This window comes from Chaetodon trifascialis, chromosome 13 (assembly GCF_039877785.1).
Source record: "Chaetodon trifascialis isolate fChaTrf1 chromosome 13, fChaTrf1.hap1, whole genome shotgun sequence".
NCBI lineage: Eukaryota > Metazoa > Chordata > Actinopteri > Chaetodontiformes > Chaetodontidae > Chaetodon > Chaetodon trifascialis.
The window spans coordinates 2,567,552-2,639,640 of record NC_092068.1 but is presented as its reverse complement, the minus strand read 5'-3'; the positions used below and the strand labels follow the sequence as shown (position 1 = coordinate 2,639,640).

General features: G+C 40.9%; 1 protein-coding gene across 1 annotated transcript; it reads left to right on the top strand.

Moving 5' to 3' along the window:
- The first annotated feature begins 26,591 nt into the window (after positions 1-26,591).
- slc2a15a (solute carrier family 2 member 15a) lies at positions 26,592-68,813 on the top strand. Its single transcript, XM_070977861.1, has 12 exons — positions 26,592-26,702; positions 31,373-31,471; positions 34,126-34,286; positions 36,198-36,322; positions 40,245-40,390; positions 40,479-40,611; positions 41,067-41,254; positions 54,611-54,721; positions 58,754-58,855; positions 58,967-59,042; positions 65,565-65,692; positions 68,212-68,813. Exons 1-12 carry the CDS (start codon positions 26,658-26,660, stop codon positions 68,464-68,466), a joined length of 1,569 nt encoding a protein of 522 aa, XP_070833962.1. The 5' UTR covers positions 26,592-26,657; the 3' UTR covers positions 68,467-68,813.
- Positions 68,814-72,089: the final 3,276 nt, after the last annotated feature.

Sequence of the window (72,089 nt, the reverse complement as noted above, 5' to 3'; positions counted from 1 at the left end):
GTTTCCAGTGAGGGTGGAGCAGTTTGGACAGTATTTGTATTTCTCCAGGTTGTATGCAAATGAAGGCAAATGAGGGCAGTGTGCCATGTCTACAGTGTCTGCTTCACTTTTACTGTACATCCAGTCACAGCGCCATGTATGCAGAAAAAAAGGGGATGAACTGTGAGGAAACATAATTGTTTTATTGTGCTTTATCCAGCACACTTTAGGCATTCATTTTTATATGATTTATAAAAGTATGGTAAGTCAGTAACACATTCTCAGCCTACTGACTAAATGCATAAACTGTCTGAGAAAATTATGACTAAAACATTTCACTAAAATTAAACAAAAACTGGATTCCACAGACTAATGACTAAACATGTATAAATTATTTTAACTGTATTTTAGCATAGTATTTAAGTGTTTCAAAAAATGTCCTAATTTTTTTTTTTTTTTTTTTTTTTTAAATGTTTTCAGTATTCTAATTACCTTACAAAGATTGGGGAATTTAAAAATAAAATAAAATAAAATAAAAATCTGATTCGACAATATTTTTTTCCTGGTAGTCAGGAGGTTAAATATCAATGTATGACATCATTGCTGGGATCAGATAGATAGATAGATAGATAGATAGATAGATAGATAGATAGATAGATAGATAGATAGATAGATAGATAGATAGATAGATAGATAGATAGATGCAGGTTACAAAAAAACAGGCACAGTGCCATAAGAGGTCAAAAAAATAAAAATCTAAAAGTTCAAGTGTCTATTTACATTTGTACATTTATGAGAAGAAGTGATGTGGTGATCAAAACTGAGTTTGTTGTCTTCAGTGAGTACTAGATATTTGAAGCTGCACACCTGCTCAAATGTCTTGACATGGATAGAGATGGGGTTCGGTCCAGTTCAGTGCAGGTAGTCATCACTCCACCCCAGAGTTCTGGCTGTAACGGGGTTATTGTCACTGAAGTAGCCCAAGTATAGCAGTGTCATTAGAGTATCTGAAGTATGTGGTGATGATCATAGCTCATAAAAAACAAATGTAAACTATGATGGTTGTGGTTTTGTCACTATGTGTGTTTTCTGATTCTGCTCTTTGTGTTCACGCCCACGGCAGGCTGGAGCGGGAGAGAGGGGCGGGCCGATCGTTTAGGGGAGCTGGCTCCGGAGGCGCACCTGTTCCTCATCTGTTAATCAACTCGGCTTCTTAAGCTGCCTCGTGCCTCACTCTGGTGCCGGACTATTGTTTCAGCTTCTCTAGTGTGCTGTTCTCCTTTTTCATAGTCGTCCTTAGTTTTGCATTTTGTGTTTTTTTTCTCCCAGCCTTCTTCTGGTGAGTTTTGTGTTTCGTGTTATTTTGTTACTTTGTCTTTGATACCATTTTCTCCCCGTTGTGGTGATTTTTCGTTTTTTCAGCTTGTGAGCTTTTTTCCCTGTTCTCAGGAGGTTTCTGTTGTTACTTTGTTTAATAAATTGATTGGTTTTCATCTCTGCATTTTTGGGTCCTGGCCTTCCTTGTCTCCGACCGTAACAGTAAATAGTTAAACAGAGATGAGTTTGCCCTTTCATTTTCGAACCCCTTCCATTTACGTTATAAAACTAGAATGCCAAATTTATCTAATCAAATATTGCATTAATGATTACCAACAGTGTGTGAATTTTCTTGGATTTGGCCTGCTAAATGTTTGTGTTGAAAATAAAGTAAATGTAAAAGTAAATAAGTACATAAATTATTAGTATAAGTCCCTATTTATGCTTGCTTAATTTTTTTGTCAGGTAAAAATGCCCTTTAATCCATTTTGCATCTTAAATACAATAGAATACAATTCAATACAAAAGGTGTTTGCTTTTAGTCCATGGTCAATCAATTAGGCCCTCCAAAAGAAAATGTTGTTGACCAGTGTATACTTGGTCTGTAGAGGGTCAAATGATAATCAAAATGTATGATTTTCCAATGTCAGTAAAATTACTGTATTCACCTTGTAAATGTAATGAAATTCAAATTAAATGGTAGGAAAATACAATACTGATGAAAGGTCATAGTGACAAGGATGTTATCAGACCACTATCTATGACTGAGATGATGACTCTGCCAGAAGCATGAGATTGTAAAGTACACACACGCCCAAATTCCCCCAACCTGTCAGATTTATGCGTCGGCTCACTGTAGTTATTACACCCACAGCTTATTGGGAAACTGCAACATTATGACAATTGTCAAACAAATCGCTTATGCTCCTGTAATTGGATTACTGCAGTAGCTAGCTCCTTCTGCTGAAACCTGTGTGCACACACAAATACAATTACATTTTTATATTTACATATAATCTGTGTATATATATGTGTGGGGGGTAATACTCATGTTGTGGGCACAAAAAAATCTACATAGTAGCATTTTGGGGATTCGCCCTCCCTATTTGGACAAAATGGAAGTTCTGATAACATGAATCATTACATACATTTTAGGGTGAAGCTAAGTAGGGTTATGGTTATTACTTTTAGGGTAATGTTAGGCTGAGGTTAAGGTTGGGATAAGGATTGAGGTTAGGCAAGTAGTGGTTATGGTGGTTTGGGTCACTTTCAAGGAAATTAATGTCAGTTGATGAAATGCTCCTAAAAGTGATGGAAGCACAACTGGTTCTCTCTCTCTCCCTCCCTCCCTCTCTCTCTGTGCGTGTGTGTGTGTTTACAGACTCAGCTGCTCATCAGTGACGAGACTGGTCAAATGCCAGGTCCTCCCACCATTAAGTCTGATAAAGTCTACACAAACACACACGCACACAATGGACATATACACATTGAAGTTGTCAAGCTGTGATCAGTCAAAGCTGGTCCAGACAAAAGAATCACACGTTCTGGACAATAAACTGCTGCATTTGCATAGAAACCGAACATAGAGGCTGACAGAGGCCGGCTGCCTGGGACTGATCTATTAAGAGGGCTATAGACACTGATTCTACCCCCAAATGCATCATCGCACAGATACACACACACACACACACACACACACACACTCTCTCTCTCTCTCTCTCTCTCTCTCTCTCTCTCTCTCCAAGCCACTTCATTCATCATCTTGATGTTAATTGATACAGGCTTAAATTAACCTCTATTACCACCTCTTAACACACATGACCTTGTGCACACTCAAGTAATATCTGTGGATGAAGAGTACTACAACAGGGAGTATGGCCACATCATTGAAACATTTTCTTTGGTAGATGCTTTCATTTGATCTGACTGAATGGAGCACATGTTGTTCACAGAATTAGGTGAATGGGCTAGCAGAAACCCACAACACACACATCATAATCACCATGACCATCATAATCACACCAAATGTTTTATGAGGATACAAATGTGCTGCTGCAAATAACAAAATATTCTGCTTGTAAACTGGTTTATTAATGTTACCTCAAAGGAAGTATGTTTTGTTTAGGATAGACCTGTCAGAGGGCTTTTTCAGTTGACCTGTCAGTAAACTATTCTTCAGTGAATTTTGATATGATTTGTATAATGATTCTTTAAAAAAACAAAAAAACAAAAAAAACAACAACATTGAGATAGAGATAAAAGTTTTCCAAAAATACATGCTTATTTCCTGCTTATATCAAAAAAGATACAATTTTTTTTACCTGCCATGTCAGACAATAATAACAATAATGATAATAATAATCTTTATTTGTATAGCACCTTTCACAGGAATCACAGCTCAAAATGCCTTACAAGAAAGAAATGACTTTGCCTAGAAAAAATAGAATGGACATAAAACAGATTAAAAAATGAATGTAAAATAAGATGGAGATAAGGATGAAAATAAAAATAAGGATGGTGCATAAAATCACACAATAAAATATTAAAATCTAGGTAAAAATAGAGTAGAATAAAGATAAAAGTCTGAAGAAGTCTATTCAGACAAAGCTCTAAAAGAACTCTTCATCTGGTGTCTCTGCTTTCAGTGGTTCTCAGAACAGAAATCTTTTTCCTTCTTGACAGATATTGATTCACCACAGGTTTTGATTACACCAAAGCAAACATTTCACAGCAGCCTCAGAACATCTTCTCATGGGTGTAATCTCACTGTGGGTCTTATCTGCCTATAGGGCACAACCCAGTATTGCCCCAGAGACCACTGTATTCACAGGGCTTTATTCACTTAGAGTGAAATAAGAGTTAAAATATAAATAAGGATAAAGCATTAAATCACACCAAAAATGCTAAAATGTAGGTTAAAATAGATTTCATAGAGTGCATAAAATCAAGTAAAATAGAACATTTTAAAAGAAAGCAGGACTTTAAAATCAATCCTGAATGTTACAGGAATCCAGTGCAGAGCAGCTAAAACTGGACCAATGTGCTCTGTCCTCTTGGTTCTGGTTAATAGACGAGCTGCAGACTTTTGAGCTGTAGTCTCTCAGTGGTTGTTTTCAGGAGGCCGGTAAATAATGCGTTACAGTAATCAAGTCGGCTTTAATTAAAGCATCTTTTTGATTTAGAAATGGATTATTAAACATTATTTCTCTCTTAGTTTTAGAGCCGACCAGGAGGATTTCAGTTCAACTTCTTGCTCATCCATTTATTTATTGCAAAGAGACAATGTAATGGGGTAAATACCTGCAGCATCATTTGGTTCAGCACAGATATAGAGTTGTGTGTCATCTGCGTAACTATGGAAATGCACATTGTGCTCTCTAATGATGTTACCAAGTGGCAATTCAATTCAGTTCAATTCAATCTTATTTATATAGCACCAAATCACAACAGAAGTTGTCTCAGGACACTTTCCATATTGAGCTGGTACAGACCATATTGTTAATAAGATAAGATAAGATAAGATAAGATAAGATAAGATAAGATAAGATAAGATAAGATAAGATAAGATAAGTCCCACAGTGGGGAAATTTCAGGCAATGAGCAATGAGGCAACGAGGCAATGAGGCAATGAGGCAATGAGGCAATGAGGCAATGAGCAAGCACTTGGTGACAGTGGTGAGGAAAAACTTCCTTTTAACAGGCAGAAGCCTCAGGCAGAACCAAGCTGTGGGTGGGTGGCCATCTGCCTCGAATGGTCAGGTTAGAGAGAGAGAGAGACGGAGACAGACAAAAAGACAGAGAGAGAGAGAGAGAGAAAGAGACAGACAGACAGACAGACAGACAGAAATGCTAGACACAACAGTGACAGTTCTAACAATAGACTCTTAACTATATGTAGTATATATAGCATAGTATACATATGTGATAATTATGTGTGTGATATATGTATGTATCGGGAACAGATAACATATGTATGTAATACAGCACTATGGATGTAATAATAATAAAAGTATCACTTATAGTAGTAACAGTTACAGTGGATGTCAGGCAGGGCCATGGGAACCTGCGAGACCACAAAGCACAAAGACTTCAGGGACATGAAAGCATGCAGATGGAGAGGGAGAGAAGAGCAGAGGAGATTGGTGTATCTTTGGAAGTCCCCCGAGTCTTAGTCTAATCCTATAGCAGCATAACTAAGGGCCAGCCAAAGCAAGCCTGAGCCAGCCCTAACTATAAGCTTCATCAAAAAGGAAACCACAAGTTAATAGCAACAATCCACAAGTCGACCATTGCTATTTATTCATTAAGATTTATTACTGCCTAAAGTATTATTGTGAAATTAAAGGACCGGTGAGAGTTTGTTGAATCTATAGCATTCAAAATTTTTATTGTGACAGAGAAGTGTATCAGCGCTCTGTAAGGTAATGTATTAATATCGCTGGGTTTTACTTGGTGGATTCTAAGCTGTGTGTATATGTATGTGAATGAACTGTGTAGTAATGTTTGAACTCAGTGCTCTAATCTAATCAGTGTTTCCATTTTAGAGAACAGCCTTCACTGAGGCCCTGGAGGGGACACACACACACACACACACACACACACACACACACACACACACACACTCACACACACACAAACAAACATCTTTATTTACTTGTGAGGACCTTGACTAATGTGATGCCCTCCTTAACCTAACGGTAATCATCACAACTGCATGCCTAATACCAACCTGATTCTAAACTTAAAACCAAGTCTAAACAGTCATCTGAGGTACAGAGGACCTTGAAATACAGAAATGTCCTCTCTATGATGGTTTTAAACCACACAAACACTCACACACAACCTTCAATCCATTAAGGCCTGCAGGCTTTCCCCTCCTGCCCGTGTGACATTTAATACCTGGAAAGGAACAGAAAGTGGACTGACCCTTCTGAGCTGCCAGTCAAATACCAAAGTGAAAAAAGAAAAACACCTTGAGGTCTAAGTCATTTATTTTGAAAATTCACTCAGCTTTACTGGTGCACTGTAGCTAGTGATATGTTGGTTGATATAGACGAGTCATTCACCAAACCAGAAAACTTCTTTAGTCAAGGATTTAGGATTCACTGTGTGTACCCTTGTCTAAATGTAAGGGGTATGTGGTGGGATGGCCCAGGGTGGAGCTGGAAAATGTCCTATATTTTCAAATGTTGGCAGGTATGGTGCAGCCTGTCACCAGCAGCTCTTCATCTAACAGCTCATCATGGCTGTTCCTTCTTATTCCATTAATCCCTGCAATATTTCAAACTGATCTGCTGTCAAAAAATGCAGAAAATGACCACTGTCTTGTTTAGCAGATGCAGTTGTTGATGAACTATAGCAGTCTGTGTTTATCTTACAGAATAGATATAGTTTGCTGTTGACACCACAGTCCTCATCAAAGGCAATAATGAGCTGGCCTGCAGGAATATTGTGTCACATTGGCTGTATGGTGTACAGATAACAACCTGGAGCTCAACACTAGGAAGATGTTGGAGATGGTCATGGACTTCCAGTTCTACAGAGCTACCGTCAAGACTGCATTATAACACATCATGCAAACAGCCAGGCCTCTCACAGGACAGGATCAAGTACATGATGTCTGAGCCAGACAGAAGGTCAGTTGGACTGTGGCAGACTCATCACACCCGACTCACTGCCTCTTCAGTAAGCTTTTCCAGCTGAAGGTTTGGACCCATCAGCACCAGGACCAGCAGAAACCGGAACAGTTTTTTCCCTAAGGCCATCACTTTCCTCAACGCATTCATCAAGTCTTCTGTTCTGTGAGTGAAGAAGCCTTTTTTTTGTGAAGCATCTCCAAATAGATCAAATAGATGAATGCTCTTTTACTCTGATTCTCCATACTGCAGAAATAATGAGATGCTATATCACTGCACTGAGAGGGCTGGGAGCCTCCTGATTAAAATACACACACACACACACACACACACACACACACACACACACACACACACACACACACACACACACACACACAACACACAGGCTGTCTCCTAGCATAACTAATGGGAACAGTTCATGGTGGTGACAGCGAGCGGTATGTGTGTCTGTCTGGGCATTATGGCTGTTACGATAATAATGAGAACAAATGAGAGCCATCCATTTCCTTCCTGGCAGCTGGCCCCTCCCTGTAACGACCGTCTGGCGACCCACTGGGAGAGCATTAGCCAATGCAACAGCAGCGCTGAAGGCTGAGGATGGGAAAAGTTTAGGAGGGGTAAGGGTTTACTACTACTGCCACAACTGCTATACTTACCACCATTACCACTACTGTTGCTATGCCTATCACCATTACTCCTACTACAACTGCTACCATTATTACTACTACAACAACTGTCAACGTTATTACAACTACTGCACTAGTGCACTGGTGCTGCAGGTCAAACCATTACTATTGCTACAATTAATACCATGAGTACTACCATTGTACAACTACTACCATGACTACTAGTGGTGCTCCCAGAAATAGGTGTGGCCAGGTGGAGCCACTGAAAATTTCTGGGTGACACACAAAGGGGTGGGGGGCAAGTTCGGTGCTGAAATTAACATGATGTGATCAGTTTCTCATATGGAGTTGTGTTAACTACGGAAAGACTCAGTCCACTGTTGTTATACAGTGCTGTAACAGAGTTACAGAGTTTGCAGAGCCTTCTTTGATGGCATAAGAAAGAAATAAACAAGAAATTGCACTCTGCTCTGTGATAAACCTAACCCCTAACCCTGGGAAAGAGAAATAGATCATCGGATCTCAGTGAATCCATGTGTTTTTTAATCTGGATATCATATGCAGTGCACCCAAATAATTTTTCATATTCACACTCTAATTTTCATTTGCATATGCATCAACACACTGTAAAGCCAGGCTGTAGTAAAGGAGAGCAAACTGAGGTGGACGAAACACCGTAGAGGACAGTAAAATATTACAGTTTTAAGTACTCATTTGATTGGGTTTATTTAAGCAGATGGCAATCCAGTAAAATATGCCCAGCCTAGAAACCAAGCAAACTGCTGTTACTTTATAATACTTTTTTTTACTATTACTATTGATGGTGGTCTTGTTCTTCTGCAGGGAATACAGCCAGTCCTGGCAAAAAGCAGTTGGCAGTATTGTGTGCAGACCAGAGAGCACAATGGTGGGACATCCGGTCATCCTCTACTGTGAGTATAAGCCTTAAAACCTGCTGTAGACAAAGCAATAGGTGCAAAGTGATAATAAATAAATAAATGTTCAAATGTTTCACATTCAAGCATTTTAAAATGTGTAAAACCTGCACATTTAGTCCGAGCTAGAGTTTTAATAATGCAATATTTTGACACTTGGGCAGAAGGTTTGAAAATTGGAAAACACATCCATATTTGTACATCACACACACCAATACGCTGGCTATCTATCAACTAACTATCAAGAAAAAAAAATCACTAATGTAGATAAAGCTGCAAGAAAGACACAATAATACAAACTCTATTCTTCACAATATAAAACATATATCTGCTATAAACATTATATCAGATCTGTCATCTCATATATCAGAATCTACATTATCCATTTTCATATTTATGTTGTATTAGTTAGAGGAAAAAGAGATGAAAACTTCAATTCATGTACAGAAACACCCTTCTATAATTCATTCCACAAACCACAAGAAAAGAAAAAAGATACATTTTTTATTTTTTTTAATTCATATGTATTTTACATATTTAAAAATATTACTACAAAAATGTGTATAACATACACAGAGACAATACATACATGAGCGGGGTCCAGAAAGGAATTGGTAGCAATAGCAGGGGAGCCAAGCACCAGCTACTGGTCAATAGAGCAGTCACCCAAGAGTGCAAAACCAGACAAACCAACCTGTGCACCGCCTGGATTGATGACAAGAAAGCCTGCATAGGCCTGAACCACCATCACGAAGCGTGGCTATGGATACTGATTCCGAAGTTGAATGACCATCACTCACCTCCTCTACATGGATGACATCAAACTGTATGCCAGGAATGAAAGAGATATCGACTCCCTGGTCCACATCTCCAGGATCTACAGCAGCGACATCAGGATGTCATCCAGAATAGATAAATGTGGGTGGATGGTATCAAAGAGAGGGAAGATGATCAGAAGGCAGCATTGCAAATGTTCAGGACAGCTACAGATATTTTGAGATACTACAGGCAAATGGGAACCATAAGAAGGCCGAAAGGAAGCCAACCAAAGCCAAATACCTACAACGAGCAAGGAAGGTCCTGAAGAATTGGCTGAATGGAAAGAACAAGGTCAGAGGTGGAGATCCAGGAATACATCCTGACAATAGCCTCCAAAGATGAGCTGCTAAGCGTATACGTCAGGCACAAGAAGCTCGAAAAAATACCAAGGGCTGAAAGAGGAGCTAGATAAGATGTGGGGAGCAAAGACAACAGTGGTACCAGTGGTAATCGGAGAACTGGAGGCAGTGACCTACAAACTGGGAGAATGGCTTCAGCAGATTGCAGATACTGGCCTACTGCCACCTTTCCAGCCTAAATTTCCTTTTAAAAAGTTTATAATTATTAAACTTGAATATTAACATTTTTACAATGTATTTTTTGTTGGTTGAAATATACTATATACAATTTGCTGGGCCTTCAATAGCTGACAACTATCATGTAGTTTATATGCGTACATACGATTATCAATTGCATTTCTAGTTTTAATTATGGTAAGAAAATGTAAAAAACATTTCTCTTCTTCATAGCAAATTTTGGGGACTATGGGCTCTATTTTCGACTCCACTGCTGGCGCGGTGCAGGCTGTGCACCCTGTGCAGTAGTATTTTCGTGCAGCGCAGGCAGGCACACGGCGCACTTGGTATTTTGGTAAACTGAGGCATACAGAGGTGCGCCAGGATGGGCGTTGCGGCGCAGTAGGGGGAGGTGTCGGCATAATCAGCCAGCGGATTTGAATTTTCGTGCCATTTCGGTCAACGCCAGCGGCGCAAAAGTGCATTGAAAGCTCGCCACCTCAGACCTGGTCAACTCAAGTTGAAGTGTCGTGTGCTCACGTCACCAATACCTCACAGGCAGGTTTCCACAGTGTCTGGCATTTCACTGCGATCAATAATTAGCAACAGCCATGATTCAATGCAACTATCTGAGTCAGCACGTACAGTCAGACCTAAACTTATATATTTTGATCAGTATCTCACATGACCACATCGCAAGCGTGTTTGGCACGTGTAATGGTCACTCAACCTGACCGAATGTAAAGTAAGGTGAAACGGATGTCTGGTGATCTGTGACTCAAATTGCCTGGTGACAAACGTATATGCCACTTTCCCCAGGTCGGCACATGACTCGTGGCGAATTCTAGCATCCCTACAGTCTTTCAGCGGGACACCGGCCTGGATGGGTGGCTGCTAGGTGATAATGGCTACATGAGTGATGTCAGTCTCCTCCTGGGAGAAGTTTGGTCATCGGACACAGGGGTCGGGGTCAGTCATCCTCGAAACTTGCCATGCGCCTCGCCTGCGGCGTATTTAAAGGTGAGGCGAGGAGCTGGTATGATTGGTGAAGATTTGACTCGGCTGTGTCAAACCCACTCCATGCCTTCTCCCCTCCCTCTTTCCGGGTTGCGCCGCTGGATGGGACTGAGATGAGAAGGGGGAGTAGATGCGCCGGCGGCACAGTGCATGAAAATACCAAAGTCTGTGCCGCCGTGCCCCATCGGCGAAGCGGACCTGACTTTGTGCCGCGCCTGCGCCGCGCTGGCGGCAGAATCGAAAATAGAGCCCTATGGCTCAGGCCTTAGTCACAGCACTAACAAGGGTCTACTAGGTAGACTAACTTTATAGACTCAGTATTTCACAGCTGTCATTTCAATAAATTAAAAGTATTACAAAAGCTAAAAGGATACTTATTATGAGATCCATATATATACTGCTGATAAGCTCACACTAGAAGCTAATTGCCATCTACAGAGTTCAGCTAACCTGATTAACGCAAATCAATTTAACAGCATCATTGTTTTATCGTGAGATTAACGTTCTTTGTGACCTAGTGAATTTGTAGTTTTTTATAAGCTGTGGCCACTGCTAGTAACGTAAGAAAAACTACAGTATCCGGTTGCCAAGCGAAAACAATAGGCATGCCCCACGCACTTGTTTGGTCTTGCCTGCTTGTAAAGGAGAGTAGGCTAGTTTTTGTGGATGTCAAGTGCGAAACACCGAATTGGATGCGAACAAGATTCTGAATGGAAAGTTTAGTTTCAAAAAGTTGCCAGATGGGTCAATTGACAAGACCAAAGTTATCTGTGTGTATAGTCAGTGTGAACTGAATTATCAACGTAGCACATCCAGTCTGAAATACCACTTGATGGCCAAACACACGGCGAATGCGAATTCTCTGCCACCCCCTTGTCAAAACCAGGCGACAATGGATGGCTTTCGACAGAGGCATATGGATGCTATTATGTTCAAAGGAAACTTAAGAAAGGAAAGTTTAATCCATGGTTTAACTGCACTATAGCCTGAGTCCTGGTTTACAATGATGTGCACTTTGTCACTTTAGCTTGTATGACCCTTTTTTGATCCCTTAGAAAGGGTTGTTGAAGGGGCTTTTTTGTAACCAAGTATTTATTTTTTTGTCATCTATTTATTGACAGTGTTAAATTGTGTGGAATTTGATTCATTCAAATGTGAATGACTGCTCAAAGTGAGAATGTTAGTGTGAAATATAACACTACACGTTGTTGTTTTCAATAAAAAAAAAACATTTGCACAAAGTAAGCCTATCCACTTTTCCATGTTGATAAGAGTATTAAAATGATGATTCAAGGAACAAGAATAGAATAGATGAATAGATGAAAATGTGCGATTAATTTGCGATTAAATATTTTAATCGATTGACAGCACTAATTATTAAAATAAAAAATAATATAAAATATTTCTGCTCGACTTGCTTTTTCCCCCACTGCTTCTCTGATGTCCATCCTCTTTCTCACTCCTCTTCCAATTTGGTAAATTAATAATTTATTTCAGCCAATCCAGAATTAGTGATGACTGTTGGACGTCTGTCTGTCTATCTGTCTTTCTTTTCTTTTTCTTTTTAAAGACCAAATAGACATCTTTCAAATATTTAAATTACATACAATTCCCCAAAGCCTAGATGTCACAGTTTTCCACCCACATTTAATGTAGCATGCATTTGTAAATCTGTGTGGAGTGGGAGAGTGTGAAAAGAGTCTGAATACTCCACAGACAAATTTGACATGATTCAAGCGTATCACGCAATCCTTGCACAGACATTTAACAATCTGTGAATGAATACAAAACAATGTCACAAATCCTTTGTATTTGAATAGACAGGAAGATTTTCAAAAGCAAAAAAAATCAGCTCTGTGAAGTCAAAAATCTGGATGTAAAATATTCAAGTTTATTCAGGTTCTGATGTGTGCATTTGTAAAACTGTGTTACATGTGTTCAAATTGTTCAGTATTTTTGTGTGGTTTAGGAGATACTTTTGTGAGTATCTGAACTTTAGCACAAATCATTATAAACATTTGAAAATCTTTTTTATATATATTTTTTACTTTTTTTTTTTTTTTTTTTACATTTATGACTAATTTTGAGCCTAATTTTCCCCATATGCATGTCCTGTCCAATGGGTGAAATATTTTTTTTAATGTGCATATTTCCTTAAGCTGCAGTGTACAGAGCTTCAAGAGCCCCATACTGATAGCTCCGCAGCCATGTCAGCTGTCTTAAATAAAGAGCTTCTGTTTTACAGAGGACACACTGCCTCCCCGTCACTCAGCTCAATAACATCACCACCGGGGGCATCCAAGATTCAACCTTGGTGTGTGTGTGTGTGTGTGTGTGTGTGTGTGTGTGTGTGTGTGTGTGTGTGTGTGTGTGTGTTCATGTGCCCATGTATTACTCATGTTGAGGGGACATGAAGCTGTTTACACAGTCACATTGTGGGGACTCACCGTGCTTGTGGGTACAAAATGCCGGTCCCCATAATGTAAATCATGTGTGTGTCACACAGAGCGAGAGAAGATAAGTCAGTTGGGATGTCCCTCCAGTGGAGAGTCAGGCAGGGGTGAGGGAGATTAAATGGAGAGAGAAAGGGAAAAAAAACAAGAAACAGTTATTATGTCCACAGACTTTCTTCTGCCCTCTTTTTGGACCAGAGCTGTCTCTCTCACTGTTTCAGGTCTGAAATGCCACTCTGTGAGTTCCTGGATAACCCACACCAGATGTACATCTGATCATCAGTGGAACTGTATAGCAACCCCAACAGCACTTGTTTCTTGCCATTTGTCTCCTGAGGTGTCCGCTGGGGTGACACTGCTGTTGTGTTATTGGTGAAATTGAAATCATATTTGAAATCATACCTTGCTCTGTTTCGCTGCTCCTTTGTCTTTGTGACTTGTTTCTTATTTTTTCCTGATCTTACTTGACTATTCTTGGTAACTTTTAGGAAGCCTTGTAGGGTTTCTGTTTTTATTGGTTTTTGGTTGTCTGACACTTTTTGCTTCCACTTCAGTGATGTTAGTTGGTTTTGTTTTGTTTTTCTGCTTTTGTTTCATTTTATTTTAGAAAATGCATACCAGCAATTCACCCTCTCAATTACACAACAGTAGGACAAATGATTAGCAAAATAGACACCCTGCTAATCAATGTCAGTTTTATGAAGTGGAGGTTCATCACCACAAGAAATACCTGACACACTTTCAGCTATGGACCAATGAGCCTATTTAACTGTGATTTCAAAATGATAAGTACTAACCAAGTAAACCACTAACCAAGAGACAGGAATCAGTAATAATCTATATAATCCACCCAGAACAAACAGGTTTCATAGAGGGCAGACTGTTAGGCAGGACTCTGTTTTCCCCTTTTCCCTGTGTTTTCCCTGCGTTCTTCTTGCCCCCTCGTGGTCTTGGACAGACGTTCATTCTCCAACATGCACTCTGTCTATTCAGTTTAATCAACACACCCCAAAGAAACCACTCAGAAACTACATCACTTGATATTGAAAAAAGCTAACAATCATACCTCTTTCTCTAGAAAGATTTGGTTTTGGAGAATCATTCAGTCACTGGATCAAAACACTTTATAATTCACATTCTGCATTAATACCAATAACCCCCCCCCCCCCCCCCCCCAACATTTTATACTTACAATGTTCACTCTCTCCATTACTTTTTGTAAGTTGTATCAAACCTCTTGCAGCATATATGCAGATGACAAACGTTTATATCTAACTAAAACAATAAAAAATAATCCCTCACAGAAGTCTCAGATTGTATTTCCAATTTCTCTAAAATCTCATACTATTCTGTAAACAGGTCAAAAGTGACTACTCTTTCACTCTGTGGGGGAGACTGGAAGGCTGCAGTGAAAAACTACCTGTCACAATAACGATGTGTAATATCAGAAATCTTTGTATCTCCACCAAGCTGTCTGAGCTATCTTTCCTAAAATTCTCCCCATTACTAAAAGGCATTGAGCAACTGCTTACCCCATATTACTTGGAAAGGAAGAATAGCAGCAGGAACAATGACCATTCCACTGCAAATAAGCATTTTCAATGACCCCAGTCCAGCCTAGCAAAATGGCTGAAAAACAACAAACAATACAACTATCAATATCAGATGTACCATTTCTTACACAATCAGTTAAAAAACAGAATTGCTTCAAAAACCCATTTATTGCAGTGAGACAGCTTGGTTGAACCCTAATCAAATGACCAGACACTGGCTGACCTCAAATTATAAATCCACCCAAACGTGGTGCAATTCAGACTTTCTAATGAAAAATAAACCAGTAATATTCAAACTCATGGAAAAACTAGGTATTACACATCTGGAACATTTATTTGAAGACAACTCACTGATACCACTTGAATCAGTCAGAGGTATGATATTGGTGGAAACAGCTTCCTGCAATACTCTGAGTTGAAACACAGTTTTATCATACGCAGATATACAAACGACCAAATTTTAGCAGCAGTAACTGGCTGGCATCACTACAATTATTTATTTATTATTTTTATCATTTTGTTATTGGTGTGGTGATTTTTGTTGGGTATTCTCTACCTCTTGTCATACTGTCTCTACCTCTGTCCCATGCACTTTACACCAATTAAAAAAAAGAATTAAAAAAATCAATAGCTGACTCAACATAAACTTTGTGAAATATTCCCATGTGGCCACAAGCTGAGGGCCATCTGCAGCTAGCCTTATCAACAAGGCCTGGGACCCCCACTGACACTGACTCTTATGGCCTCATAGACAATACATATTCCACTGATGTAAAGCCCCATGTCTGACTATATGCATTCAGTAACATGAAATATTGCACATATTCTTTCTATTTTTTTAAACTGTGAACACATTCACATAGCTCACATTCAATCCTCTTCGTATTTGAAAGAGCAGTACAGCTCTTATAATTCTAAAAGAGATATATTTTTAATCGTTATAGACCAAAATACATTCAGATTCAGACTCACAATAGGCGTCCTTTGGTAACACTACCCGATTGCAGCTGAGAACCTTTGTTGCATGTCATTGAATCAATGTTATTTTCTCTCTCTCACTCTGATTTCATGTTGGGTGTGAGTGTGGCGAGGGCTGCTGAGAGCATGTCGGGTTGTGTGAGTTTTCTATGTTTTATTTATTTATTTATTTACTTTCTACTCCTGTTTCACTTCATTTTTTATGTAGTAGTTGCTATGTTGTATGGAAAAACAGTGTTTTCAGCAGCTGCTGGAGCAGCTTATCAGCACTGCTGCAGGTGAAGGATCCAACTTACACAAAGTAACATGCCGACATGCAATCAGACTTTCTCGGGCTTCCGTGTTTGGTTGAAGGGCGTAGTCTTGTTGCAGGTTAGATTCTTGGATATGAATGAACAGTGCTGTTTAGGTTTTTCTAGGCAGTACAGAGACAGTCAATCAGCTAGTTGAGAGCAGAGTAGTGATCAAGTACACTTTCACCCTGTGTTGTCACTAGAAAGTCCAGCCAAAAAAGTGTTGTTGTTCCTGAAAGATTGGAGAAAGAGCTGGTGAGACATGAACAGTTAGTGTGTCTGATACAGACAATCCCCATCAGCTATAAATCCCCAAGTATAATGGTTCTTAAAAAGAACATGAGGAGTCGGGTGTTCAAGTTTAAAATTGATCATTTGGATTTTGCTCTGCATGTGACCTCAGAAACAATGATGTGTTTTGGGTGCTGAGGGACGCTTGTTTCATTCATGCCCAGAGAGAGCCAGTTAGAGCCGGTCAATTTTATGAACCCACAGTAAAGGAAAAGTGGACAAACTGGAAACACAGGCACATGTGAACAGTGTTAATTCCTGTTTCAGATAAGGAAAGTAAGCAAGTAAAGAAAGCACAACTGAGAATGAACCTGCAAAGAGAAGATGGATGGAGAGGTTTTCCATCCAGCTATAAGAGCAACAGCAGTGGTGGAGTTGATATCTTGTTTTCTGCAGATATTTTCACCCATTTTTTATGTCACTGAAGAAATGACTGAGAGTCACTTGTGTTTGAAAGTGTAAAAATGACTTTCATTCATGAATATCCTCCAACCAAAGACATACAGTAGTGGGAAACTTTAAACGTTAAACACTGTTATCAACAGTCTTATCTTAACTGCATGCTTGCACTACTGTTTTGCTATTAACTGTGCAATGATGGGACATCTTGTGCAATAATGGGACCACTTATATTTTAATGCTGCTGAGATTCAAACTGAACTGATATCTTGACTGCATGCTTGCACTACTGTTTACTATTAACTTTTCAATCATTATCCATTCACAGAGCCAAAGATCCTCCTGTCTTTTACATGACTGATTATATTGTATTTTCTTTACATGTATTGTAGTTCAGGAATGGAACTGTGTGTTTATTTTTTCATTTATTACTGTCTTCAGATTCAGGCACAGCACAATGCATTTTGTTGTATTTTTATTAGTGCTGTCAAAAATATCGCATTATTAATGCGTTAACACAAATCAATTTTAACAGCATCATTTTTTTTATTGCAAGATTAACGCTCTTTGTGACCTTGTGAACTTGTAGTTTTTTATAAGCTGTGGCCACTGCTAGTAACGTTACAAAAACTACAGGATCCGGTTGTAAGCCAGAAACAAAACAATAGGCATGCCCCACACGTGTCTTGTCTGCTCGCAGGCTGTAAAAGAGTAGGCTACCGGTTTGTGTGGATGTCAAGCGCATAACGCCGAATTGGATGCAAACAAGATTTTGAATGGAAAGTTAAGTTTCAAAAAGTTGCCAGATGGGTCGACTGACAAGACCAAAGTTATCTGTGTGTATTGTTGGTGTGAACTGAATTATCACCGTAGCACATCCAGTCTGAAATACCACTTGATGGCCAAACACACAGAGGCAATTAAAGCTATTCAATTCAGTAGTGGTGAAGTATACATGTTCCAGGGCTTTACATAAATTTTATTTGCATATAGCATTTGTGTTACAGTGACTTTTGAGTTTTGTTTAATGCATTATATTAGTTTTGTACTTTTATTAACAAGGTTTTGCAAAGTAACACATACTGTATGTCCCTGTCATTATAATGCTTTCATTCTTCTGCATGTGTTTGAACTTCATTTATTCATTGCAAATGAATCCAATCCAAAGCCTACCTTTGGACCTTGTTGTAAATTTTTCAAAATTTCATCCCTGCATTTTCAACCTGCCCCAAACTGTGCCCCTGTCTATAATGCATAGATGATGCCCAGCCATCGAGTGTTTTGTTTCGTACATACTTCAGATCATACAAAACCTTGGTGAATATGAAGACATTTTCTCTCTCCTAGTTAAGTTAAAAGGGGGACACATTCTGTCTGGCAGCATTTGTTTTATAGAAAAAAGCTCAAAATGCAACATGCTACACGATAAACATTTCTAAATGTGCATGAGAAAGTACATTTAAAAGCAAACTGAAGAAACACACATGCATACAGAATTTGGAGAAAAGGGTCAATTATAGATTAATATAAATACATAAAAAAGTGGAATAGTGCTAATGCCTAATGCCTCTTCCACCGGCAGGCCGTGAACAGGCAAAGGGTCGAGCCACTGCAAAGAAACGTTACACTGAATCTGGAAAACAAAAGAATTTGGGTCTGAAAAAATGGCGTGTCTTCAGTAAAAAGCACCACATTTTCATTCTTGTGTTCAAGATGTTTCAATAGATTCTACCCCAACATAAAATAATCAAATCTTCGTTAGTCATTGGTAACACACACTCAAGGGTTGTTGCACACTCTGGCTCTACATTCATTTCTTCTATTAGATGACATTTTGGTCCTCAGGCCAAGATCCACAATCATAGTAAGACCCAGTCAATAGAATGTTAATTGGCCACACTATAGTAACACATCTGATGGTGATCAGATAATCATGTTCTAGAAGAACATCTAGAAGCCTTCAGCATATCAAATTAGCTTTTTAATAAAATGACACTGACGGATTTAAATATTACATACAATTTTTTGGTTAAATATCTTAAAAAATGTTGAAAATACATGCATTTTAAATAGATTTCCAATAGATATACAGAAAAGGTTGAGCTCAAACACTTTTATTTAAATATCTAATAAAATCAGGTACATTACAGAAAAAAACTGTGTATCATTTCTTTTCTTCTCTCAAAATAGAAAAACTACAGGAGAATTTCATTTCATATTCATACATCGCAGCTGTTTACACTTACTTACGTGTTTTAGCTAATTCAAATCTGTTTGTGTTTCTCTTCACCACAGAAGTGACAGAAACAACAAAAATACAGCATGCCTGTTTTTTCTCTCATTATGTATCCACATTGTCATGCTATTTAGGTAACTTTAGAATAATTCTGACAACTGCAGAGTATGTCGACAGCATTTTTAAGGGCAATTCTTCAGATTTGTTTGGCAAACTGAAAAAAAACGTTGTAAGATGTTTGTTTTGCAGAGGTTCCAAATCTGCAACATTAGCAATAAGAAACCTTCATATCAGCTTACAGAGACAAATTGATTTCAGAAATCAGAAACACTTTATTGATCCCCGAGGGGAATTTGTTTTAGTTGTTGGTGCTCCTTACAAGAATAGAGGAAATAGAAGAGATGAAGAAGAGATAGAAGAGATATAGAAGAGATAAACATGTAGTGCAATTAAAAGGGAATATATATATACACACACACACACACACACACACACACACACACACACACACACACACACAAATACATATATATACACATATATACTGTGTATATACACATATATAGTGTATATACAGTGTGTGTGTGTGTGTGTATACTGTGCACAAAATTATAAAATATATATTAGACAAGTATATATACAAGTAAGTATATACAAGGGCCGTTCAGAGGGAGGAGTTGTACAGTTTGATGGCCACAGGCAGGAATGATTTCCTGTGGCGTTCAGTCTTGCATTTTGGTGGGATGAGTTTCAGTGATGTCTTTGTTTTAGTTATTGGTTGTGTTAAAACATTAGTTGTCTTTGTTTGGGTTAACTGAAAAAAGTGGTTTAATAGAGTAATGTGAGGTGAGGACACCGCTCTGGATAATGACTGTACTCAAGGCACATGATGCACTGTAACTGTTTGGGCTGTGGGACCATCACATGTCTGACTTCAGACACTCTGTCCTTTGTTTTGCATGAATACGCTAAAAGATAGAAAATGTGTAAAACTTTGTGTTTTCATTTAGTCCCACACAAAAGTGAACCCTTTGATGCCACCACGGCATAAAAGTTACTGTAATTACAGTGATCCTCACATTTTTTTTCCAAACATCTTTGGATAGCTGGCTTTGAGGGACTTTTTTTCTGTGTAAAGACAAAGATTCAGAAAGTAAAAAGTCACCCCTTTTGTCTTTACTCAAGAGTATTATGAAAAAGATTAACTCATTTTTCTTCTGTGATAATGACACAGTTGAAGATTTATATGATGTTTATTATAAATCTTACCACCACTGTCCATTGGTGCTCATTTATAAATCCCACAATGATCTCATAACACAGGCGTTTCCTCTACAATTGAACAAAAACGATGTGGGAATGCAAATCTTACAAAACATAAACTGAGAGCTGAAAAGAAATTCAAAAAATGAATTCCTGATAAAAAAAAAAAGTTGTTTGACGCATTATTACTCTCAAAATATTTATTATTTTAATTTATTCAGAAAATCTTGCAATTACACTCATGTTCCATGACTGTCAGATATGCCCAGATTTTTAAATAGATTATGATAATGTTTTCCAGCTATATAGCTGACTTACAAAACAATCAAACCTCTATGTGTATTTTCCAAAAATGTACATCATGTTTAAATGAGATCATTGTAACTTACTTAGTGCAGCAGTCTGGGTGTATCCTCTATGCTGAACAATGCATCATTCAGCATATGCTCCCATCCCTCTCTGTTGGCACCCTATCTTCCATCTGCAAACTTTGTCCCACATTTTGCAGTCTGATGTCTTGTCAGTTGACTATTTTGGCCCCTGGTTTTTCATGTCCTTTGACAAATTCCATTTGCTCCTGCTGGTGCTCAGTGTAATGTGACAAAACTTCCTGTCAAGTGTTGTGAAGCTTTAAACAAAATACATTTGCAGTTAGAGTAAAAAGCTCACATGAAAGTGAGTTGATATGTCTATTATTATATCTAGAGAAATAGAAATAGAGGAGATGGAGATAGATGGATGATAAACCAACCATGTGATGTATCAGGATTTCTGCTGAATAATCACATTGGAGGAGTCTTCAGTGGCCATCTGCTTATTTCTAAGATCTAAGAGTAAAGGCAATCTCAAAACACTGATAGTCATGATCAGGATCATTTTTTTTCAAATTGTATTTATATTTCTCTGTATGCCATTTCAGTGGAAAAGTACATTCTAAAACAGTGGCTCTCAACTGGTCTGGCTTTGGGACCCACCATCACCCTTTAATGACAAGCCGCAGCCCAAATTGAGGAAAAGATGGCACTCTCCTGTATAAAAAATCCCTTTCAAAATAAAAGCATTTTTTGGTGGGTTTTTTTTCCCCGCCCAGGCAAAGGCCTGCAACCCACTGAAAATGGGTCTGCGGCCCACTTTTGGGTTGCAGCCCACCAGTTGAGAAACACTGCTCTAAAAGAAGTAGAAACACACATGCATTTAATGACACATGATATTAAAGCTTAGTGTGGTGTAACAAAGCACTCACCTCTGAATTGTTCCCTCTATGAAGCCATTTGTTTGGGGATGGTGTGATAAGCAGAGGCTTCTTTGGATGTTGAGAATTTTGTGAACTCTTTTGCTGATCTGCAATCATGAGGGAAATGTGTTAGAAGGAATACACTTTTTGCATCCTCTTCAACAACATGTAGACAGATTTTGCATAGGACTTGCTTCCAACATTGATAACATCTCTCCCCTGGTCAGTAAGAATTCTTCCGGGGGTTTTGAACTGATGGGCAAATTTCATTTTGCATGCGGACACTGTGTGATGTTAAAGGTATACCTGTGACCATTTTGTGAAGTATTCTATCGTCACGCATATGTATTAATGTCCATTCTCTCTTTCTGTCAGTTTCCCAGTTACATCCATGGCCACCAATTCAAATCTCTAAGACACCTTAAAAGATTTTCACATTAAAAACTTCCTGAAACTGTTTCATTTACTGTATGCTGCCTGATTTCCAAGTAAACAATCAAGAACTTTCTCAACAAATATTCAGTGACATAAAATGCACACATCTCTCTTTCTTTTTTTTTTTTAATCATGCACTGTCAAGAACAGCAGAGCAGGTGGATCCAAGAGCAGGTACAGGAAGTGAAGAATATATAGTATTTACTGAACAACTAATGAACAGACCAAGTGCAGGTAAGCATGACCAAACTGAACAGAACAAACCAGAACAAATGAAGCATGAACTGAAACACAGGACTGAAATACAGATTGAAGGAGGTGCTGAGGTGCAGGTGGAGAGATGGGTGGAGAAATTCAGGTGAGAGGAATGATTAAGCAGGAGAACAGACAGGGTTTGAAATGGTGAGAGCTGGACAGTGCTAAAAACAGCTTTATCCACGAGTAATATAAAAGTCCACACTCAGTCCAGTCATCACAAAACATGGAGTAAAGTGTGAGGGCCTCTGGTGGACAAGTGGAGGATGGCAATCAGGTGACACAGAGCCATACCATGAGGAGCTCGATTTGTTTAAGACATTAACAGATGGGAAAAACCTGGCACCCTAACCCCTGTACTGTTCCCTTAGAGGGAAGTGTCAATGCACATCAATACAAAGATGTTCAGAGTGATCCTCTTTATCTCATGATGAACAGCATTTGCAATCCAAATGTACACTTGTAAGAGATACTGGACCTATGAGTTAGACAGCACTGTCCACCACCTTCAACAAAACATCTTATATCTTTTGGAAGAATGGTCTGTACGTTTTACACATTTTTTAAAACCTTTTTGCTCTGTTTGGATGAACAGCCCTGTATGGGACTGTATTCTGTTGTTTTTTTTGTTTTTTTTTAGCAATGCTTCAAACTTATTAAATAAGTTTTATAAACATGTACTATACATATAAGTTTTCAGTTTTTAGAAGTCATTTTAAAGTATGTCGAAAAGACATTCCAGAGAAATGGTTATGTCCACAAAATAACGAGCCTTATGAAAAAAAAATTAAATACAGGTATGTAATGTGCGTGTGTATGTGTGTATTGCTGACTTACCCACATCTTTGACCAATAAAATCTCTTAGATATGCTCTCTCTAGTTTTGGTCGAGTAGAGCTGGCATGAAAGCTGAGAAATAGCAACATTTGCAATTTTTTTTCTATTTTATTTTGCTCATCAGCACCACAGACCACTTTTGTTTTGTTTTGAAATGTGTTTTGCTATTAACTAGATGTAGTCACAACTGTGTAATAAACCAGATCACATAAACAAGTATGTTTGCTCAAGTACTGTACTTAAGTGCAGTTTTAATGATCTCATAATGAAAATAAATATATGATGTATACAGATGTATATAACACTATACTTGATGTAATTCTTCATCATCCTCACAGCTTCCTCTGGTTGGGCATGTCTCATCTCCTGTCTCACTTGCTCCTGTCCTTCTCCTTTGCATACTGTTTTCCATCATCTTCCTTTTGAAAGTCTTTCATCTAAACAGATGAAAGACTTTCATCTGTGTCATTTCCTATTTGTGAGGCTTCCATCTCTGATATGTCTGGTATGTATAATCAATATGATGATCTGATATTACACCATTATTTACTAATACAGCTTTAGATCCATCCATCCATCCATCCATCCATTTTCCATACCGCCTATCCCTTTCGGGGTTGCGGGGGGGCTGGAGCCTATCCCAGCTTCAACAGGCGAGAGGTGGGGTACACCCTGGACCAGTCGCCAGTCGATCGCAGGGCACAGCTTTAGATGAGATCTGATATTAGAGTACTCATGTGAGTATTCTGTTTTGATATATATTGCAGTGGTTGTATTCATATATATATATATATATATATATATGTGTGTGTGTGTGTGTGTGTGTGTGTGTGTGTGTGTGTATATATTAGTGCTGTCAATTGATTAAAATATTTAAGCGCGATTTATCTCATGAATGTCATAGTTAACTCCCGATTATCATTTTAATACTCTTATCAACATGGAAAAGTGGATAGGCTTGCTTTGTGCAAATGTTTTTTATTGAAAACAACAATGTGTAGTGTTATATTTCACACTAACATTCTCACTTTGAGCAGTCATTCACATTTGAATGAATCAAATCTCACACAATTTAACACTGTCAATAAACAGATGACAAAAAAGTAAATATTTGGTTACAAAAAAGCCCCTTCAACAACCCTTTCTAAGGGATCAAAAAAGGGTCATACAAGCTAAATTTACAAAGTGCACATCATTGTAAACTAGGACTCAGCCTATACTGCAGTTAAACCATGGCTTAAACTTTCCTTTCTTAAGTTTCCTTTGAACATAATAGCATCCACATGCCTCTGTCGAAAGCCATCCATTGTCACCTGGTTTTGACAAGAAGGCGGCGGAGAATTCACATTCGCCGTGTGTTTGGTCATCAAGTGGTATTTCAGACTTGATGTGCTGCGGTGATAATTCAGTTCACACCAACAATACACACACACAAGATAGCTTTGGTCTTGTCAGTCGACCCATCTGGCAACTTTTTGAAACTAAACCTTCCATTCAGAATCTTGTTCACATTCATTTCGGCGTTTTGCGTTTGACATCCACACAAACCGGTAGTCTACTTTTTTACAGCTAGCGAGCAGGCAAGACCAAATACGTGTGGGGGGCATGGTTCACCGTTGTTGCATGTTTTATATAGAGAGTTATTTCATATGTTTTGTGAACTTTATCCATGACTTATACTACATTTTTTTAGTCTGACTGATACAGTGTGATTTTGTTTGTATTTTGGTTGTGTCCAAAGGAAGACTAGTGATCAGTTTCTGGAAGCTAATGGATCTGTGAAGAATAATAAGGCTGTCAGGGACAGTTAACAGGGACGTATTTAATTTCATTTTTAGCTTTTTCGTATTTAACCAAATCAACTTATTTTTCAACATCTTTCTGTAACCTGTATCAAGGCGTCTTTGTTGGCTAACCACATGGTCTCCAGTGTCTGAGTCCTGTGGTTTCTATGCCCAACATCCACCCCAACCACCTCCTTACAATGTCTGTATGGTAAAAGAAAGTAACAGGCAGCAATTACATTTCCAAAAACATTAAATAGATTAGCAGTTTTATCAGAGACATAGTTGCTGTAATGAATTGCACCACAATTGCAGGTTTCAAGAGGAGTTGGTTACAGGCAACTAGAACTTTTACTTAAAATAACAAATTAGAAAGGAAATGTTTCCTGACTTCCTGGAGGACTCATGGCCTTCTGTTCACCAAGATGAATCTACATGTCACATGAGAAAAAAGAATCTAATCTAATTACCCGACAGTGCTTGTGTCTGCTCGTGACATACAGTATTGCAGGTCTCAGGACTGCTGGTGGAATTTACAGATTTGTGCTTCTGTAATAATAACTGAGGATAGCGTGATGATTTGCAGGCTAATAGAGAGAATGTTAGTGCCAAAGGGCAGGATTTTCTCAACAAAACAGCCTTTCATGCAACAGCAGCAGCAGCAGAGAGGGTAAGGTCATTGGATTAAGAAAAGTTTAATGCTGTGGGAATGATTGTTACCCAATGATCAGTCAGAGAAAACACTTCCCTGCTTATGTCAACTGCAACCTTCATTATTAAAACATGATCACTGAAAATGAAAATTAATAATCTCAGTGTGCAGTGTTGGACTAAGAAAGCTATTGCAATCAAAAGTTGAGTTAAAGGACCCAACTTTATTATCTGTATATTACCATCACATATGCTTTATGTGACAGGTAACTGCCTCACAAACCGTTGTTGCACTTTAGATTTCTGGTTGTGTTTTTCTGGATATCTATTGGTTTCTATTCATTTGTTGTATTACATAAACCTCTTACCTCCCCCTTTTCTCCACTGCTCTAATCTCATTTCCTTGTTATCCCCTCCACTTCCCCTCTCATGTCCTCGTTTATTTACTTCTTGCTTCTTTGCATTTCTTTTCCTCCTCACCTCACCTTCTCTCTTCTCACCTGTCCTTTCTCCATTTACTATCCTCCACTCCCCTCAGTTGTTCTCTCCTTTTCTTTCGTCCTCTCTTCCTCACCTCCTTTTCCTTCATTCTAGTCTCTTCTTTTTTGCTGCTTTTCCTTCCTCACCTTTTCCTCCCTATTCTCCTCTCATTATTGCCTTGCCTCTCCTCTCCCCTCTTCTCCTCTTGTGGCTTCCTCTCCTCTTTTCTCTTCCCCTTGTGTTTCCTCTTGTCTCTTCTCATCTCTTCTGGTTTTCTCCTATTCTTTCCACTGTTCTTGTTTCCTCCTCTCTGGTTGTTTCTTCCCCTTGGTTCCTCCTCTCCTGCTCTCTTTGCTTCCCTCCCCTCCATGTCTTTCTGTGTAAATTCACTTAGAGTTAATTGCTTGCAGCAGACTTTTCTCTCAGTCTATCACGCTGCTTCCCATCATGTGATGACACTGTGTGAGCTTCTTATCGGGGGCCTGTGGACTGCTGTTCGGTGGAGTGGAGGCCTGGCACACTGCACATGAACTGGCTTGATCACTTTAACCTGTGGTTCCTGGGACCCTGTGTGACCACGCCTGCTACTACAACCATGAGATCCTCTGCAGTGTAGAGAGAAACCCTCCTTCTGTTTGCAGTTTCAGACTGAGTGTCAGAGATCTTAAATGGCTGAGGAGGTTTTAATTCCGTCGTCGGGGAAAATCACATCGGTAAGTTCAGCCTGACTGCATGAATCATTCAGATCCAGAGCCAGGACTGTCAGGTGACTGGTTCCACATTGTTTTATAGAGTTCCAGCGGCTAATAGTATTTACTACTAGCTTTCAAACTTGTAGGCCCGTATTTGGGACAAAGTATATCAGTAGCTGCACTAAATAAGGTCTTATAAGATGTTGGTCTCCAAACATTAAAATTCTTAAAGTCATAATGATAAACAAAATCTACACTGTAAAAACTGTTACTTTGATTTTAGAAGAAAAGTTTTGTTTTGTTTTTTTGTTCAATCATGTTTTAGAAGTCGGGTGGACTTATTGGTAGTTTGAGTTGGGCAAAGAAACAACTAGTAGATGAGGCAGAAAGTAGCATGGTGTAGATCCCCATGGATTCCCAAGATCCCCATCCCCACTTTTAAGCATCCATATTGGACGACTTAAGATGTTGACTGCCAAGTTGAATAAGTAAAGACTGTAGACCTAAATAGTGCAATGGCAGTGTGATAGGTAGGAGAGGCAAAATGATGCTTATGATAAAAGTAAAACAAGGATTTCATTACCCAATTGATTCATGAATCTTTTGACTGATGTAAGATATATTATCATATCATATGTTATTAAGTTTGCTAGATTTTCAGACATAGATGTATTTCATTCTGATGTCACATTGCCATGAAAAATGACAAATCTGCATGTCAGAGGAACCAATGAGAGAGGAGGTCATTGTGGTTGGTCAGTTAACAAAGCATGTGATTTTGAAAACGTGATGCTGCCAGGCCTGGTGGAATCTCTGGGTAACCCCTAAATTCCACCAAGCATGACCTGAGCACACCCTGTGCAGACTCCTGATTGCAATATCAACAATAAACACAATTAAAACAGACAAAAATAAACTGTTTAACTATGTAACCTACTTACTCATGGTAGAAGCACAAACATGAAGGAAAAATGAGCAAATCAACAAAATCTCAAAGTCAACAAATGCTGCCTGGTGGATTCTGTGGTTTAGTTTTGTTCACACTAAAGATCGTATGAGTTTTAGTTGGATCCCGTGGGCAGATCCAAAAGGCACAAACACAAAGAGCCGTTTACAAAATAAAACGGTTTATTTACCACAATAGCGGGTACAAAACTCGATCAAATGAAAGCCAGGAAAAAAACAAACGGAAAAACAGCCTAGAAAACAAAATCAACTACACCGTGGCGAGCGGGCAGGAATAATAAGACTAGCGAAGATTTAAGGAACTAAAGCACGAGAATAAATCTATCAAAAAAACATGAAAACTAAACACGACCAAAACAAGACTCACTCTACAGCGGCAGGAAAATTTACACACGAACTAGGAAGTTTGATGAAGCAAGGCACAAGGCTGGAAAGTTAATCGCATTGGCTCAAAACAATCTGGCAGCGAGGCAAAGCCGCCACGCTGCTTAAATGCAGGGGGGAATCAAGCAGATGAGCAGCAGGTGCGCCGTCAAACCTCTGCTCAGTCCGGTCACCCCTCCCTGCAACACACAACCAAACAACAACTGAAAAAGGTACAACAAAACATAACACCAACCAAAGTATAACACACAGTCAGTGTTGGTTTCATTTTCTACCATGACCACCATGACCTTAAATGAACCAATAGTCACACAGTCATATGTTGGATACCACCGACAAACTGTCTCAATAATCAATATTCAATTTCTGCGAAACCTTTATTATGTTCAATGACAACATTTTTTGAATTCTCCTTTTTTGTAATATCCGTGCATGGTAATTAAGGTATGGTTAAGTTTAGGAAGCCAAAACGAAGTGAAATGTGAACAATCTTAAATGGCAGTTTGTCTATAAGGGATAATGCCCTTCGCGTCATTTCTGATAATGGACACCTCGAAGGGCATTATCCCGCTTATACCATGGTCACTTACAAAAGAAATAAATATTGAATCAATTATTAATATGTTAATGTTGTTTTTTAAAATCGTAAGTTTTTCACAAGAAGCGGCTGAGTGGACTATTTAATATCTCTCTTTGTGACGCGTTGCCAAGGTAACCGGCTCTGGCCACAGAACCTGCAGCTTGGTCGGCCGCAGCTGTTATATTAGGCCTAATCAGTGGAGGGAAGTGAGATGATTGCTTAACGTAATGTTACGTGATACAAAGTATCATGTCAGAGGGCAAGTGCACCTCTTACCACAGTTTCCTAAATCGTTTTTAGTGCAAGAAATATTATCCACCATTCACTCTGATCATTAAATGTGTATCAAGCAAGTAAGTCTATCCTAAATCGTTTTTATAAATATTATCCACCATTCACCCTGTATCAAGCAAGTAAGTAAGTAAAGTAAGCAAGACAGAAGGACAGGTGACGAACTATTTAAAATTAAATGCACTGTGAAATAACGTATGTTAACGTATGTTCTGAGTTTCTGTTGCCACAGTTACCAACTGAGCCAGCGCAATAATTTAGAACAATCAGGCTATTTGACCGGAACTTTTTATAGGTGTCCTACAACTCTCTTTAATGGACACCCTGCAGCCAATCAGAATCGAGTATTCACCCAGACCATGGTATAAAAAGCTATAATTCAGCCTTATATAACAGTATTCTAAAGTGGACCATGTTTCATTTTAATCAATGTTCTTATATAATCCAGTCAGTGAGTGCCTTCCACCCATAAACGTGATCATTTCATTTTAGTCATTTTAGTTTCATGTCGTCTGTCTCTCAGTTGTATATTTCAATATTTGGACCACTCTTTCTCTGCCCTGTGTCACCTTTCTAGCCATTTATTTTCAGATTTTTCTCAATTCAGGATTTGCCCTCATAATTTATACCTTCACATTAGAAAGATTACTTGGATATTTCTTTCATCACCAGATACTGGTCACACTGTGGAGAAACGCTTCTGTCTTTGCCTTTCAGCTTCAGAACTGGCAGCCAGCCATGCCCTTTAGTTTGGTTGCAGTGAGGAATGTGAACAATGCCAACAAGAATATTAAGAGCCTCATTCCAAATTATGATACCCACTGTTTAACAACAACTGACATTTTTCTCTAAAAAGGTGTCCATAAGCACAGGGTTTAAACAAATATGGTAGCTGAAAAGTAATGCTCAGATTTTTTATCTGAGAACTCATTACAGAAATCTGAGGGCCTGAGTGTGCTCTGAAAAAGACTTACCAGGATGGGTCAAATGCGGAGGAATAATTTCACTGAAGTATGACGTGTATGTAGTGTTGTTGTGTTCACCGAAGAATGGCATGTGAAAGTTATCAATAAAGCATGTTCTTCTTCTTCTAAAGCTTTTGTTTACATAATTACTTACTTTACTGTCATTTTTTATCTGCAACACCCACAGACATGGTCACACTTCCTATGAATTAGTTTGTTTCAAGCATAACCCAGTCTAATCGGTCCCACCAGCGTTACACGGTAGTATACTGAAGCCAGTCAGTCAATGAAAGCATGAACCATGGGTGGCACAGTGGAATGGTGGTAACACTGTTAGAAGGTGGTAATAACAGCTATAAGGTCCCGAGTTTGATACCCGCCTGGGGCGCTGTAGGCTCTGGGGGTGTGTCATCCACCATGCCTTCGGTGCCTGCTGGCAGCCCACCGCTCCTGGTTTGCCATGGAGGAAGGACTTACCAGGATGGGATAAAAGCAGAGAAATATTCACCTAAGCATGGTGTGTGCAGTTTCGGACTCTGTAACTCTGCATGTTGTGTAGTGATTAATAAAGGGCTCTTCTTCTTCTTCAACCCCATACTTCATTAATGTCATCTAACATTTGGGATATGTGCGGCCGTATAAATTTCTTCAAAGTTATAATAAATAATATAATGATACCATTAGCCATTGTAAACAAGCAAACAAATGAATAAAAGCATGAATAATTAAATAAATAAACAGTTTGTCTGGATATATATTATTTTCCATGGTGGGATATGACTGAATCTGCACCTAAGTTACCGATGTATTAATTATAGCTATAATAAATGTGTGGATTGCTGTATAAGCAATCAAACTTTAAATTTAGAAGTGCTGAAATTATTTTGAAAGCTATATTTTCACTCACACTGTGTCGCATGTGGAGAGACTGCAGTCACTTTTGCTTCCTGCACAATGTCTGATAAAAAATTATTACATTTTTTCTGAAAAATATATCTTTTCATAAGCTGAACACCCCCTCCTACAGAATGCGTGCTTATGCTCTGCTTTACCACCATCTCCTAACAATTCCTAACTGGTTAGGACACCTCTGGAGCTCCCCTAAATATCAGCACAGATAGGAGCAATTTCCTAATTCAGGAAAGTTGATCTAATGCTTCTATTCCTTGTCCTAAAAGTAGGCTGAAATTTGTGTCATTCTGAGAGTTTTGGCTAGTAAGGAGTAATTTATCTATTTATTTTAATAGTATGGCACATGGTGAAAGACATAAATAGTTATGCACATCCCTTCAAACACAGTTATCACATCTACTTTAAGAGGACCAAATTTAGCTTGTTTTAGAGAAACATTAGCGCTGACAATACAACCGGTATGAGAGAAATCTATCAGTCTTCACACCATGGACTCCTATTTTAGTTATAACAAGGAATCACTTCCAAATCATTCTATGAGTGATTCAGTATTCTGCTCACTATTCTTTATCTCTTTATCTCTGTGTCTGCAGCAGCTGACTGGCTCTTTGCTGGCAGTGGCATTCCTTACCTCCTTCGGGAGCTCCATGCTTTATGGCTACAATCTGGCTGTGGTCAACTCCCCTGCTGTGGTAAGAGACAAACACACACCCATAAACCCACACATATACACCAGGGCTGGTAATCAACCAGGAAAAGTGTCCCCCAAAAATCCCAGATTCCCTGCATGTCAAGAGATTTTTGGTCATGTAATTAATCAATTAATATCAATGACGGCAGACCCTGCAGTTCTAGCTTATTTTATTGGCCTGCCATGTAGAGGAGTTCTGTCCACACCTGGTACATAATCCTAATTAAAGTATTTGATCTATTACCACAATGTGGGCTGAACAACAAAGTTTCAGACAAGCAAGCAGCACAAGGCACGTCATTTTCTCCTCCCATTTTCATAATCAGGCCAGTGCCAAGCACTGTTAGGGCAGAGGATGCAACCAGGCTCTGACATGGGTAATTGTGATAAGTCACAAAAGTCCTTTTTGTCTCTTCTCTGGCCTATATGTGTGGATCCAACTGAAACTGTGTTGAATCCTCTCAAAAACAGGGGTAAGATTTTTAAACATAGGCAATTGGCTGATTCGTGCTCCATCATTTCATGAATTTTAAGGCCAAATAGTGATTCATGTACAATGAATGTATGTCTTTCTGCCTTTGAGGCTGTTCATGCAATTACTTTGTAGAATCGAGATGGCGCACAGTGGAACCTACAGATGGTTTTTTTTTTTTTTTTTTTTGGTGTCCCTCTGGCCGGCCTTCTTAGTTCTTGGAGGAGGCAATCATGGATGTTTTGTAGTTGTTGTAGTAGTAGTTGTTGGGTTTTTGCAACTAAAATATGACTGGAATTAAAGAGCCCTCATGAGATATCTTCCATGTGCATTTGTCTGCCAGTATTCCTCCTGAATTTGGGGGAATTGATGCTGGTCCAACAACTCGTGCCATCACATGGCGAACTGATCAGGAGGCTGAGGTCAAAAAAAGACTTGCGATTTGATTAGACAGGGAGCTGAAAATGTCAGAGTGAAAAAGTAAAAAGAGATAAAAAGAGTGTGTTATTGGTGGTGTTGTGACCAGGATGTCTAGGCCACATGACACACAAAGATAAGGTACCCTTGATTATCAGGATGGAATGCTCTCTGATTGGCTCGAACAGGACAAAATGCTTTCTGTTGGTCTGATACAGTATCTCATCTGAAACAATTAAGTGCTTAGTGAAGTGTAGTAGATGATGGAATGAGTTAACTACACTCTTTTTCCAGCTGAATCTGTCCATTGGAACATGCAACCTTAAGTCTATTAAAATGGTTTTTAAGCACTGTTAATTTCATCCACGTCAAAATACATTTAAGGATTAATGTCAGCAGTCAACAATCTTAATTGTCACTAAAGATGTATCACTACATTATCTGACATTTTAGCTTTTCCTCTAAGGCTGAACCCTTAACCCTTAACTTCTTCAAACTTCTGTTTCTGAATCACAACAAATATGGCAGCTTGCCAGCTAATTGGATAGTAATAAAAGGGGACACACAGATGGGATTAATGGATTAAAACTCTTTTTCTTTCTTTTTTTTTTTTAAACCGCACAGTAGACAGATTATCTTTTCATCCAAATGGTTAGAGGAGTCTTTGAAGATTCTTGAAATAGATTCAGAACAGCAGTAAGTGTTTTGAAATGACCTTCTGTGTTTTTCAAACATCGCCAGTTAGTTATCTTTTAGTCAAAACCGAGGATATCTCTTTAACGCGAATAGATGCTAATAACAAAGTGAGGCTAAACCTGGAGCATCTTAGTGAATCCAGCTTCCAAATGATTCGCTGCACATAGGCTAGGTAAACAAGAATGACAGTGAGAGAGCTGAAACAGCCAGGTTTTGGAAAAAAACTTTCATCAAGATGAGGGATCAGTCTGTTGTATTACTGTAGAGCAGACTGACATGGACAGTGTCACACTGCCTTTTCCACTACCACACTACCGCACATTACAAATATGGTGACAGTTGTAACCTGAGAATGATTAGAAGCCACACATTTTATCACCAGCATATTTTCACAGTCCACAAACAGTTGATGTCAAATTCCTCTGTGATTAATTCTCTCATGACTATCCACTCAAGAAACATGACAGTATTAGTTATCTAAATGTCAAAGAGGACCTATATCTACATTTGAGGGACAAGTGGCTCACAGACAGTATGAGTTGTGACTGACGTAAGGGAAGTATAGTGTTATGATGCAGTGGCACCGCCAGGATTCAATTTCATAGTACACATAAGGTGGCCTTTATGTTAGACTCAGCATGTTTAGCCTATTACAAACCAGCATCTTTTAATATCCCCTCCCCAAAAACAATAAAAAAAAACCCTTTAAAATATTTATTTTTTTCACACCTTCAAAAAAAATTGTACGCACGGTGCGTACAGGATTCCAGCTGGCAGCGCCACTGGCACGATGTCATTAGAGAGTCAATAAACCCCTTATGGAGGAGGTCAGTGTGTGTGGAAACTGCTTTCATTTCCTGAAATTACAGACAACTGACATTGCTTTCTTTGAAACATAATCACTGCACAAGTATGACACCCCATTAACCTACGAAGTGAAGTCAAAGCTTTGGTATATCTGTACTTACGGCATTATCATTCATTCATATATCATGGTTTTCAGTGTTTCTCCCACTGTCTTCCTCATGACCTTTCCTACATCCTATTTCTTCTATCCCCTCACCCCACAGTACATAAAAGACTTCTACAACAAGACAGCGGTGAGTCGTAATGGAACAGGACTCAGTGGGGATACCCTGACCCTCATGTACTCTCTCACTGTGTCTATCTTCGCTATTGGAGGTCTCGTGGGCTCCCTCGTCGTGGGCATGCTCGTCACTCGCTTCGGCAGGTAAGCCATTTGTTTTCACAGACTGTTCAGGAGAGGATTCAACAACAGTCAATGTCAGTCTCTTTTAACCATGACCACAATCTTTGACAAACTTTAACCAAGTAGTTAATAATATACTCCAAAACAGACATGCAACAGACATGCATGCAGACAGCTGAGCCAACCACAAACTGCATTTTAATATAACATTGGGTGTCTGCATAGGTGGACATGTTCGCATGGCATGTACAGTTGTAGGTTTTGGACTCCAGAAGCCCACCTTAACATATGTATCTGTAAAGTATAGCAAGCAGATCCTTGGTAGATCAGCCATATCTCACACTGGCCTCATAAAACTCCACATGATGCTTAAGGTGAGAGATCAGGGCAGGGAGAGAGTTAAATTGAGAAGCAGGCAGAGAAAGAGGGGTAACTGAGGGAGGGTAAGAGTGGGAGTTTCCTGAGTGGTGTAGATGATCACATCACAGATGCAGTGGTACAGCACAGTCCAGTCTCTTCACTTCTGATTGGTCAAAACCACCCACACATGAAAGCAGCTGACAGTCAGTCTGTTGACTCAATGCTCTGCCAAGCTGCCAATCAGCAACTGACTACATAACAGCTATCCAGACTCACTACCGCTTGCTAGCCTCCAGTACCCTGTTGGGAAATTGATTCTATTATGTCATGTGATGCAGGTTAATGAAAGGAAAAAAAAATCAGGGAATAGCTCAAAACATTTAGCATACCTTTTTCAAAGAATTTTTGATTGTATGGCTTGCAAATATCATATAACCACTAGAGTCTGCTCTTTAAATATCTGAATCGGCCTTTGGAGAGAAAAAATGGGCTAAATCCCTAAACTCTTCAAAAGTTGTGATTTCTCAATATAGATTGGAAGATCGTAATGTTGCCTCCTCAGACTGTTTTTGTGGGACAGGGTTTGACATTAAGCAAGGAATATTTCTCCTCAGCAGCTTTCAGAGGTACATTTGGAAGTTGGCTCTACTCTGTCCTGACACCTTACCCAATAACTCCCCCAGATCATCCAACCATGTGTGTGGATAGTGGCCAGTTGGCACAGCCACTCTGAGACACTCAGCAGCATCTGGTGCTGCCACCAACATGAACACCTGAACACACACACTGCTCACACACAGTCACACCAAGGAACATATAATACACTTTTCAAAATTCTGAAAATTTCACTGTTAATCATGGTGTAGTGTATGTTGTGTATCACATACAAAGGTGAAATAAATGCCATAGCACAAAGTTGGGAAATAAGGCATTCAGAGAAAAAGCACACACAAACACGTGTGCGCGCACACACATACAACTGGCACATCGGCACAAAAGGCTCTAGATCAGGGCCTTTTATCAATCGTGCCTCTGTCCTCTGTATTCAGAACTGCTGATAACCCCTCCTCCCCTGCTGCACTGTCGTCCTTCAGAGTGCACCAGCACTGTTTCGCCCCCTCTGCCCTTCAGAAGTATACTAGTCCTCAAAATGCAGAGGAAAGTTTTTTATACTCAGTGCAAAGCAGCTGAAAGCTCCATTCATCTGCACCATTTCATAGAATTTTAGTGAACATTTAAATGCAAATGAAAAGGCAGCAATTTATAATCCCATTTACAGGCTGATCAGTTTCTTCACACAACAGTGTTTTATGGCTAATCACAGTTTATGGTCAGCCTTGTGAGCTATATAAGCATTTTATAGTTAATCGAGACTTAAACAGGCACACGTCATTCATTATGACTGTGTGTATATGAGGGAAGGGGTTTACGGTCAATTGTATATTGCTGCTGTCCTTACTGTTTCATAAACCTGCGGATCAAATGCTTTTATGTGTAATCATCATGTCTGTCTGCTGCTTGTGTGTGTGTGTGTGTGTGTGTGTGTGTGTGTGTGTGTGTGTGTACTTTCAGGAAAGGCACAGTGGTAAACACAACAGTGCTGGTGTTTATCGCTGGCTCACTCATGGGCTTTAGCAGGATTTGTAGTTCACCTGAGATGGTCATTTTTGGTCGCTTCATCACAGGAATTCACTCAGGTACACACACACACAAACGCATATACACATACCTCTGCATCCACTGTGCACTGAGTCAGGCTCATTTATTGCTCTATACAATGGGGCATCTAAGTAACATGATCAAATGTGCGCAGACATCACTGTTCTGGTCTAGGGAAAGCCATTTCCTTGTTCAACATGACAATACCTATGTGCACAAAGCCAGCTCCATAAAGACATGCTTTTCCCAATTTGATGTGGAAGAACTTGACTGGCCTGCACAAAGTCCTGACCTCTACCTCATCCAACACCGTTGGGATGAAGTGGAGCCAGCCTTCTCTACCAGCACCAGACAGACAGCATCCACTGCAGCCAGGACTTGGGCTGACTTTGTCTATTGCAAAGGCAAATCCAGCAAGATATCAAATAACAGAACACTAACACTAACTCAATCTGAATGATGAAAGCCATGAATATACTATGCTGAACCCTGGGACACTAATCACGCCACTACATTAAACCCAAAAATAGCCCCAAAACCACTGCTAGGCCGAGGGCCAGACAAAATTCTGGTACCCCCAAACCAGACACCATTCTGACTGGGGACTAACTATCAATGGCATATCTGTCAAGGAGCCAACAGGGCCGTTGCCTCCTCTCTACACATTCATGTCAAAGGAAGATTACCATAAAGGAAGATTACCATTCACACTGAATCGTTGGCCATTCTGTAAGGGAAAACTGGCTCTGAGGTCTTGAAAAAAGACTTTTGCCTGCTACTGGAGAAACTGATCTGAAAAAAGAAACATCAGAAGCTGATATACAGTCACGGACGAAAGTATTGGCACCAATCTGGAAGTGTTGGTTTTCTAGCAAAAGTCACACACTTTTAGAGGTTTTTAATAAAATAACCAAACCAGGATCCTTTCAATAACTTAACACAACTAAAACAACAATTGGTTTCCCCAAGTTCAACACAAAATACCACCAAAATGCTTACATACGTTATTGTTATTATACACATTGTGACAGCCAGCCTGCCCTCGCCCTCATAACCACCCCCTGGTGCGCTGTGCGGCACCGATTCGCAGAGGCTGGATGGCGCCGCTTTATAAAAAATCTCCACCTCCAGTGTTAGTTTGATGCCGGATAGTGCGCAACAAAGCATCGGAACTCCTGTACAGAAAAAGGAGCTGTTAATCCTCACCTCTCGTACCGCCACGTTCCCACACTGTCTCCGTTGCGACCCAGACCTCATCCAGGCATCCACTCCTGCCACTTCTTCTTATCTCCATCCATTTTGCCATAACTTGTCAGCAACCCCACCCCTCTGTCAGTCTTTAAGGTTTGAAAACCTTAAAGACTGACAGACTATACCACTCAGGTACCGAGTCGTTTTTTTTTTTTCCTATCACTTGGACTGAGGCGCTTTTTGTTCTTTAGGAATTTTTTTTTATGCTTTGTTCTGAAGGGTTTCATCGTTTTTTGTGTTCGGGAAAAGACTTAATATATTTTTTTTTTTCTTGATTGGATTGAACTGTCTTAACTGCCACGCTGTGATTCTGGGATCCACAAATACAGTGTTTGTGTTAACTACAATATTTTGTGCTGTTGTGATTTGGTGTTGCTCAGGTTATTTTCATGAGTGAAGGTATGCATGGTCAAATGTATTGCCTTTGTGTATGTTGGTGTGGGGAAAAAGAAATGTGTCATGTTATATGAAAAATAATAATAGGTAAGAACTTAACTGACTGACTGACTGAATCAACATCTTATATGTCAGGAGAGAGACATGGCTGGCGCCCTAAGAAAAAAAAAACCTCCCTCCCTCACATGCCCACAGAAAACTGTCACAACATGTACAATCATATTTTAATATATGCATATACTATCAACATAACAGCCTGGTTAAACACTGACAATGTTTCAAAGTAGTTCCTAGCTGTTCCCACAGACTTGCTTTAGATGAAACTTTTATGCGATCAATCTTTGAATCTACCAAATCCCAAATTTGTTCAATAGGATTCAAATCCAGACTTTGACTTGGCCAGTCCATCAGTTCCAGTACTCCAGATTCCTTTTTCTTGGTCAAATAGTCTTTGCACAACTTTGAAGTATGCTTGGGGTCATTGTCTTGTTGGTATATGAACCCACGCCCATTCAGATTTAGTACAGATGGGATTCCATTATGTACTAAGATGTTGTGGTAGACGGTCTTGTTCATGATACTGTTGAATTTCACTTATTTGCCCATGCCGTTTCCACAAATGGAAACCGTGTTTCACTGTGGGTGCAATGCATCTGGCATCAAGTGGTCTTCCTTATGTCTCTGGTTCTTAAAATCTTGAGGTGTGTGACATCTGCTTCAGTTAACTTTCATTTCTTGCCTCTTCCTTGCCGCATTTTGTAAGTACTAGTCTTGGCAATTGACTCCAAAGCATACTTGACCACACTTTATGTCTTTCCCTATTTGTCTCAGAGACCATCCAGCATCATTAAGTGCTTCAATGCGGACTCTTTCATTTTCAGTGAGCTCTCAATGTTTTAGCATTTTGAACAGGAATGAGGAATTTCAAACTGAATTCACCTTTTTATAGCCAAATTTGAGCCAGCTCACTTCTCTCTGAGAAGTCAGAGATTAATTAAGCATAACATTCAACCACTAAAACTAATCTTTCTGCATGCAAGTATAACTATAATTTGATATCTTAATCAAGAAATAATAATGTGCTTTACTATTTTTTCAGTTTTTTTGGAAATCCGTAAATTTGAAAATTCATTAATAAGAATGCTTAATGCTAAAGTATAATAATTTACTTTAGCATTAAAAATATTATTTCGGTTAAAGAGCTTCTACATATTGGTGTATTAGCCATTACAGAAACATTAAAAATGATTTTGGTAATTACCAATGATGTTAATTTAGGGCAGCCTTGGCATTACTTTGGGTGGTGGTCATAAATTTGTTAAGCACTGTATATATATACTCCAAAACTTTGCAGTTCACCTATCAACCAGAACCAAGGGGAGAGAGCACATTAGTCCAGTTTTAGCTGCTCTGCACTGGCTTCCTGTAATATTCAGAATCATGCTGCTTGCATACAAAACCCTTAATGGACTAGAACCAAGCTGCATTGCTCACTCCCTTGGTCACTGTTTGCCTAGAAGAACACTGCGATCATCTGCTGCTGGTTTATTGAAGGTTCCCAGCAACAGCCAAAAGAAAATCGACAATGCAGCCTTTGTCCATTATGCCCCACAGCTCTGGAATACTTTTACTTACAGACATGAGGGAAGCTAGCAAAAATATTGCAAAAATTTTTTTAAAAAGTTAAAAACATTTTTATTCACTTTGGCATTTCACTGGCAATGACTGTCCTAATCTAGGCTTTTTGCACTTTGCTTCACACTAATGTATTGCTCCACTTTTTAAAAATTTTTGTATTTTACTTGATTTTATGTATTCTATGTACTGTTTTGGGTTTTTTTGTTTTGTTTTTTTACTTTTTTGCATCATTTTATTATAACTTTTCAGTGGGTTGACCTACCATCTTATTCGTTCTCTTCATTGTAATGTTTTATCTTATTTGTATTTAGTTTTTATTATTTTTATTAAGTGGCTACTCTCAATCCTGTTTTACATATTAATATTAAATCTCTGTCAGGTTTTTGTGTGTGTGTGTGTGTGTGTGTGTGTGTGTGTGTGTGTGTGTGTGTGTGAGGCACTCAGTACATGTGATTTCTTTATTGTAAAGCACTTTGAGCCGCAATTTTTCAGGCATGCACTTGCTTGGTTTGAGTATCCACATGCTATTTGTCCCTGTATTGTCTCTCTATTGGCTCTGCTCAGAAACTGTATTTCACTGTATTTGAATTAAATTCTGAAATTTTTATGGAACATTTTGTCAAGATCAATCAGTTCATTGTTACATAGAGCTTCTTTTTATCCGTTTTACTGCAGGAATCTCTCTCAGTGTCGTACCAATGTACCTGGGTGAGATAGCACCTAAGAACCTCAGAGGCTTCCTGGGTCTCATGCCGAGTATCTTTATTGGCACCGGGGTCTTCACTGCACAAATCCTCGGCCTACATGAGCTTCTAGGAAAGGTAGGCAACACTGCTTTCTAACAACACCCAGTGTGTGGATGAACAATAAATTCAACACAATAAATAACATTCCCTGTAACTGTTGCAGGAGGAGCACTGGCCCCTCTTTCTTTCAGTGGTGGTGGTACCCACCTTCATCCAACTGATGCTGTTGCCATGGTTCCCAGAGAGCCCAAGGTACCTGCTGATTGAAAAACACAACGTCCATGCTACCATCACAGGTTAGTGTTGTGGCACTACTGCACATCAACAAGTGGAAACTTTACAGGAAGAACAGAACACTGGGTTTAACATTTTGGGCAAGAAGGCCAATTACATTAAACTAATTGTGTAATTGGCCCAATAGATAAAAAATTTCTGATTTGTCACGGTTTAGAGTTACCAAGAATTAACCCTTGTGGCACAGCACGAATTAAAAGTGCTGATGAGTGGTGGAAAAACTGTTTGGCTGACTGATATCACCATACTTAAGCAGGACAAACCACTAGCAAGGGAAAAATTCTAAACCCACACACTTATTTTGGTTAGCTAGTTAGCTTGTACAACTTTCCAAGTGTTATTTAAAAGCTCCCCAAGTACCACAGCTTGTTTAGCTGTAATGGCTTATGTTTCAGATGTGCCACTGTATCTTTCCATAATGTGATATTACCATGCTGCTTCCTGTCCCATCTCTCAGCTCTGAAGTGGTACAGAGCCAAGTGTAACATCCAGGCTGAGATTGAAGAGATGCAGGAGGAGCAGCGTTCCCTGTCATCAGTGCAGACGCTGTCAGTATGGAAACTGTTGCTGGATGACACAGTCCGTCGTCAGGTGGTCAGCGTGGTGGTCATCAACATCGGCATGCAGCTGTCTGGCATCGATGCTGTAAGAACTCTTTAAGAATGGAGTAATGTATGCATAGAAAGAGAGGGGGTCAGTATACATTTTCTTAAATTAGCAATACTATTTAGTAATAAGTGCAACATTTTGACAACAATTTAAAGTGGTTCCCAAAGAGGAATTTTTTCACTCTTTAAATGTCCAAGCATATATCATGCATAGGTATCATACATTAAACAGTGTGTCAGTTCCAAGGGGGTAAGTGAGGCTGAAATGTTTGTACATTGGGACAAATTAAATACACATAATTATCAAATACACAGTGCTTGAAATATTCTAAGATGATAATCACTTACAAGTCGCATTAATTGATTTTTGGCCACTTGAGGCTAAGAAACACACAATGTCTTAGATATGAAACATTTGGCCTCATAAAGTGGTTATGGCTATGATATTAGCAAACGAGTGTGTTTACACATTTAGCAGACACAAGGGTGAGGTTCACCACTTTGTGAAACAAGAAACAGTAAACGCAGCTCACTTGCAAATGATTGCATTCTGTTATATACATTTTACATAGCATCCCAGCCTTTTTGAAATCAGAGTTGTAAGATAATCCTTTATTAATTCCGCAGCTGGGAAATTTGCAGTGTTATAGCAGGAATGGGGATAGTGTAATCATCAGAAGCATCAGTAGGAAAAAAAAAAAAAGAAGAAAGATAAGTAACAATACAATAAGTAAAAATAAATAAGACAAAACAATGGTTGAGTTCCATGTAAGCTATGTTGATATTGCATAATTTAAAATACACTGATATTGCACATGCGTGAATTTATCAGTTTAGGTGTGTGTGGTTTACTGGGAGCAGTTCTTCACACACCATGAGCAGAGCAACCTGTTACTGAAGGAGCAACTCCATGCTGTCTGTGTTCTGCATGTGATGGGACATGTCCTCCATCAGGGATGATAGCTTGGCTAGTTATTGTTGATATCTGGTCAAAGGTCTGCACAGTGTGTTATATTTCGAAAGTTGGCCGGATTCTGTATGCATTTGTGTTTGACTTCCCGCCCAACTCTCTCTACTCTGTGCAGCTCGATACAGTTTTCACAAAAAATACACTTGGCATGTAGTATTGGCAGAACAGAGTGCAGAGGCACTTCTGGGCCACTTTTGTGTGTCTGGGTGAACCTGAGGGCTATGTTGTCTGGAGCATAGTGCTCCTGGTAGATTGGTCTATACAGACCCCATGGAAAAACATGGAAGAGGAGGTGATACCTGGCCCAGAGGAAGCCCAGGGCCCCCGTTTGGAGCCCCGTTTGGAGCCACGCTCCGTTTTGGAGGCCGGGCACAGTCTGAACAGACTACATGGCACCCTCATCTTCTTCCTGTGGGCCCACCACCTGCAGATGTGCATATGGCCGGAGATCTCGACGGACCAGACCTGGGGACATGGAACGTCATTTCTCTGTGGGGGAAGGAGCCGGAGCTCTTGCTACCAGTTGGATCTGGTGGCGCTCACCTCTACGCACTTCTACGCTCTGGAACCGTTCTCCTGGATAGGGGTTGGACTCTTTTCTTCTCCGGAGTCACCCAAGGTGTGAGGCGCCGAGTGGGTGTGGGGATACTCACAAATCCTCGGCTGAGTGCCGCTACGTTGGAGTTTACCCCAGTGGATGAGAGGTTCGCCTCCCTACACCTTCGGGTTATGGGGGGGAAACTCTGATCGTTGTTTGTGCATACGCACAGAACAGCAGTTCAGAGTATTTGGCCTTCTTGGAGACCCTGAGTGGAGTCCTGTATGGGGCTCCGTTAGGGGATTCCATAGTCCTTCTGGGGGACTTCAACGCACACTTGGGCAATGATGGAGACACCTGGAGAGTTGTGATTGGGAGGAATGGCTCCCCGATCTGAACCGTAACTGTTACTGGACTTCTGTGCTAGTCATGGACTATCCATAATGAACACCATGTTCGAACATAAGGATGCTCATAAGTGTACATGGTACCAGAGCACCCTAGGTTGAAGTTCGATGATCAATTTCATTATCATATCATTTGATCTGAGGCCGCATGTTTTGGACACTCTGGTGAAGAGAGGGGCAGAGCTGTCAACTGATCACCATCAAATGGTGAGTTGGGTCCGAGGGTGAGGGAAGACTTTAGACAGACCTGGTAAACCCAAGCATGTGGTGCGGGTGAACTAGGAACGTCTGGAGGAGGCCCCTGTCCGAGAGATTTTCAACTCATACCTCCGGCAGAGCTTTTCTGGCATCCCTGTGGAGGTTGGGGGCATCGAACCTGAGTGGGCGATGTTCAAAGCTTCCATTTCTGAAACTTCAGCGGAGAGTTGTGGTCTAAAGGTTTTGGGTGCCTCAAGGGGCAGTAACCCTCGAACATCGTGAACACTGGTGGTCAGGGAAGCCATCCAACTGAAGAAGGAGTCCTTCTGGGATATGTTATCACGGAGGACTCCAGAGGCAGTTGCAAGGTACCGACAGGCCCGACGGGCAGCAGCTTCTGCCACAGGGGAGACAAGCACCCTCCTTTCCAACACCACTCCAAGGTGTTGGAAAGGAGGGTTAGGCTGATAGTCGAACCTCAGATTGAAGGGGAACAATGCGGATTCCATCCTGTCTGCGGAACAACGGACCAGCTCTTTACTCTCGCAATGATTCTGGAGGGGGTCTGGGAGTATGCCCATCCGGTCTACATGTGTTTTGTGGACTCAGAAAAGGCATGTGACCTGGTCCCCCGGGAGATATTGTTGGAGGTGCTGTGGGCATATGGGGTGAGGGGGTCACTACTCAGGGCCATCCAATCTTTATTTGCCCACAGCAAGAGCTGTATTCGGGTACTCTGCAGTAAGTCATACTTGTTTCCAGTGGGGGTTGGCCTCCATCAGGGCTGTGCCTTGTCACCAATCATGTTCGTGAAATTCATGGACAGGATATCAAGGCGTAGTCGGGGCGAGGAGGGTCTGCAGTTCGGTGTGCTGAGGGTCTCATCACTGCTTTTTGCAGATGATGTGGTCCTCTTGGCATCATCGGTCTGTGACCTCCGGCACTCACTGGATCGGTTTGCAGCCGAGTGTGAAGTGGCTGGGATGAGGATCAGCACCTCTAAATCTGAGGCCATGGTTCTCAGCAGGAAACCAATGGATTGCCTACTCCAGGAAGAGAATGAGTCCTTGCCCCAAGTGAAGTACCTCGGGGTACTGAGGGGACAATGGAATGTGAGATTGGTCGGAGAATCGGAGCAGCGGGGGCAGTATTGCGTTTGCTCTACCGCACCGTTGTGACGAAAAGAGAGCTGAGCCAGAAGGCAAAGCTCTCGATCTAGTCTTTGTTCCGACTCTCACCTATGGTCATGGGGGCTGGATCATGACCGAAAGAACTAGATCGCAGATACAGGTCCTCCTCAGGTTTTCCTCCGCTTGGTCTTCACACACCTTGAAAATTACAACACCGAATGCTGTTGATTTCACCTCTGTATTCAGCACATTCTCTACCATGAAACTGATTCATGGCAAATTCAGGGCAGTCACACTTCACTGTCATGATGGACACAGAAGCCACCCAAGGCTATGTGCTTTGCCCCCTCCTATTCACACAGTACACCTATGACTGAAATCACCAACATACAGGGAAAATGTCGTAAAGTTTGCGGATGACACTTCCAATATTTCAAACAACAACGAGAATTCATGTCAGGAGGAAATCAACAGTCTTGCTGAATTGTGAACAGAGAGCAGCCTAGTACCCAGCCTTAACAAAATCAAGGAGCTAATTGTTGGTTTTAGAAAAAAGAGGCAAAAGCAACTCACTCTTCTCAACATCGTGGAGCTGAGGTGAAGCAGGTGAGCAGTTCTCAGTATCAGAGAGAACCTGTCATGGACACCACACATCTCCATCCTGGTTAAGAAAAGTCAGAAATTACCATATTTCTTCAGTAGAAAGCTTTCTGACTGGAAACATTATAAAGTGGCATGGGATGTGCACGGCTCAGGACAGGAGGGCTCTACAGCAGCTGATTAAAACTAACATCACTGGTACCCATCTCCCCAGCATTATCAATATCACTGAGATGAGGTCACCTTACTGCTGTATGGCAATCAATACAAAAGTATCCACCACTGTACCATCAGACGACAGAGCAGCTTCTGTCCTTGGACTCCTCATTTCAGCCACTCTTAAACCATAAATTTATTTTTTGTCTGTCTGTTTTCTGTGTAGCATACAGACTACAAAGGGAAACGCAGACTATTTGAACACATGAGGGCAAGGGAACCAGGTGGAAACAATCAGGTAATCGGGGAGACAATCAGACTGGAGACATGAGGAAGGGCAAGTGACCTGAAACAAGAGGAGAGTTACTTTTCAAAATAAAATAGGAAATGACGAGACAAAAACCCGAGACAATACCTCACCACGGTGTGACATGGTGGTGATGATAATGATGAAAAAAGCATCACAAGAATGGAAAGAATGGAAAGGATAATACTTGACAGTTTACTGAAATTGATTTAAATTAACAGGTGGTTGCGGTTACGGCCCTGGCTGTATTACTTCTGCACTGTTTGTTTGTCCTGTGTGGTCCTGTGGTGTCTCTCTGTCTGGTCCATGTTTTTGTGTGTGAGTGTGTGCTCTTCTCTTTTTTAGCAGCTATGCTGGTCCAGCCCTCCTCCATACAGCAAGTGGTGTCACTATCCTATTGGTCCCTGCTGCCACATCCAGCCTGTTTTAAACCATGGATTTTTCATTCATCAGGGGACTCGGCTTGACAGCAGTGGCCTGTAGGGTTTCTGGCGTTTTTGGATTGAGAACTTTGTCCCCAGATCTCTTGTGCATATTGTGATAGTTCTAGTAGTGTGGTTTTTGGTGGTGGGTTTTTGGGTTATAGGTTGTTACACTGTATATATTTAGCACTATTTTGTTTTGGCTGTGACCCTTTTTGCCTGTACATCGGGTCTCTTTTTGTTAATAACAATAAAATTGTGATTTAATATTGTACCCAGTTGTGGTTTAGAGCATTTGTTGGTTTGGAGACAAAGTTTGTTTTTTCCACTTTTTAATGTTGCGTCCCTGCTCCCCTAGACTGAGGCATAACAGTTACTGTCAAGGTGACTACTATACTTGACTATGACAACTGTTGATGATGGTGATGCTAATGATTTTGATGATGATGCTAGTGATCATTATTATGCTGAAGAAGAAGGAGATGCTAATGATAGTGGCAAGGAAAACAGCAATAGTGAAGAAACAGATGACGATAAAAGATGTTAGCATTTATCATAATAATATTACTAATTGAATGATTATGATGAGGATGAAGGTGATTTTCATGGCCATGATGACAGTGAGAATAGAGACTGATGTGACTGTGATTATATTTGATGATGATGATGATGATGATGATGTTGTTGTTAGTAATGGTGACTATAATGTGGTAGATGCTTGAGGTATTTTGTCCTAAGTACATGTAACAGCAAGCCTTGGCGCAGTTCCTGACATAACACAGCTCTGTGTGTGTGTGTGTGTGTGTGTGTGTGTGTGTGTGTGTGTGTGTGTGTGTGTGTATTTTACTGTTGATGTGATGTGATCATCACAGTGAAAAAATGTGTTCACACAGAAATCATTCAAGTTTAGGGTGAAGATTTGGTCTCAGGTTAGGGTCGGTTTGAGTTTAGGTTGATGTTAAGGTTGGGGTTGGGGTTGGGGTTGGGTTCGGGTTCGGGTAGAAGCGCCTGTCGCCATCTATTTCTGGGACGGTGGGTAGTTGATTTGTTTTAGGGCTTTTCTTCCAGGGATTCAATGGGGGTTAAGTGGCGACTGTAGACATCTTCACGTTGATGTTTAGGACATGTCCAGCTGTGTGTATAGTTTCCGGTCTGAGTCTCGGCCCATAGCGCTTCCTGGCCCAGCCTATGGCTATTTGTAATGCTAATGGGTTACACGGGGTTGTTGTCAGAGAAGCTATGGTGGACTGGTAATGCTCTTGAAGGATGTTCATGTTGGTCTGCATCCATGTCATGGTATTTGACTCTACTTTTTTGCATGTGTGCTCCGTGGGTGTGGATGGTTTTATAAATTCAGTCAAACGGTGAACCTGTCTCATCATCCCTGGTGGGAATGAACCTGTGGTGACTGCTCTGTCTATGATATGCTTATGATGAATCGCTTGTAGTAGTTTGAAGTAGTGTTTGCTGGTACGCCTTGTTACCAGATCTGGTGTTTGAGTTAGCGTCTGTGGGTTTGGTGCTAATGGGGTTGTGTGTGGGTTTCTGACTGTCTGGTGTGTCTCTTCTGTCATAAGTGGCTGTGGCTGTGTGTGACTGTGTGCAGCTATGTGTGGCTGTGTGGCTATGTGTGGTTGTGCGTAGCTGTAAAATGGTGGACCATTCTGGGGTCTGCTCCTGTGCACAGTCCTAGTGTGAGAAGTGAACATTTTGTGTAGTGGTGGAGGTGCTCTTACCTTTGGCCCTGGGTTGGTCGGATGGTTCTGGTGTTGGGGAGTCCGGCCAGTGCTCCCGTCGTCCATTGGACTGGAGGTGGTCCGGTGGTGGTGGTGTTCCCAATCCTGTAGGGGGCTCAAAGAAAGTCCTCGCACACAAGAAACAGTTTTTTCAAGAAAAAAAAGTCTTTCCTGTTCTCGGGCTGGCAGAGCCCTCCACCGAAATCTAAAGGTTATTTCTAGAAAAAGTTTTTTTGGTTAAAGACCAAGTCCAATGAAATCAAATTGAAACAGAACAAAGGATTATGTGCAAAAGAGCAGAAGTTATCTAACAATCCCTGACGTTTCGCAGTTGTACTGTTTCTTCAGAGGGAAGGGATCGAATGGTCTAAGCCTGGAAGATAACCGTTGGGTGTTGTGATTGGATGCTTGCTGTTTGAATTTTGGAGGGAAATGTTTGAATTTTGGAGGGAAAACGTGTGGTCTATTCTGATTTTGTGCGCTAGGGGGTGTGTAGTGGGAACTATCCAGTGTCATTATGTAAGATGTTAGCCTGGCTGGGACCAACTGTATAGCTCACCCGGTTGAGCGTTGCCCCTTTGGTCAGGAGAGCTGGGCTTGAGGCCCAGCTGGTCCCACACAGACATGTTTTGCCGTTGACTCTTTTTGGTTAATTTTCACCAGTACTTCTGATATGCAGACATTTTCCTGTGGTGTCTTCCATCCATCCATTTTCTATACCGCCTATCCCTTTCAGGGTTGCAGGGGGGGCTGGAGCCTATCCCAGCTGTCAACAAGCGAGAGGTGGGGTACACCCTGGACCAGTCACCTGTTGATCACAGGGCAACACACAAGACAAACAACCATTCACACTCACACCTAGGGGCAATTCACCTAATGAGCATGTTTTTGGTCTGTGGGAGGAAGCCGGAGTACCCAGAGAGAACCCACGCATGCACGGGAAAAACATGCAAACTTCGCACAGAAAGGCCCCGCCCAGGGATTGAACCGGCAACCTTCTTGCTGTGAGGCGCACTACCTGCTGCACCACCGTGTTGCCCTGTGGTGGTGATAGGACACATCTGTTGGGGGTGTTGAGGTGGAGCTTTAGCTCATCTGGTAGAGGTGTTGTCCCTGACACTGCATGAAAAACCACATTTTCGACCCGTAAATCCCCGCGAAGTTCGTTGATTTTCGGCGATTTACGGCAAGTTTACGGGGAACTTCGCCGGCTCCAAAAATCGTCGGAAACGAACCATCTGTCGGCGGGGGGCGTGGTTAATCGCGCCTTCGCGAAGGTGCCAATAGCTCTAATTAGCACATGAATGCTACCGACGTTGATCTACTCAGGCTGGCCTGCTGACTTCACAAACAACCATTGGATGATTCCACAGGCATTTTAAAAGGAAACCATCATGTGATTGGATAGCAACTCCAATCACATGAGTGAGTGATCATGTGATTGGATGACAACTCTGCTGCTATTGGTCATCTGTGCGCCACAAATAATAATAATAATAATAATAATAATAATAATAATAAATACATATTAAATTCATATATTATATAGTAAATTAATATATTAAAAATAGTTATTATATTGTTATATTTATGTATATATAAAATATAAATGACATATATATTTTATTTGATTGATGATTCATTGATTTATTTGGCAATCCACCTTCTACACTACCACACAGTAGAACACAAAGAACACAGTTGACAGAAACATTTTGAAAAAAAAGTCTTTAATGAAATCGTGACACACACATTAACAAGGATCAACCAAGGAAATTCAGTGACTACTGGGGAAAAAAAGCAAGGAAATGTGCAGAGGGGTTCACTGAAGAGTCTCTGGGTTGGGCCATGCCACTGGTCCATGGTGCGTGAAAAAAAGAGTCTAAGGCCTTTGGAAATGCTTCTTTGCTGCCTCTGGGTCATACTGAGTTGGCGCCTGTTGCTTAGAAGGGGACTCGATGCAAAGCCTCTTGCGGTGTGTCGCCACATACTTTGGGTCGCTCTCCAGCTGATCTTGCAGTGTCTGGCAGAGTTTGGAGAGCTAGGACACTCCTTCTTGCTTCCAGCAGCTGTAAATACAGGTATTAATATAATATTAGTACTGCTAAGAAACAATAACACATGATAACATATGTGAGCATGTTGTGAACATGCAGATAATAAATAAAATTCAGCCCATTTTTACATTGTTGTGAAAATAAAGCGGCATTCATGGGACTCTTACCCGCTTCTTTCTCTGTCTGCTGCGAACTGAAATCTTCACAGTTGCTGCCTGAACTGAAAGAGCTGGCTGGGCATACCTGAAGCTCCTCCACACCATCTCATAATATGTCTTACAGGCCGCTGGAAGAAAATATATATTGGTTTAAAATAATTAAGACAGGCTTCAGTAAAAACAACAACAAGAAACAACAGAAAGGGTTTAAAAGACTGCTGTCCACACCATCCATGTCTGGACTCCCAGTTAAAGTCGCCATCAGTTTAGTCTGTAAAACACAAAAAAGTACAGGTCATGCAACGTTTACATTTACTTATATTCTGCAGAATATTTCCTGTGTATTTTATTAACTTACCCCTGCTCAGGTTCATATCACCTGTCGTTTCCGTCACTATTGTGCAGACGTCGCACCTTTTCCTTTAAAATACAAAATACATTGTAATGTTAAATGTAACGTGAACGATTACCAAACGTTCGGAACGTAGTGCAATAAGAATAATAAAGGTTTGGCGCCCTAAAAACTGCACAATGTGGTACTAAATGCTAACGTTACTTACGTAACTTACGCACCCGTCTCTTCGTCTCCGCAGCTGCAGTTCGGTCGGGGCTGCTCCTCCAGAGCTTTTTTCACGGCCATTCTCCTCGCCAGCTGCGCGATCAGCTGCGTTAGCAGCCGAGACAATCCACTGAAGACGCTCAGCAGTTTCTTCTCTAAATTGTTTGGACTTTCTGGATATGGTCGCTCCGCAGCCAGGCCGTCCACTCGTCGCAGAGGAGCGCCTTCTGGGATGAACTGAAGACGACGTCCGGCCATTGTATGAACAGAGTTAAAGTTTAGCAGGACCCGAAATGTAACTGTTGTAATCCAAGCTCAATTCGCGTTCACAGACGCGCCGAGGTCGTTTTCTGCCGATGTCATTGCGTCAGAGGAGGCGTCCAATCATATGCGAGGTCGCGCTCTCGGAATTTCTCGCGAGACCATTTTTGTTGCGTAAATGAAAAACATGCTGTGATTTTGTTAGGTACTTTGATTTTCTAAATTGATTTTCTAAAGTGACATCATTGAAAATAAAAAAAAGAAAAGTTCCTTTGGTGTATTCCCTTTTTATTCCTACTTAAAGAATCATGGACTTACTCTGCTGGAATTTTGCAAGCTAATCACACAAGCATTGTTCATCTGGTGTTGTGGTGGCAAAATGCGAAAAATTGTGACCAGTGTCCAAGAACTGTAGATGCTTTAATTTTCACAATTTTGATTTAGCAATTTAAGTGGAAAATTAAAGACCTTTGAGAGTCAGGACACTTAAACACACTTTTAAATCCTCATGAAAAAAAAAAAAATCTTTGTATTCTGTAGGCACAGAACACACACACACACACAAAATCCCAATTTGCATTTGTATGGCTTTGCAGCATTTACATTTGCATTTTAACACCTCATGGTCACAGTGGCTGAGGGAGAACTTCCACGGCAATTTACAGTGACGGAAATTGACGGAAATGTGACTTTTCATGCAGTGTGATGTGGGAGAGCCAGGTTTGCCTCTTGGTGCCCTGGACTGGGATGTTTATATTCTGGTTGTCACTCGCTGTTTCTCCTTTTATATGTTTCATCACCAGGGATCTATGCCTGAATTGGGTGTTGGTAGTTTTCTGTGGAATCTTCCCAATACTAAAGTGGATGCCGATGGTTCGAGAGTAGTGGGGTGAGTCTGACAGGGTGTGGAGGTGGAGCTTTAGTTCATCTGGTAGAGCTACCATACCTGATGTGGGAGAGTAGAGTTCAACTCCCACTGCAGTCCATTCTTGGTCATCCCCCATTTGGATAGGGCAGGGTAGGCTGTCCTCCACCTGGCTATTAATCTTGGCTGGATGATCGGATCAGTGGCACGGTTAGGGTTGGGGTTAGTTGTTAGGGTGTATTTCCTTTTTTATTTTCAGTGGCCTACTGATCCAGTTATACCTTCACCTTGGTCTCTTCATTCCTGTCTGCAGGTGGTGTGATTTGATACTTGTGTGTCTGAGGTCATGGGTCGTGGTCTGCCTATCCCAGTTCCCTGGCTGCCCTGGGATTGTTAGTTGGAAACAGTCGCTGTGTGGACCTATCAATTCAAACCTTGTACTTGGAGTTGTTCTTCTGGACTGGGTACTATAATCTGGTTTTATACCATGGATGGTGGTAATAGTATTTAATAATGATACTGCTCATCATCCTAGTAATGGTACTAACAATCATACTCCTAGTAATACTACTACTACTACTACTACTAATAATAATAATAATAATAATAATAATAATAATAGTGCTACAGACCACCATATGCGAGTCATGATAAGTTCTAGATGTACAATGCTTAGTCAAGTTAGCAAGTAAACAATAACAATAATAATATGTGATCGTCATGCTATTTCTAGTAAATGTGCCACACCCATTCATACAAAGCTATGCTGGCAGACCAAATAATTTAGAAACGTAAATAATTAGAAGAGTTCATGAAACACAACTTCCTTGAATGGTGGCTAAACATTAAAACTTTTGTGATTCAGAACACATCTGACATCTATTCCCCCAGTGGTAATATCAGAAAAGACACAGTGTCGCCAACAGCAATGCATGCCATTGGATAATATTGATGTAACTTAACGGACAAAACTTGAATGCTCACATGTACATTTTGTCCACTATTTTATTTAATCATGAAAATAATATTTAATTAAAATCACCTAAGCTTGAAGTAGAGCTCTATTTTGATGTGAGCAGTTCTTAACTGGCAAACTGGTATTTTGGGTTAAATTTTCTAGAGGTTCCCCAGAAACAAAACATTTATTTGTGAATGATTACGAGTGGGGCTGCACAGTGGCGCAGCAGGTAGTGCGCATACCTTACAGCAACAAGGGTTCCGGTTCGATTCACTTTCTGTGTGAAGTTTGCATGTTCTCCAGGCACTCCGGCTTCCTCCCACAGACCAAAAACATGCTCATTAGGTTAATTGGTGACTGTAAAATTGCCCCTAGGTGTGAGTGTGAATGGTTGTGTGGTTGTACCCTACGATCGACTGGTGACCGGTCCAGGGTGTACCCCGCCTCTTGCCTGTTGACAGCTGGGATAGGCTCCAGCACCCACCCCGAAAATGGATGGATGGATGAATGATTACGGGCTGCCAATCCACAACCACCAAGCTTTGAAAAATCAAAAACCAGGATTTTTTACATGGCCACATGACGCGGTTTGACAGCAGACCAGGGAAGATGGTGACTGCAGGTCCACCAAACACCTTGGCAAACCAGTCAGCACAGCCAACAGTTGATTGAATCAATCGTTTCCCATTACGGCTCTGGAAGAGGAGCACCCTGCATGAGCGCAGTTTCCATTTGAATGCAACTGTCGAGACTTTCGTAATACGGAGGTGACATGGTTTCATCTAAACTGGGTTTGAAAACTATAGATGTGCCCAACGGGGCACATAACTGGTATGCAGTTACACATGAAAGACAAAAATGCGGAACATCAGGTCTTTGTTTCAAAATGTGCCTTTGTACACCAGTCAGCAACTGAATTGGGTCTGCATTTTCTTTGAGTGTTTCATAAAACTAACATGCATCCTGTATCTTCCTATGCTGAGGATTTTGCTTCGTTGAAGCAGCTAGGAGTGAATGAATTGCAAAGTCTCCACCGTTTTGGCAACAAAATGATGTGCACCATTCTTCAGAAACCTTGCAACATGGCAGACTCCACTGTGAGAGAATGGATGTGCTAAAAAAAGCAGGACAACACTTGGCAGGATCCCCTTCAAAAAGGAAATGCAAGCAACCCAAATTGTTACTCCAAAATCAACATTGTGGTTGAATTTTTTCTTATGCTGCCTTTGAGCAGTGCAGCATGTGAGAGGGGATTCTCAAATCTCAACGTAATAAAAACCAAGTCCAGATCTCGCCTGTCACACACATGTCTCTCAGCCCTGATGCACATTCACCTGTTAAAGATGACAACAGAGACATTTGACGCACAGCCAGAGGTGTACCTGTGGATGGAGACAGCTAATCTGAGGCTCAACCAGGAACTGGGAGGAGCATCTTCATCATCTATAAGGCAGGAAGCTGACGCGGAGAAAGTGAGGGAGTTTGCATTTAAGACCACTAAGACCACACTAAGTATGGAGTGAGGACCAAACATCATTTACTGGTACTCACCACAGTACCTGACTAAAAGAGTTACGTACACCTCTGTTTATGCCACATTATTAAACAGCAACTATTTGGTTCTAAGATTGTCAGCTAGTAAAAAAAAGTAAAACAGTAAAATGTAACTGAATTTAGAATAACTTTAGAAATACATTCAGAAATTAAATAAATAAATTGAATTGAAAAAAGAAAAAAATGGACACCAGTTTTAATTCTACTTTATATGAGGCACTACAGTGGTATTTAAGTTCAGATGGTTATTATAAAGATAATTGTGATGACATGCCTAAACGCACTGGGCATGTCACCATTGACTGTAATCTGTGCCATGCTACTGGGTTCACAAAACTAGAGGCCACAGTAGGTGCAAAATGAGGCAGTGGTCCTCAACATGACATGCGATGACATTATAACATGGCAGACCGAGCAAGATTTTGGCAGTCAAACTAATCTCTGAACTCTGATCATCGAGACTGCGAAAATGGATTTCACTTCACTGATCTTTAAGCCCTTATTTTTTCTACCACAGATCTGGTTCTACACCAATGACATCTTTGCAAATGCAGGTGTCCCAGCACCAGAGATCCAGTATACCACAGCAGGAACAGGAATTATAGAGATCATCGCTGGACTCATTGGGGTAAACTTACCAATTAGAGAGGTGCAGTTATACTGTAGCTGGTGGTATTTTTTAATGGTGTTACAGCACCAGCGCAGTTTTCATAACTCATAACTATTACACATGGTTCTGGCTACTTATATCACCCATACCACTAATTTATTGCATGTCTTTTAAGCATCATCAGCAGTGGCATATATTTCAAAATTATGTATATATTCAATATTTCATCATAACAGACATTACAATAGTTAACTTTCTAAATGTTCCTTTGATTCATAGTTTTTACATTGCTATGTAGACCACCAAAAAACAAAACCCAGAATCAATCCAACTGGCTAACAACAATGTTTTATTAGGTAGATTTTGTCTCATCTTATGGTTCATCTTCTCATCATATCACATCATATCATACCACATGGAGCTGGCTCTGGAAAACCATATGGACACGTATTGGGCAACGGGTACTTGAAAGTGTCTGAAGTAAACATAGTTTATAGCACATAGTTTCTACGCACATTCTGTGTGTTTGTTGAGGTTGCCAGATTTGGTAATAGTCCCATCCCATCCCAGTTTCTCCCGCATCCGGGGCATCCGGGGCCGGGTCGCGGGGGGAGCAGTCTGAACAGGGACGCCCAAACTTCCCTCTCCCCAGACACTTCCCCTAGCTCTTCCGGGGAGATCCCGAGGCGTTCCCAGGCCAGCCGAGTGACATAGTCACTCTAACGTGTCCTGGGTCTTCCCTGGGGCCTCCTCCGGGTGGGACATGCCTGGAACACCTCCCAAGGGAGGCGTCCAGGGGGCATCCGATAGAGATGCCCGAGCCACCTCAGCTGACTCCTCTCGATGTGGAGGAGCAGCGACTCTACTCTGAGCTCCTCGCGGGTGACAGAGCTCTTCACCCTATCTCTAAGGGAGCGCTCTGCCACCCTGCGGAGAAAACTCATTTCAACTGCTTGTATCCGGGACCTCGTTCTTTCGTTCATGACCATAGGTGAGGGTAGGAACGTAGATTGACCAGTAAATCGAGAGCTTTGCCTTTTGGCTCAGCTCCTTCTTCACCACGACAGACCGGTACAGCGACCGTATTACTGTAGCCGCTGCACCAACATGCCTGTCAATCTCACGCTCCATCCTTCCCTCACTCGTGAACAGGATCCCAAGATACTTAAACTCCTCCACTTGAGGCAGGAACTCTCCTCCAACCTGAAGGGAACAAGCCAACTTTTTCTGGTCGAGAACCATGGCCTCGGACTTGGAGGTGCTGACTCTCATCCCAGCTTCTTCATACTCGGCTGCGAACTGCCCCAGCGCATGCTGAAGGTCCTGGCTCAAGGGAGCCAACAAAACAGCATCACCCGCGATAAGCAGAGACGAAATCTGCCAGCTCCCGAACCGAACCCCCTCTGCCCCCTGGCTGCACCTAGAAATTCTGTGCATAAAAATGATGAACAGAACCGGTGACAAAGGGCAGCCCTGCCTGAGTCCAACATGCACCGGGAACAGGTCCGACTTACTACTGGCAATGCGGACCAAGCTCCTGCTCCAGTTGTACAGGGACTGTACAGCCCTCAACAGAGGGCCTCCAACCCCATACTCCCGGAGCACCTCCCACAGAATGTCGCGAGGGACACGGTCGAATGCCTTCTCCAAGTCCACAAAGCACATGTGGACTGGTTGGGCAAACTCCCATGAACCCTCAAGCACCCTGTGGAGGGTATAGAGTTGGTCCAGTGTTCCACGGCCAGGATGAAACCGCATTGTTCCTCCTGAATCCGAGGTTCGACTATTGGCTGGATTCTCCTCTCCAGTACCCTGGAACTTTCCCAGGGAGGCTGAGGAGTGTGATCCCCCTATAGTTGGAACACACCCTCTGGTCCCCCTTTTTAAAAAGAGGGACCAAAACCCCAGTCTGCCAGTCCAGAGGCACCGTACACGACTGCCACGCGATGTTGCCGAGGTGTGTCAACCAAGACAGTTCTACAACATCCAGAGACTTGAGGTACTCAGGGCGGATCTCATCCACCCCCGGTGCTTTGCCACTGGGGAGCTTGCAAACTATCTCAGTGACTTCAGCCCCGGTGATGGATGAACCGACCTCCGAGTCCCCAGTCTCTGCTTCCTCTACAGAAGACATGACAGTGGGATTGAGGAGATCCTCAAAGTATTCCTTCCACCGCCAGACAATATCCCCAGTCGAGGTCAACAGCTCCCCACCTCCACTGTAAACAGTGTTGACAGAAAGCTGCTTCCCCTTCCTGAGGCGCCGAACGGTTTGCTAGAATTTCCTCAAGGCCGACCTGTAGTCCTCCTCCATGGCCTCCCCAAACTCCTCCCAGAACCGAGTTTTTGCTTCTACAACCACCCGAGCTGCCGCACGCTTGGCCTGCCAGGCCTGGCCTGTCAGCTGCCCAACCACGCCCAATAGGACTCCTTCTTCAGCTTGACGGCATCCCTTACTTCCGGTGTCCACCACCGGGTTCGGGGGTTGCCGCCACGACAGGCACCGCCGACTTTACAGCCACAGCTACGGACAGCTGCATCAACAATGGAAGTCGAGAACATGGTCCATTCGGACTCAATGTCTCCAGCCTCCCCCAGAATCTGGTCAAAGCTCTCCCAGAGGTGGGAGTTGAAAACCTCCCTGACAGCAGGTTCCACCAGACGTTCCCAACAGACCCTCACAGTACGTTTGGGTATGCCAAGTCTGTCCCGCTTCTTCCCCTGCCAGCGAATCCACCTCGCCACCAAGTGGTGATCAGTTGACAGCTCAGCCCCTCTCTTTACCTGAGTGTCCAAGACATACCGTCGAAGGTCAGATGATACAACTACAAAGTTGATCATTGACCTCCGGCCTAGGATGTCCTGGTGCCACGTGCACTGATGGACACCCTTATGCTTGAACATGGTGTTCCTTATGGACAAACTGTGCACAGAAGCACTAGCACAGAAATCCAATAACAGAACACCACTCGGGTTCAAATCAGGGAGGCCGTTCCTCCCAATCACACCTCTCCAGGTATCACTGTCGCTACCCACGTGAGCATTGAAGTCCCCCAGCAGAACAATGGAGTCCCTGGTTGGAGCACTTTTCAGTACCCCTCCCAGGGACTCCAAGAAGGCCGGGTACTCTCACTGTTGTTCGGCCCATAGGCCAAAACAACAGTGAGAGACCTATCCCCGACACGAAGGAGCAGGGAAGCGACCCTCTCGCTCAGCGGGGAGAACTCCAACATATGGTTGCTGAGCTTGGGGGCTATAAGCAAGCCCACACCAGCTCGCCGCCTCTCACCACTGGCAACTCCAGAATAGAAGAGAGTCCAGCCTCTCTCAAGGAGTTGGGTTCCAGAGCCCAGACTATGTGTGGAGGTGAGCCCAACTATCTCTAGCCTGTACCGCTCGACCTCTCGCACTAGCTCAGGCTCTTTCCCCCCCAGCGAGGTGACATTCCATGTCCCCATAGCCGGAGTTGTTGTCCAGGGTTTGGGTTGTCAGGGCCCCTGCCCACGACTGCCACCCATATCGCATAGCACTGGCCCCTTCTGATCCTTCCTGTGGGTGGTGGGTGTACGGGAAGGCGGTACTTCGCTCTTTCAGGCTGTACCCGGCCAGGTCCCGTGGGCAAAGACCTGGCCACGAGGCGCTCGCCTGAGAGCCCCAACCCCTGGCCTGGCTCCAGGGTGTGGCCCCGGTGACGCCAATCCGGGCGACGTATGCTTCATTGATTTCTTTTTCGTCATAAGAGGCTTTTGAACCGCTCTTAGTCTGACCCGTCACCTAGAACTTGTTTGCCTTAGGAGACCCTACCAGGGGCATTAAGCCCCGGACAACATAGCCTCTAGGATCATTCGGGTGCTCAAACTCCTCCACCACGATAAGGTGTCAGTTCAAGGAAGGAGATTTGGTAATAGTGTACCAAAAAATTGTATATGCTAACTGCTTCTGGCAACCTGCACATAGTCAGACATACTGCACAGAAGTCCTGTGGTTTTATGCATGTGGTGTGTATTTATTTAAGAGTGTTTGATATGAGCTCTGTGTCTCCTCCTGTAGTGTTTCACCATAGAGAAGCTGGGCCGGAGGCCTCTCATGATTGGGGGTTTTGCCATGATGGGCATCTGCAGTGCTGGAATCACATTCGCCCTAATATTACAGGTGTGTGTGAAGCAGTGTTGGAATAGCATACAGTAAAGTTTCCCATTAGAGAAAATAACTGAATGTGATCAGACTGGGTTATACATGTTGTGCTGCTTCTTCTCCCTACAGGCTCACTTATCATTCATGCGCTACATCAGTGTCTGCTGTGTGGTTGGCATCATCGCTGGCTTCTGTATTGGTCCAGGCAAGTTGCCCTATGCTGTATGTTTAAGGATTGGCTCAGCCTAATTACAAAAAAGCATAATTTCTTATTCACCCATTCTGATAATGATGACCTAGTTCAAGGTGTGCAGCACACATTTGTCAGTGGGACCACCTGTATTGTTACAAACTAATAATATCCTTTCATATTGTAAACAGGACATCATTAAACTGACCATTGGATGTAGTTTTGCTCTGGTTGCTCACCACATCATACGGTGTCAGAGGAGCTCTAAACAGACACCTCATCATTCCAGATAACAACAAAGTTAGACAGAGTCAGAAGAAGTGCAAGTGTACATGCTGTTACTGTAAATAGGTTTAACACATAATGAAAACCTTACAAACAGAAACACATTGAGTATTGTTCACTGCTTAATAAGTTTTAGCAGGGAATGCATTAGTACCCCGAAAACGACACAGCCACTGTGATCCACCATCCTGAATCTGTGCAAGAAATATTTTGCAATTTCTCATCAGAGATGATTACAGACATGATGGCTGCTGTCAGACAAACATGAGGCATGATACTAACAGTGTCCCCATTCAAGGAAAACACTCTCAGAATTATAATGTGGCTAACCTATGTGAAGTAATATTGAGTTATAGCTCAGATGAACGGCAACAGGATCATGATGCAAGGGATATATTCTACATCTGGTTACTTTATAGCATGAAAGAACTCTGTTGTGAACTTTGCGGATTACACCACCATTTTAAGCCAGAATGATGAGAATTTATATTGGGAGGAAATCAACAATCTTGCAGAGTGGTACAAAGATAACAACCTACTGTTCAGTGTCAACAAAACCAAAGGGCTGACTGTTGGTTTTAGAGAAAAGGAGGCAAAGATATAAACCTGTGTCTAAATCAGTGGAGTGAGTGAACAATTTTAGGCTCCTGGGAATCAGCATCTCAGAGAACCTGTCATGGACATCACGCATCCCCACCCTAACAAAGGAAGCTCAGAAATTTAAGAGGGCAAAAGGCTGCCCAAGTTCTTGTTTACTTCTAAAAGGGAGAAAATAGAAAGCATCTTGACTGAAAACATCACAAATTAGCATGGGATATGCAGTGTGAGTGATCACTGCTACCCACCAAGCATCAGTGACCTTGGTGAGGTAAGATGCCTGCACAGAACCCAAAATATCCTAAAAGACATTTCCCACCACCTGTTCAAACTACTTCTGTCTGACAAGGGATACAGAAGTATTCACTGCCGTACCACTAGACTACAGAGCAGCTCCTTTCCTCCTTCCTTCATCATAATAATTTGTCATTTGCTTTTTGAATAGTATAAAGTGACTACAACTTGCATTTCATTGTATGATCCTGTGTTGTAGAATTATGAAAAAGAATAAGGTGGAGGCAGAAGTGTCAGACAGACAGTTATCTCCAAATCTATGTTTGCAACTAAGAAGGGATTATTTTATATTTTAAGTACAACAGAATTTTCAAATCAAGCTTACTTAACCCTGCATTTTCCTGTTAGTTCCCTCCATTTTCCAGTTGATACACAGTACCACTGACTTGATTAGCCTGCAGAGGTTCTTGCTTTGTGTTATTAAATGGCTCCCTCTGCAGGCCATACCTTAAAAATTCTTAAGGGGTTTCTGATTTTAAGAATGACTCAAAATGTATAAATTGTAACTCCTTGAGTATCTCAAGCTATTGAGATTAATATTTACATATAGTCTGTCCAATCTGTTAATCAATCTAACTTAAATTTTTAATATCTATGGGAATCACATACTGTAAATGTAAAAAAAAAAAAAAAAAAAAAAAATGTTCCCCTATATTTTAGTTTAGTTGTTTTCCACTGAATCTTACATTGAGTGATAAAGATGCCTATTTATTTTTCTCTTAGCAGTTATACATGTTGTGATAAACCCGTGTTCTATCCCCCACCAACACCCCCTTGTAAGAGAGATTAAAAAAAATGCAGTTTTGATAGATGGTAATAATAAAATAGTAACACGTATTCTTTGATATATGGCTCTCCTGTCCACATGCTGGCCTGGCTCTCACCCAATGGCCTGATTCTGCTTATCTCTAATTAGCCTTTTATAAGCCTTATTGGTGTGAAAGATGATGAATGAACATGAATAATATAAAGAAAATGCATGCCTGCCCAGACATATCTTGTTAGACTAGAATTCCCTTTAACTTTCTATCTAGTAAAAAAAATAAAACAAAACTGCAAAGAATGAAAAACATTTCCTCTACCTTCACATGGCTCAAGGAAATTGCCTCAAATGTGGCAAAATGTTGCAAAAAAAACTACCATTTTTGATAAATACCAAGTGACATTGGATAGTACTTAATTACTTCCACAATTAGTATCAAATTCCATATGATGTGACAGCAGACACCAGCTCTATTGTTGTGGAATTATTATACTTACACAGTATAATTATATATTATATATTATATTGATATATACATACAAATTTAAACAACAAATTAAAAACAAATATAAACAGTTTTTGATTGCTTACTGTGTGTATTTAAAAAAAATACATAAATAATGAATGCTTAAAAAATGCATAAATGATAATAGAATTGGGTTGCACGGTGGCACAGCAGGTAGTGCGGGTGCCTCACAGCAAGAAGGTTGCCAGTTCGATCCCCGGGTCAGGCGGGGCCTTTCTGTGTGAAGTTTGCATGTTCTTCCCGTGCATGCGTGGGTTCTCTCCGGGTACTCCGGCTTCCTCCCACAGACCAAAAACATGCTCATTAGGTTAATTGATGACTCTAAATTGTCCGTAGGTGTGAGTGTGAGTGTGAATGTTTGTCTGTCCTTACATGTGGCCCTGCAATCGGCTGGCGACCGGTTCAGGGTGTACCCCGCCTCTCACCCATTGTAGCTGGGATAGGCTCCAGCCCCCCGCAACCCCGAAAGGGATAGGCGGCATAGATAATGGATGGATGGATAATAGAATTTAATACTAAATAAATATATAACAAAATGCTTACAACAACAAATAAATAATTCTACATTTATGTATAATTGTGTAATTTTAATTCTCATCATAAATAAATAAATCATAAATTAAATTCTACATTAAATATTTAAATGTTAAATGTAATGGTGTATTTATTTATTCATTTATTAAAATATATATTCATATATTAATTTATCAATTTATTCATATGTATTTGTATACGTATGATTTTATTTATTTGTTTGTTTGTTTGTTTGTTTGTTTGTTTGTTTGGAGTATCTGAGCACACCCTTAAGAGGCAAATAGAGCAGCATGGCATCAGATAAGTTAGGAATTAGCGTTACATATCACTGTTGGGGGCCACAAAGATAACCTGTCTTCAGCTGTCATACAGGGCAAGCTGGATTTACTTATTTATTAGTGCTGTCAAAATGATTTGAATGATCCCGACCATGTCCTGCTAATTTGTTGGGAGGTTAAAATAACACTCCAAAATTAGGTTTCATTTTATTTGGTATAAGTATTAAGCCTTTCTAGTTCACAGTCAATGGCCGTGATGATATGATTGGAAATCTGTAGTTCACAGGAAAGAATCTGTTTTCAAATGTAAAAAGATACTTGTATAAACAAATTTAAAACAAAACAAAATACAGATGAGAAATTAATATTAATTTCTCATCTGTATTTTGACATTTGTGATGAGTTGGACAGTCATTCCCACTGTCAGCTTGAAGACTTATTTCTTAGATGAACTAATAGAAACAATCACAAAACACTATGCTCTGCCCAGGAACGCCGCCTGGTGTTGCCAGCTCAAAAAGGCCCTAAGTCTCTAGTAGACTCTTTTATTCTGTGGTTCCCCAGTGGTGGAACGAGATACCAAACTCCATTCATTCTTCACTGTATGCACTCTATGTATTACTTCGTAGCACTGCCTCATAGCACCTATGTTCAGTCAGACCAGAAAGTTGCATTAGGGCAATTATTCGTTCTTTCCCATCTGGAACCTTGCTTGTGATGTATGAAAATCTCATATGTAGGTCACTTTGGATAAAAGCGTCTGCCAAATGATAAATTTTAATTGTAATTAGAATTAAAAACCACGAAGACCATTGAAATTAGATCAGCTTAGAGGGCAATAATTTCTTATATGCACCAACAGAAATGATGACAATAATAAATATGCTCTATGTTCAAATGCCAGTTGAATTCCAAGACCACAATAGTCTATGCAAATTTTAACACCAGAACAAGATTCTGATTTTCCCTTACCAAACTTTTGCCTGAGTATGTAGTGTTATTTAGCCCCGCTTCCCGACATAATACTGGTGGCATAATACTGTTGGTTCCAATGGATGCTTTCGGTTGTCTATTTTCACATGATAGTATATTCGCTCCAGCTTGTGGAGACAGTAAGGTGTTAATGTCATACATTTTTCAACCCATTAGATGTTTGGAAAAAAGTAAAATTTGCTTGCCCTTTTTCACAGCTGGTGTTGCACATCAGCTGCCAGTGACATGGTTGTCTTGCTGGTCCCCAGCTGTGAAATGTAACACTAAGCTACCATTAAATGGTTATTCAGCGTAACCTAAACTTGATGCCAATCTGCTCCATTGGCCTGTTAATCGTATGCCTGGAAATTTGAACCAGCTTTTGATTTTCAGACTATACAGCAGACTGTACAGCATGTACAGTTGTGTCAGCCGTAAATCAAAAGGACGGTCAATTCAACCAGCAGTGCTGTTGCAGCCCTCCATCATCCTGCAGCCTCAGTGGCTGTACTATCTCTGGAACAGGATCATGAATACAGCTTCATTCATTTCTGTGTCAGGGCCAATATCCTTCCAAGTTGTTCAGTGAAGGCCTCAATCTCATCTATAAACGAACAGGAATTGGAAATTGTCTCCCTCTGTTCAGCTACAGCCAATATATCTACCGCTGTACAGTAGCTAGCAAGACTTAATTACAATCTGAACCAAATGCTGCCATCTTAAAATACGCCAAAAGATTCAAACTGAACCACCAATCACAGGACAGAGTCCCTGACTGAAGATTTTGTTATTTAGCTGCTGTAAATTATTCAATGGATGAATGAAAGTATAAATAAATAAAGATTTTAAATGGATTTATGTGAATACATATCTATATATACTGTGTGTGTGTGTGTGTGTGTGTGTGTGTGTGTGTGTGTGTGTGTGTGTATGTATATATAATCATTAAAAAACCTATTAATTCAATTAAGCATTTCATTATTTAATTATCTATATATCTAGTTTCAGCTCTGAAAAACCTTCTGTAAAGGGGCAATCACACACACATTGGGCTCTATTTTCGACTCCGCCGTCGGCGCGTCATTGCTTTGCGGAGGATGAGGATTTACCATCTAAGTACCTCATATTTAGATATCAGAATCAGAATCACAAATCCTTTTATCCCCAAGGGGAAATAGTTTTTGTTGCAGTGCTCCTTACAACAATAGAATTAGAATAAAATTAGAAAAGAGAGAGAACTATATATATAAAAAGCAAATATAAAAACAAAATATTTATATTGAGAATTTATATATATATATATACACACACACACACACACACACACACACACACACACACACACACACAAAAGATAGAACAGAATATAAAACAAACAAAACGCATGTCATGAGGCATGAGTGACGTCAGTCTCCTCCTGGGAGAAGTTTGGGCGTGGGACACTTTCCTGCGCGGGCTCAGTCATTCTCGAAATCTTGCCATGCGCCTCGCCAGCGGCGTTCTTAAAGGTGAGGCGAGGAGCTGCTGTGATTGGTGAAAATTTGACTCAGCTGTGTCAAACCCACTCCACGCCTTCTCCCCTCCCTCTTTCCAAGTTGCGCCGCTGGGTGGGACTGAGATGAGAAGGAGGAGGAGATGCGCGCAGCTCACGAAAATACCACAGTCTGCGCCGCCACGCCCCATCAGCGCAGCGGACCTGACTTTGCCGGCGGAGTCGAAATTAGAGCCCATTGACTTAACACATCAAGATCAATCATACTTCATACTCATGAAGAATCAGCATATGAAACCAGTCAGATAGTTTTCTGTTATTCTGGAGGCAAACCACCATGTCATCAGGATTGTCTCTGTGACTGGAGACTACAAATTTATTACAGATTACATATGGGAGGCAGGAAGATGTGGGCATGAAGAAACACTAAGGGCTCTATTTTCGATTCAGCTGCCGGCGCGGTGCAGGTGTGGTGCAAAGTCAGGTCCGCTTCGCCGATGGGGCGTGGTGGCACAGACTTTAGTATTTTCGTGCACTGCACTGCCAGCGCATCTACTCCCCCTTCTCATCTCAGTCCCACCCAGCGGCGCAACTCGGAAGGAGGGAGGGGCTATTTTCGGAATCGAAAATAGAGCCCTAAAAGTCAGGATATCCCAGCCCCTGAAGAACAGATTTTGACTGTTCTTAGACTTAAACTTAGAGTGCAATACTGAATCTCTAGCTTGCTCCTTTCAGTGAACTCAGCACAACATTTTTGTGATTTATAGTGATATCTTTTGCTTTCATCCTGTTCCAGCGGGGGTTCCCTTCCTGATCACAGCAGAGCTGTTTAAACAGTCCCACCGCCCGGCAGCCTACATCGTAGGAGGATCACTCAACTGGTTGTCCAACTTCACTGTGGGCTTCGTCTTTCCCTTCTTACAGGTGAAAACTATATGCTCTGCCCCCCCTTGCTCCTTGTGTACTATCAGAGGCCCCCAGCACTAATTTGGCACTAAGAGCCTATTTCCACTGCAGGAAACAGGATACTTGAAGTTGAAATAAATGACTGTATCATAATTAGGACTGTGTAGCCTTCACCTTTTTTTGATGTCATGATGTCATCCTGCAAGCTAGCATCTCACACACTTGGCATATGACACCCAACACAGATTCAACCATGGATAATACAGTCATATGGCATATTTCTGAAACACTAGGCTTCCTCTTCATATTGGTTGTCTTGGCTGATATCAGATATGTGGTATCACATCTGTTTGATCAGTTCTGATCAGCAAATTTAGCATCAGAAAGTAGTCAACAGTAATCAGAGAGCAGCTGAAACAAACGCAGAACATTTAACATGTTATGTTTCTTCTCTGCACTGGAGAATAGAGGGTTTTCTTCTCCTAACTAACTGGAGAGGAGTCCAAGGTATTTATCCTCTGCAGGGTTGTTGTCAAGGTCATTGATATCACCTGGTTTATAGTGCACCAGGCTGTTGTAACGGCAGTCATTAGAGTTGTTGGATTTGTCACATGAGGCCAAATGTGAATAGCTGAATCTCCAGGGAAGAAATGAAAGGATGGTGTTGTGAGTGGGGGATAAGTGATGTTCTAAGTTATAAGTTGTTCTTTTTACACAAGTAGACACTTTCATTCTTCTTTCAAACCATCGATCCTCCCTATCCAAAATGTGTGCTGTTGTCCTTGAGAAAGTGTCCCTAAAGGCCCATTTATACTCTCCGGATCCGGACGAAATCCGTCCATCTGTCCCACACGTTGCCTCCGTAGGGGGCCTTCATACCTCCGTCCGTTTTCAGTGTTTTGTCAGTGTGTCCTCTAGGGGGCAATCTCAAGTCATAAATTACAGAGCCGTTGTCATGGCAGCCGATGCCTTTTCAACAATTCTGTCAGCATATACCGGCATCAGTAATGGCGTCAGTAGAGGAGGTTATTATAATGACAGTACTGAGAAATAGGAAAAAAAGATTAGACAAATCTTTTTTTTGACGTAGAGCCGGTTCTCTTCTTCGTCGGTTTTTAGTTTGACTCATTTTGCTCATTTTGACTCTACACTGCCCCCATCGATACTGGTCTGGTCTGTGTGTGTGTGTGTGTGTGTGTGTGTGTGTGTGTGTGTGTGTGTGTGTGTGTGTGTGTGTGTGTGTGTGTGTGTGTGCGTGTGTGTTCCTGTGTGCTCCAATGTGGAGGCTCTTGTCCTCTTCAATGTGTACAACACTTTTAAAAAAGGCCAAGCCTCCTCCTCTCATTGTCCTCTTGTATGAACTTGATGTTACTGTCCACTGAGTTTATGTGTTCTCTTCTGAAGGCTTTCGATTCCTGGGTTTTGATTTTGATCCATGTGTTGTCTACAGATCTAAACTAGTGGCTCGTTACTGTTCTCCTAAAGAAGTTTTCAGGGCTCTGCCCTCTATGTGTTCCATGTAGAGGGTGGACACAGTGTGAGATACTTATTAACCCATGGTACAGCCATGCTTTTGTCTTTGAAGCCCCCCGTTCCTGGTGAAACAGGCAACTGGTAACATGTGACAGGTCTCACTTTGGAGCGATGCCCTCTTGTGGCAAAGGTCAGAACCCAAAATAAATTTACCTAGAATTATAGGCTCTTTTATTCACAAAACTATACAGACTATACATAATTAAACCACATAATGTGGCCATATATTCCATTGTGTCACAGTTGCTTGGGGCAGATGTGATTTCAGTTTCTGAAATAAGTAATCAACTGCTTTATTCAAAGCTTCAATGGTGAAATGGACTTTTCGCTCCCTGTCATTTAGTAGTTGGTTCTGTGCTTCTGAAAGATCATTCTAGCTCATTTACAGTAGAAACTAGATGTAGGCTGTTTGAGTTCAGTATTTTTTTCAGAATTCAAAAACCATTTGAAATGAGTATAGGTCAACTCAAATTAGTGGATGATCAATTTGAGCATGCCTGGTTACAATGTTCACATCATGTGGGATGAATGGGAAAGATTTGTACTTTCAAGCTTACATGTCACCTTGAACAATAGAGTTGAGGTGATGGGATATGTGCTATATACTTGATCATCAGGCACTTATGTATCGTGTCTTTCTAAATCAGATGAGCTTTCAGAAAAGTCTACTTCCCAGTCATGATTACAACTTGAATGTAAATTGTTTCTGGCCTTCTACTGCATAATGTCTGCTCTCTATTAACCTATGACAGCATGAATTTTTAACCCTTTCCTTCAGCTTCAGGCTCTGTTTTGAGTACCTTCTGCTTTTATCAAAAATAACTCTTTCCTCTTTGAAATGCACTGATCACTTGTGTCATGACTATTTGCAGTCTGATGTGAGTTCTAAAGAACAGATATGGTGTTAGTCAATTCTCAGACCCTCAGTCTCAATCTCATTTTTCTTTGCTTATGTCTCCATCCCTCCAATGATCCTCCATCCATCTACCACATCCAACCATCAGATGTCAGCAGGGTCTTACTGCTACTTGGTTTTTGCCACCATTTGTCTGTCTGTGGCCATCTATGTCCATGTTGTGATCCCAGAGACCAAAAACAAGACCTTCATGGAGATAAGCCGGCTATTCTCAAAGAAGGAGGCAGTCCTGGAGACCCAGGGCTTGATCCTCGGAGACCAGCTGAAGCTGAAGAAGATGAATGGCTATGGTGGCGTTGAACATGCCTCACTAGAATTCGACAGCTCTTCTTCTGTACCTTAACTGAGATTCAGGTCCTTGCTGGGACTACAAAACCATTTATTACTTCCTCTGCTTCATTCTACTGTTTTGATGTGTGCACATTAACCAAACACCACCTCACCTGGACAAAGTGAAGCTAGACTTTGCACTTGGATCACACATAGGTTCAAAACATTGCTGAATATACAATACAGTTCTGGTATTTGTACTTATTGATTTAAAGTTTCAGTCAATTTGAGCCATCAAAGGAAAATTCCAGTTCATTTAAAGTTGGGTCTGATTTTCAGAGGTTTGGTCATTTTTCTCATCAATATTGATAATATTGTATTCAACAAGGTAATAGCTGAGATCTGGGACCACAGTGACATTAGCAGTCAGACCACCAGACAGGTTTGAAAAAAACAAAAAACAAAACAAAACAAAAAAAAACAGTACAAAGGGTTAGACAAACTTATTTGGAGAGAAAATCTATCATACAGACCTGCCAATGCTCCCATTATTTTTCACTTGATTCTCCTATGTTTTACCCCTCTCTCCCACTGTCCTGCCATTTCAATATTTTCCCATAAATCTTCCATATTAACCTGTCTAAATGTACCGGGGGCACGGGGGGGAGTGTGTCAACTGAAGTGGAAATGATGACTCAGGTGTAGTTTTCCTCCATTTATTTTCTGCAAAAGACAATAAACAGACATTCATGTCTTCTGAGTCTGGCTCTCTCTCCCACACTGCTCTCCTAAGCAGGCAAAATAAAAGCATAAAGACGGGCAGCAACACGTTAGCTTTCCTGCACTAGCCACCTAGCCTGTTACCGCACTACAGGCATGAAAACAAAGCATCAATAAAAGTGTATATAACCTATTATAAATAACACAAAACAGCCTCGTAGCCTTATTACTACTTATATATAATTAATTAGCGCCAGCAGCAATCTTAATAGATCGTGTTTCTTACCAAAAAAGTTATAAATCACAGCAGCGTTTAACAACACAACTTACCCTCATCAGTGTATCAGCGCACTGTGAGGGGTTGTCGTGCTGTGGTATGGAAGCCCAGGAGGTACAGAAAGAGGTAAGAGCCAAACGCAAATAAAAATAGTAATGAAATAAAATAACATTAAGATAAAATTCACAATTATACACCAAAATAAATACATAATAAATAAAATCCCCACAAAAAACCCAAAAATGAATGAATTGAACAAATTACATTTTTCCAACTCTGTTACATAAACAAACAAAAAATGGTTGGCTGTCACATTGACAGGAGGCATAACTGCCAGGCTCTACGGTAGCACAGCTACCAGCTGTAACATCTAAGTCAATCAGTCAAATGGCACTCACCAATAAAGCAAGAAGCAGAAGAAGAATATGAATGAATTTGAGAGGAATGGAATACCTGCAACAAAGGCCAGAAATGTGTGTAAATATCTCACAAAATGGGAGAAGGCGTACCCATACTTACGTTAGTGTCTCTTACGGAGGGAAAGTAACAAATCTGCCAAGCATAAGTGTGCCCAAGAGGCACAGAAACATGCTCCACCAGTGACGTTATTTATACTATCCCTGACATCCATTTTCATTATCACCCTCTCCTACCAACTGTCTCATAACTGAGGCATAATATGTAAGTGATGTGTACATATCCTTCACAGTAATACATAAATAAACCAAATGGTGAATTTGTATGTCATTTTGTCTTTTCATTTATATAATGCAGGGATGTTGGCAGCATTTCACTTTCAACCTGGTATCTGATTCTGACCACCTAACTGTAGTCACTTAATATAGGAACTAGTTAACCCAATCCTTGTTGCTGTGATATTTTAAAGCAAGCAGATGAGGAATATGTGGACAGTGGTAAGGGTGGTGGGGTGGCCAGGGGTGGGGATTGGAAATTTTCCTTTATTTTCATATGCTATGCTATCGTAGTTTACCTACCCCCCTCCTGCTTTGCCTACTGTACTTATTAGCAACATTTAGGGTGCTCTAGCTTTCATTTTGAAATTCAACTGAAGTAGTTTTGATATTAAAAATGAACTGAAACTTAATTGTATCAATGCACCATGTTTATACTGTACATCTCAGCAATTTCTTTGGTGAGTACAATGCTTTCATAATTGTTAGGAATGATGGATGAACTGCAGAAATAAGACCTAAGTTGTACTGAAACAGGATTATGCTTTAAACAAGCCTTCCATGTGAAGGAAAATATTTTAAATGAAATCTATGGTTTCTTGCAACATGGCTTTTATATTTTTAGAGTGTTGGTCATTGTTTTGATCAGCCATAATAACATTGCACTCACCAAAGTCATTGCTGAAACCTCTGAATGCAAAAACATTACAACAATATGATCAAACGGGCAAAGAAACCATTGGATCACACATCTTTGTAGGCAGGATTAAGAATGGGGATGCCTAGCTTTAGCAACTGCTACCACTGCTTTTGTCACTCAGTAAACTCAGTAAACTGTAATGGATGTTTACAGTACACTGTTTGGTGGTAATAATAGTAGCCAGACACATGGTGAGAACTACAAAAGTAAAATCCAATTTGTAAAAAACACCATGAAATTCAGGGTTTTGAGCAGCAGCTTTTCATCACCAAACCTTTAATAGTTGGTTGGTATTATTGTGGGTGGGGGTTGGGGTGTCTATTATGGCAGTTTGATTAAAAAAAAAAAAGGTCGGTCCCTTTTTGTTGTGTTAGTAATATAATGGGCACCACTAGCTGGAGGCCACCACATACCTGTATCCATTGTTCGAATGCTAGCAGTGCTTAAGTTGTATATATGAGTGTCTCACATGTCAGCATTTAAACAATAAATACATGTCAGGGTATAGAGCTTGTGGACTAAGCAGCTTGTGGGAAATAATTGGAGGTGTGTAGTATGCATGTGCAACTGAAATTAACCTTTCAAAATGCTTTTTTTTTTTTTAAATTAAAATTGTACATTGCTGTAAAAAAAAAACTAACTATCATGTGAAATCCCAAAATTGATACATGTTTTGATTGCCATTTTTTATCGTCATGTTGTAAAGCTATTTTATTACTTGCTAATTTAGTTTTACTTTTAAGTAAATAAATTAATAAAGTAAGTTTACAGACTCTGGACAATCTAAACTGCTGTCAAGTGTGCTTAAATGTATTTTGTACAAACAGCAAAAATCCAGTTTGTTTGAATGCACTGAAATATACATAAGCATTTTTGAATTGTTGGAACTACATAAATGAAATGATATGGTTATAATGTGTTGTTGTTTGTTTTAATGGCTGAACTGTACAGTCTGTAAAAAGACTGTGGTACAAAAACATTACCACCAAAAGAATGTGTTAAGTACAAATGCATGTCTAAAAAGGCTGAAAAAGATAAAAACACCAAGAATATGATGGATGTGTAGTCGTGTTGCTCCATCCTCAGGAGGAATTATTTAGATTTGAAACATCGCCACCTGCCTGACAGCCGCAGACCATAGGGCCATCTTCTCCCTCCATCTGGGATAAGGAGGTACATTCCACCCTGCAGGGGCTACACAGTGGTACATCCTGGTGGAGGAGTTTAGAGGGATTGATTTGATTGTCTGTTAAAAATTGGTAATAGCAACATGTGCACAGACCCTCACTCAAATCTCACGCAGCCAT

Bases quoted from the DNA above. Each gene is read 5' to 3' on its own strand.
- slc2a15a (XM_070977861.1), top strand. From the start codon at position 26,658: ATGGCTGAGGAGGTTTTAATTCCGTCGTCGGGGAAAATCACATCG. The intron at 41,255-54,610 runs GTAAGAACTCTT...TTTCTACCACAG, and splicing joins AGCTGTCTGGCATCGATGCT to ATCTGGTTCTACACCAATGA. The intron at 54,722-58,753 runs GTAAACTTACCA...CTCCTCCTGTAG, and splicing joins TCATCGCTGGACTCATTGGG to TGTTTCACCATAGAGAAGCT.